Source organism: Bombus bifarius, unplaced genomic scaffold, assembly GCF_011952205.1.
Source record: "Bombus bifarius isolate JDL3187 unplaced genomic scaffold, Bbif_JDL3187 scf7180000009832, whole genome shotgun sequence".
Lineage (NCBI taxonomy): Eukaryota > Metazoa > Arthropoda > Insecta > Hymenoptera > Apidae > Bombus > Bombus bifarius.
In genome coordinates this window covers 693,857-765,945 of record NW_022885363.1, presented here as the reverse complement: position 1 = coordinate 765,945, position 72,089 = coordinate 693,857, and the positions used below count along the sequence as shown (strand labels likewise).

Here is a 72,089-nt window from a genome sequence, read left to right as displayed (position 1 = left end):
GTCAATATTCATTCAATTTTTACAATTGCAAGTTCAAGCGCTCCGGTCACCAATGACCAAAGTGTTAATGTTTAATGAAATTATGAACTCATCGTGATGGAGGTCGCGTTTCTATTTGATTGTTTAAGAAATCGCTTATTAAGATTATCTACCTCTTGTTACAATATCGCTTCTCTCTCACGCGCCTTTCTTTTCTTTCTGCCCACGTTCAGAAAAGTAAAATTTATTACCAAGTAATTCCGGATTCATGACGCGCCTTTTCCACGAGAGAACGCGGAAACCTATGCTAATCCGACCGAATCCAACCGGGATAGTATCTGTCCAACGTGTTCGCCAAGGTGCGTGCAAAACCTTTTATGGCTTCCTCCGGTGGAAATTGTCATTTATGGAAATTAAAGAGTGGGAGTGACTTGGATTAGAACGCTCAGAAAATCTATCCACGACGTTTGCACGACCAACCAATTGACTGGTAGCGATGGAAATATTCTGTGTGCAGAATAAATCGAAGTAATGGCGATCGATTAAAAAATTAATCTACTATATTTTCGGAAAATATGTTAATTTTGGTATCAGGTTAGGGTAACTTTAAAATGCTGGAGATTAGCCGATCGAAAGAACTCTATTTGCTGTTAAAATATTCTGATATTGAAATTGACTTTTCCGAGACAAGTAATCTTTAAAATCTTCAAAATCTTAACTTTGTACTTGAATAATCAAACTGACATATCGTGAGACACTATCAGATCCTAATATCATGTTGTAATAAAAGATTATGTGCAAAGGACATGCTCATTAACCCTTTGCACCCGGAATTTTATTTCAATTTCGTTAGCAGTAGCTCCCAACGCTTTGAAGTGTTTTATTTGAAATTTACTTTAACAAACAAGTAAGACAATTTAAATAAATAAAGGAAGAAAGAAATTCACTTAAATACCAGCTTTATTCACGCTATTGTTGTATTTTGCAACTTTTAAACGTATGATATATCTTGAAACAATTTCCAGGATGCAATCCTGCTTTTCTTCCGCACGTTTAACAAAAAAAGCTGGGACTCGACAAACGAATTCCTGAGATAGATACTGATATCGAGTCACACTCAGCATAGGAGTGCAAAGGGTTAATGTTGATAAAGCATCCAATGCTTCATAAAAAAAAGGGAAATGAAACATTCAAAGTGACAATGTCCCATTCCATTGGTCAAAGATTAAACAGCCAAAGCTTTTCGACCGGTTTAAAAAATCTTCGATCAAGTGTATCGAAATTCGTTAGCAACGATTCCCTCCATAAATTTTGTTAACACCTGTTATTTCGCATTTTCGCGTGTTAACGAGTGTCCACGTAATTTGTTAATATTGTGAAAAAGTCTACTTATTATTAGACGCAGTAGATGAGTCGAAGACGAATTCCGATTCGTAGGCAGCTTCTCTCATTTACCGAGTCGACGCAGTTGGCCAGACAGCTGACCCGTAGATTTTAATTGTACGCCGCATCCGGATGAATGCCAGACAACTAGACGGGAGGGAGTGTGGGTATTTGTTCGTTTAGAGGATTAAATGTTTGTTTTCCCGGCTAATTTGCGGTAATGGTATTTGAAGGCAACGAGTGGATTAGTTCGTGATGTAATGAGAGGCCGCATTCGATACGTATTATACGTTATTATCGACGAGAAATAATTTTCATTCGAAAATTGATTTTGTAAGGATCGATTGTAAATACGATAGTTGATAAAATAAATCAAGATACGTAATGTTAGTTTTGATAGGATTGAAAAATTGTAAGAGAATTACTTCGTATGTATATTGAAGTAGTATATTTCATATATTCTGCTATATGTGCCCAATTCATTCAGTTCATGGTTTGGATCATTTAAGGGGGTGTCCTGAATTAGAATGTTCTAAAACAGCGTATTTTTGTGATTTTTTTTAGAAGGGAAAGAAAGAAATGAAGTTATTGAATTTTGAGGTATGGTTTTGTATGTATTTAACGAATACAAAACAATTTTTTTAATGTAAAAAAAAAGATTGTAATAGATTTCTAAGCCTATTTCATGGGAAAGATCCAGCTCGTAATTCTTGACTGAAATAAAAAGCCAAAAAAGGATTAAATTATTGTATATTCTTTTCTGGGCGAACTAAAAGAAGGCAGAAAAAAGTTTATTTAAATAATTGTTATAGCATCTTAGTTTATTTTTTTTTAACCCGCCAAAATTTTTAATTTCACATTTTTTTCTGCTGTTGTTTAATTTACCCAGAAGAAAAATATATAATAATTTAATCGTTTTTTGGTTTTTTGTTTCAGTCAAGAATTACGTGGATCTTTCACGCCAATCGAAAACTATAGCCCATGAAATAGGCTTAGAAATTTGTTATAATTTTTTCTTTTACTTTAAGAACAATTTTTTGGAAAACGTTAAATATGTATAAAACCATATCTCAAAATTCAATAACTTCACTTTTTTCTTTCCCTTCTAAAAAAATCACAAAAAGACGCTGTTTTAGAACATTTTAATTCAGGACACCTCCTTAATATTAGATACTTACACGTTTCTTTTCCTTATATTTGATTATTCAATTATATTGTTTCGTTAGATTCGTTTATTTACATTCGTAGTTTTTATTTATATTCCCAATTTGTTCGTTTACATATCTAATTCCTTTCTTGACATTTCCAGTTTACTTAATTAAAATCCCTAATTGCTTAATTTGCATTCTAAACTCACCTATCTACATTCTAACCATCTATTTACATATTCTATTCGTTTAATTACATTTTATTCGAAATCTTAAGGTTCTTCGAGCAGAAACATATACTTTTAACGACCACCATGACACATACCAATATTTCGCCGTAATTCAAAAGCCCACCGATATCAATCACCGATCATCGATTAATAAAACCTGTCGACAAATTGCAAATCAAACCACGAAACAGTGAATACTAATATCGTTGAAACAAACGGCCGGAACATGAACGCGTTCACGCAGATACCTAATCCACCGGGACACATTTTTCACCGTGGACGTTCCTATAGCAACTTATTATCGTGAAAATCCGTATCAAACTGTAATATCGACCCGTTGACGCGTAATTACACCGAGAAATCAGTCGACCACGAATTTGTTATAAGTTGCAATTTTCGTACAACGGCCACTCCCGTTTCAGTCGTCGATACGAGTGGCCAATTTCGACAACGAAGAAAACGTCCCTTCCGTCTTTCACGGAATTAACATTTCCAATAGACGCGTCGTAACCACAACTTTCCACGAAACTAGCCATTACAGACACATGTTGCGCCTTCGACGTCCACACGACGCTATCATTTTCGCGATTACGCGGTTGATTTTTTCCTCATTAAGATGCTATCGTTTTTAAGAATAATTGGCCAAAGCGATAGCGGTAAGACCGGCCCTCCGTTCCTCGTTCACTCGAGTATCGATTCCTTGAGTATATCGAGCAACCCATGAGGCATTAGCATGGAAAAGAAGGTGGCAATTTGCGTCTGATAAGCGGCCTCTCGTCGATTTAACGACAAGAAACGCCGCTCTATTGGTTCTTCTCCATTTTTCTAGCGGAGCCTGAACTTTCTTTTGTCTTTTGTTCCCGCTTTTCTTTTTTGTCCTGATCTTCGTCGCCACTCGTTATCCTCGATTCCCTCGTTCAGGAATGGGAAGGTAGAATGTGACGAATAATTATGCGAAATGTACGTAAAGTCACTCGTAAGTGTGTTAGAAAATAAAGCACCACGAAATGGGTAATGAAAGTTTTTTAAATAGCAGGTATTCGATGTATTTTATAAATAATTGAGCAGCAATTAGAATGATTTATTTTATTTAATTTTTAAGCGGGTGTCGTGAATTAGAATGTTCTAAAACAGCGTCTTTTTATGATTTTGTTAGAAGGACAAGAAAGAAACGAAGTTATTGAATTTTGAGGTATGGTTTTATATATATTTAACGAATACAAAAAAATTTTTTAAAGTAAAAAAAAATATTATAACAGATTTCTAAGCCTATTTCATGGGCTGCTGTTTTCAATCGGTGTGAAAGATCCACCTTGTAATTCTTGACCGAAACGAAAAACCAAAAAAGGATTAAATTATTATATATTTTCCTTCTCGATGAACTAAAAAAGTTCGTCAAAAAGTTTATTTAAATATTTGTTACAGGAATTGTTACAGGTCTTAAAGTTTACTTTTTCTTTTTAAAAAACACATTTTTTCTTTAAACCCGCCAAAATTTTTAATTTCACACTATTTTTGCCTTCTTTTTAGATCATTGAGAAGGAAAATATATAATAATTTAATCCTTTTTTGGTTTTTTCCCGCCGATTGAAGACTGCAGCGACATTAGAAATCTGTTACAATTTTTTTTTACATTAAAAAATTTTGTTGTATTCGTTAAATATATACAAAACCATACCTCAAAATTCAATAACTTCATTTCCTTCTTTCCCTTCTAAAAAAAAATCACAGAAACACGCTGTTTTAGAACATTCTAATTCAGGACACCCCTTTAAAGCGGTTCTTTTTTTATAATTTTACAATCCTGCGTCGGACTAATTTGTAACTCACAAATTTCCATTTGTTCCATTGGAACAGTGTTCCGATTTTCTGACACAATCTCCTAGTATCTACTAATATATAGTGTGGCGGATGAAAAGAGGAGTTGTGCGTTTCGTCCCGGGACTACCGGTGGACTCGTCAGTAAAGCTATGCCCGGTAGTCCCTGCCTTAGACGTAGAGGGAGTCTCGGGCTAGGTGCGGTATTTGTATCAATCGCTCGTATATTCGACCGCTATAGCGAGTTAGACAGACTCGCTGTCGGTGGTCACCAATGTGGCGGATGAAAAGAGAGTTTGCGTTTCGTCCCGAGACTACCAGTGGACTCGTCAGTAAGGCTATGCCTGGTAGTCCCTGCCTTAGACGTAGAGGGAGTCTCGCTAGGTGCGGTATTTGTATCAATCGCTCGTATATTCGACCGCTAGCGAGTTAGACAGACTCGTTGTCGTCGTAGCCCTCTAGTGTTGGCAGTTGGTACCAGCGGATCGCCCGGGAGGTGTTACGCCGCGTTGATGCCTCGACCTGTCGGCGTCCTGTTGATACCGATCCGCCACAATAGTATATATAATAATAACAAGTGTAATTTGCGACAAGTCAAATTTTATCAATAATGTTAATTCAATTGAGCGAAAGAGAGGTGCTGCTAGGTTTCTATATCATTTACCATTTTACCATTTCTCAATCGAAACGTTTTTACTCGATCACGAATGCCTTGATCGTATTTTTCTCCCAGGACTTTTTCATTATCCTGCTCCTGGTAATCATGCGAAATCACGCGAGGGTCCTTGAGTTATATCCGCAGATACGTCACGGAGAGAATCGGCGAGGAGCATCCATCAGATTTTATCTGCCGACCAGCCTCGAATACTCTCTCTCTCTCTCCCTCTCTCTCTCTCTCTCTTTCTCTCCTGAACCGGTAATCTCACTTATACATAGATCATAGCGGGAACCAGTCGAACATGTTTGATGAAATGATTTAATCAAAGGTAAACGCGAGCACGAAAAAATTCCGATCCCGAGGATTGACGAAAATCGGCGATGCCATATTTCGCTCGTTATCTACGGTTGCCGAGTATTTGCACAGGTAAATGTATATTACACGCGCACGAGGCGCGTTTTATCGATTGAATATCAGGTAAAATAACGTATAAATGTGTTGTTCAGCAAACACAATCGTTTTTGAACGATGTCTCGGCGTTTTGGAGCGGAGGAAAGTTTGGCTCGTTGGAAAGCTTCCAAGTTGAATTTATTTGGATGCAGCGATACATGTTTTAAAAGACGACAATTCTTTTTAAATTGTAAATGTTTATGAAAATTACGATTAAAGAATTTAAACGGAGATAATATTATGGCAAGTAAGTATTTTACTTCGAATATTTTAGACAATATTTTATAAATATGGTTAAAGAATTTAAACGGAGATAATATTATAGCAAGTAGGTATTTTACTTTGAATATTTTATACAATTTTCCACGCTATATGCATTTTACAGATTTTTGCATAATTAAAAGTGTTGTAATTATAATATCCAAGCGTTTGTTAGATATTATTACTTGGTAATAAACAATCCTGTTTTACAACAGTAAACGCGAATAGAGACAAAAGTACGTAATTCTTAATCCTAAAACTGAAACACAGATTATAAGATACCTGAAATTAAAGTAACTTTATTAACAGAAAATAAAGATAAATAAATAAGGCAAAAACAAAAACAAAAACAAAAACAAAAACAAAAACAAAAACAAAAACAAAAACAAAAACAAAAACAAAAACAAAAACAAAAACAAAAACAAAAACAAAAACAAAAACAAAAACAAAAACAAAAACAAAAACAAAAAAAAAAACAAAAACAAAAACAAAAACAAAAACAAAAACAAAAACAAAAACAAAAACAAAAACAAAAACAAAAACAAAAACAAAAACAAAAACAAAAACAAAAACAAAAACAAAAACAAAAACAAAAACAAAAACAAAAACAAAAACAAAAACAAAAACAAAAACAAAAAAAAAAACAAAAACAAAAACAAAAACAAAAACAAAAACAAAAACAAAAACAAAAACAAAAACAAAAACAAAAACAAAAACAAAAACAAAAACAAAAACAAAAACAAAAACAAAAACAAAAACAAAAACAAAAACAAAAACAAAAACAAAAACAAAAACAAAAAAAAAAACAAAAACAAAAACAAAAACAAAAACAAAAACAAAAACAAAAACAAAAACAAAAACAAAAACAAAAACAAAAACAAAAACAAAAACAAAAACAAAAACAAAAACAAAAACAAAAACAAAAACAAAAACAAAAACAAAAACAAAAACAAAAACAATAACAATAATAAAGATGATATAAAGTAGTTAAGTAAACAGTTTCAAATAGAATGTATGTAAATCTCAGAAAAATTATAATAAATAGTAGTTTTGTCCAAGTTATCTTACAATGTGTCGTTCCATAAATCTCAAAAGTGTTCAATAATTTCGTAATTATCCAGAGAAGTAATCGAGCTTCTACAATTACTCGTTCTTTCGTGGCGATTTGCTCTTGAACTTGTTGCAAACCGAGTCGATGGATTGCGCTGCATTATTTTACGAACGTCTCTTTACCTACTCGGCACTCGGTATCATTGCGTATCGAGTATCTCTTGGGCCGGTGAACCACGTTGTGTGTGTACACTTAATAAAGTAGAGGTGTGGAGTTGCGCGATAGCGGCTCGCGGAAGTTATGTCCGACCGGAATCGCTGTTAGGTCTGTGCGCGGCAACGTTTGCTGAATTATCGCCGACCGAAGGCTGCATATAATACCGCAACGCACTCAGTTTCCCGATTCCCCGACTACTTGCGATTGCCACCGCGATTATCTTCCATTCCGACCGAATTGAACAAGTTTTAAGCTTTTAAATATATTTGTACTAATATAATAAACTAATATAATTATGAACGATTGATTCAAGTAAAGTTTGGATATAGTTATTTAGCTCGTTTACATTCACTCTGCATTGTGTCGAATTTGGATGTACTATTTTATTTTTAGTATTAATTTTAATAAAATGTATTTAGACACCAATAAAATATATTGGAAAATTTGTCTGTCCCGGGTATGGTTTTTTTTCAAAATTGCTAAAGTGATATGAAATGAGGATATGCGATACTTGAATAGTTGCAGAGATTAATAGAATTAGGGAAACTTATAAAAACATAACTATAACGTAGTATCGTGGACAGATTGACTAAGAAATATCAGCTGAACTACAATAGTTATTTAGCTCGTTTACATTCACTCTGCATTGTGTCGAATTTGGATATATTGTTGATGTACTACTTCATTTTTAGTATTAATTTTAATAAAATGTATTTAAACACCAATCAAATATATTGGAAAATCTGTCTGACCCGGGTATGGTTTTTTTTTCAAAATTGCTAAAGTGATATGAAATGAGGATATGTGATACTTGAATAGTTGCAGATATTAATAGAATTAGGGAAACGTATAAAAACATAACTATAACGTAATATCGTGGACAGATTGCCTAAGAAATATCGGTTGAACTACAAACAATGTTGCGGGAAAACCTAAGTGCCGACAGGCCAAAAAGGTCTGGAAACTTCAATGGGCCAAGCGGAACATCAATGTGTCGTTGGTCCTTCAGTCGAATAGTTACGCGGAACAAGACATAACTAACTATTATAGAAGAAGAATAAATAACTATTGTAGTACGTGATCATGCTCTCGAACGATTACGAAATACATACGTGGTGGAGGTATGAGAAAAGACAAAGGGATGCTTAAGGGAAAAAGACGAATTAATCGGCATTCGTTAACTAAGAGTCGAGTTGTGAAGAGTTGCGAGTTGAGTCAAGAAAGAGTTGCCGAGTTGTTATCAGTTGTTAACCATTAGTTGTGAGTTGTGAATTATCCATTTAGTTATATCCATTAGTTATAGCACGTTACTGTATTTAGTTCATGTTAAATAACCATCGCTTCCTGTTTAACCCTTAACGTATGCCTGTCAAGCACCACCGATGTGCGACGCTCTACTCCAAATGTATTTTTGAGTCATTATCGGTAATTGTTTACAAATAAAAAATAATACTCTTCAGTGAGTACTATGAGACCTATGAACGCAAAGCCGAATGAATATTTTAAAAAATTCCACACATTACTCAATTATAATTAATATAAATATTGTAATCAAAATTATATTACTTCTGAGATGAATAAAGATGATTGTGAATGACTTTAATATAATTATTTAATATTAAGCGTCATTGTAGCATTTAAAATGTGACACTTAAAAACTTACAAGCCAAAGTACGATGAGAACAAGTTGAAATTGCCCCTCGATATTCACAATTAAAAGTCGCAGCGTTGATGGTTAATCCATTGTAAATAGATCCATCTATCAATAAATTTATTAGGATAGAAATCATTGGAAACCCTAACTTCTAATATTTCTGAATAAATAAATCCTATAATAACATTAGTACAAATACCTTATATTTGAATGCAGTTGCGGTTTCCAAATTTTTGCAGTTTCATCTTTTTAAAGAATAAAGTATATATTATAAGTAAGTATCTAGATTTTCGATTCCAGAAATTATTTCTAGAACAATGTTCAGCCTGTGAAAAATTAAGAATAGTTTAGATTACTTTGAAATCTTTCATTCAAAGAGTGTAGATTAATACAAGAATCAAATTTAAATTAACTTTGCAGCCAAATCTTCTCTTAATGTTATAAGTATAATTTGATACAGAAACGATAGATATTCTTCCAGTTTTATCAAAGACACCCTATTTTCATGGATCCTAGTAGCCAACGAAGCTACCTCGTCGTTTCCACATCGCATGATAACTCGATTAAACCCGATAACCGAGTATTTATTATCCTGGGAGATTTCATTTTGATAAAATCCGCTGGCACCCTCTTTCACCGCTGCTGCGCCCTCGTGCAACGATGCGTTTCTCCAACCGGAAGTTGCACGTCCAGAAGTACACGCTTGAATTCGCGGCGAGATACCGCATTGGATTGAAATATTGAACCATTCCTAGGAATGCATTTTCATGATATTCCTCTCTCTCTCTCATCCCTGTAGCTCGTAAAAAAATTTCTAACGTAACTTTACAATTTATAATGTGCACGTTGTTGATAAAAATTTCCTCGGCTACGTTTCACTCCACAACCTGCAAGCTTGTTAATACTGAAAATATTCTATACCCTTCATTATATGTATCTACATATCTGTGTAATAAATAATATTAGTTTTCAAACCATTTGAGACTAGTAGACTCTCAGGCTCTGCACATGCAAAGATGAAAGATATTATTATCAAAATCATAAGCGACATATTATATACAGGATGGTTATTCATCGTTTATTGTGAATATGTACCTAAAACTGTATCCTTGGACTCAATAAACTTAAACTTTAAAAAAAAAAATATACAGGATGGTTGGTAACTGGTGGTACAAGCAAATACAAATATAGAATATGAATTTTGTTTTTAATTTTTTTTTTTAATTTTTTTAAAAATCTACAGTGAGATCCGTTATAAAGTGCACGCGTACCGGGCGAAAATTCAAAGTCGATTTTCTCGAAAACAAAGCCTCGAACGAAAAATTTTTATTTTATATTTTCGACTTCTTTTTTCGCCTAGAATCGCCCCCTTTCCGCTTGTACCGCCAGTTACCAACCACCCTGTATATTTATATATGCCACATTTGTATACATATACCTTTTTAGTATCTTTCTGCGAATTAGGAACTACATGTTTTGCATTTATGGCAAGATTCTTACAATTTCTTTTACTTTTTATGTTGCGTCCTCCAAATCGCCAAACGTATAAAAAAAAAAGATTATTTTTCATATTCCACAGAGTAAACTTCCACTTTGTGTTTCTAGAGAACCAGTTCCACTTTGTATTTCATGCCATATGTTTTTTAATGCAAACAAAAATTCTTCCGGCACCGCAATCTTCGTGCAAGGAAACTTCATCTCGTAACGAAGCACCATAGTCCATAAAACGAATCGCATTGAGAATTGCTTTTGAATAACGTCTTCGACCATCTTATGCACGAGCCCTTTGACTTAATCGTTGCTCCACTTAATAAACGACATTTGCGTCGGTAGGATGATAAAACTGCGCGCGAAACGGTGGCTGGCGATGCGATATTTCGCGTTGCGATCTTTCTTCCAGATGCATTAATCTGCTGCAACATCGAAATGGTTTCGCCAACGATTTATTTATCACGGACACCCTTTTATTGAAATTAAAAGCGATTTAAAAGAGAAGAGTAGCGACAGCCAGGGATCGATCGAGATATACGTACGTATCGAATTACCAGCGGATTATCGTCGTGCAGAGGGATCAACGCGTTGCCGTGGCGCACGATAATTATTTCTGCGTTAGCCATAATTATTGCCGGGGTGGTAATTAATTCCTGCCTGAGCGGCAATTAATTTATTGCGGCTTGATTAATTGCCGCATGCTCGCCGCCGAGAGACAGTTCGTTACTGCGTTGCTGGATCGCCCTTTTGGCTCCACTGCGAAATCGACCGACACTGCGACCCTTTCTTAAGAAGAATTCCTGGAGACATCCGGATCGTGCATTGCTTCCCTTTGTCTACGATTTTCGATCACATAATCGGAACGAGGTTAACGTTTCAAGTAAAAAGTTGATATTCCTGTAACTCTGAATTATACTAGTTATCTAAAATTATTGGGTTGGCAACTAAGTGATTCCGGATTTTGTCAATAGGTGGTCTTAGCACATTCTTTTGTTTTGACAACGTATTCAAAGCACCTAACCTATACTGATTTCTTGTTGTGTGGAGTTCTGCCTTTAATTTAGTAAAAATTATATCAATTAGTTATATAGTTTCGTTTTTATCTGAATTTAAAAGTGGAAGACGCGCATTTCAGACATGTTTTATTGTATTATTTCCGAAAAGGCAAGAACGCATCGCAAGCACACATGAAGTTATATGCCGTATGTGGGAATGAAGCCTTGAAAGAAAGGCGGTGTCAAAATTGGTTTGCCAAATTTCGTTCTGGTGATTTTTCACTGAAAAATGCTCAACGATCTGGCCGTCCAGTTGAAGTTGATGAGACCCATATCAAGGCCATTATCGATTCAGATCGTCATAGCACAACGCGTGAGATTGCAGAGAAGCTCAATGTATCGCATACATGCATTGAAAAAAAATTAAAACAGCTTGGCTATGTCAAGAAACTCGATTTATGGGTCCCTCATTCGCTTAAAGAAATTCATTCGACGCAACGCATTAGCATCTGCGATTCGCTTCTGAAACGCAACGAAATTGATCCATTTCTGAAACGACTGATTACTGGCGACCAAAAGTGGATAGTTTATAACAACGTTAATGGGAAAAGATCGTGGCTGATGCAAGATGAACCAGCCCAGACGACACCAAAAGCTGAGATTCACCAAGAAAAGATTATGCCGTCAGTTTGGTGGGATTATAAAGGAATTCTGTACTTTGAATTTTTACCAAGAAACCAAACGATTAATTCAAACGTGTACGTTCAACAACTCGTCAAACTGAGCGATACACTTCAAGAAAAACGGCCAAAATTGGCAAATAGTAAGGGTATTGTTTTCCAGCATTATAATGCAAAGCTCCACACATCTTTGGTCATTCGCCAAAAATTATTGGAACTTAGATTGGGATGTGTTGTTACATCCACCATATAGCCCTGACCTTGCGCCTTCAGATTACCATTTATTTCGTTTCATGCAGAACTCCTTAAATGGTACAATTTTTAATGACGCTGATAATGTAAAATCACATTTAATTCAGTTTTCTGCTGGCAAAAATCAGAAGTTTCATAAACATAGAATTATGACACTGCCTGAAAGATGGCAAAAGTTCATCGACAAAAACGGACAATACTTAATTAAATAAAGTTATATCTGTAAGCAAAAATTTTCCTTCTTATTTAAAACACGCAATCACTTTGTTACCAACCCAATATTAACGAAAATTTTGGTTGTAGCAAATGGCTTCATAATTTGAACAGAAACTTGATGCTAAAAATTTACTATTCCAGAAAGTTTGAAATGTTCAATGTTGTTCTAAAATTGAACTAAAATTTTTGGTAGTAATCGATGTTTCCTTAATTTTCAATTATCAATGTTAGAATTCTCGATTTCACTGTTGATAAAACATCAGAATATGTTTTCTAACAGGATATGATACACATTTGGAATGTTCAATGTATTTATATTTTCTTCGTTCGATGTTATATTTCTTTGCTTCGTATCTATCAGTTTTATGATATTTATGCGTACATCTATCTCGTAATGATTATCTTATATGCGAAGATATGTTTTTCTATAAACTAAAACTGGCCACATAGGATAGTCATAAAAATCCTCTATAGAGAAAGGATCTTATTAATTGCCTGGGTCCCAGAGCTATTTGAAAGGTTTCCCTCTGTCGAACAAAAATGCAGTCATCGATAATGCGCTAGCCTGAACGAGACCAACGAACTATCGTATATTTCTTGCGTTATCGAGGGAGGATCGAGCGACAAATGGCGGTGCCAGTCCATTCTGCAGGTGAGATATTGCGTAGATTTTCACTTTTCACCATGAACCGGCCATTTGCGGCGATCTTTGAGTGTGCTCGAAGAAACGAAAGCACCGGCTGCATCTCGATGAAGGATATGCTGTTTGGAAAATACGATTCGTTCCGTGCCGTGACCATTGTAATCCTGGGACACGTCGAATTTTTCAAAATCAACCAGGTAGAAGTCCTCTTTTCGTCACGCTGGTTTTTCGCTCCATCGGTGGTGGACTAATTCCTGGAAAAGCGGTATTTGTATAAAATCGTCCAGATTCATTCTCTTTAACCGATCCTTTGCGATACGTGAGCCATCTGATTTACCGTTGACAGAAATTATTTTCGACTTCTTCGTTTCCAAAATTTCAGATATTTCATTGGTAATACCAACGTAAGAGGAAAATTTTGTGAAGGGGGTGTCCTGTATTAGAATGTTCTAAAACAGCGCTTTTTGTGATTTTTTTTGGAAGGGAAAGAAAGAAATGAAGTTATTGAATTTTGAGGTATGGTTATTATATTATTATAAATATTAATTATTATATATTATATATTATGTTATTATAAATTATTATAAATTATTATATATTTTTCTTCTGTGTGAACTAAATAACGGCAGAAAAAAACGTGAAATTAAAAATTTTGAATAAAAAATTTAAAAAAAAATTAAAAAGTTTAAAAAAAAATAAACTTTAAGGTGCTATAACAATTATTTAAATAAACTTTTCTCTGCCTTTGTTTAGTTTACCCAGAGGAAAAAATAATTTAATCCTTTTTTGGCTTTTTGTTTCAGTCAAGAATTACGAGATGTATTTTTTCCGCCGATTGAAAACTGTTATAAATTTTTCTTTTACTTTAAAAAAACTTTTTTGTATTCGTTAAATATATACAAAACCATGCCTCAAAATTCAATAACTTCATTTCTTTCTTTCCCTTCTAAAAAAAATCACAAAAGAACGCTGTTTTGGAACATTCTAATTCAGGACACCCTCTGAATGGAGAAGCTCATAATTACAGACATGTATACTTGTAATAATACCTAATATTATCGTAATAATATCACTTGTGGTATAATACTATCATAGTAATAATATAAATAGAAAATTTCATAATAGGACTGACAATATAATAATATTTTCATAATAACATTATTCGTGAATAAACAATTGTACGAGTCGATGAAGTTTATTTAAAAAGACAATAAATACTCCTGCTACAGTTTATTGGAAACCTTGATACACTCGAGCTTAATTATAAATATTATGGATCATACACTGCTATATTTACAAGTAATTCGATCGAGAAGGTGGATTCTGTTTGCTGTCGATTGTAAATGGGCGGAGGGGGGGGGGGCAGTATATCCGAAGAACGTGTAAAAAAAAATGTTTCCGGAACGACCAGGAGGGGAAATTAATATTTCACAGATTGACGAATTCAGGATGCTTCCGCGAAGTTTCGCAATAAATTATCAAGACGAGAGCTGAGCTACGTTTCTTTGGCTCCCCCGATACACGCGCGGGGACATCTCGTATGATGCAAAATATTATTTAATCCTCGCTGGCTGTTCTCTGGCTTCTGGCAATTCTTTAATGCTCCTGCCTCTCGAGAATTGAAGAAATTAAGAGAAAAATACAAAACAAGAAAATACGAAGAATAGCATGAAAAAAAAAAAAAAAAAAATAAGAAAGTCCAGACACACTTGGACACTGAGTATATATCATTATGCATATAAAGTATAAACCTAAATATTGTAACTGTTTATTGCATAGCGATGTTTATATCATACGAAAATGCATCGTTCGCAAACATTCAGAAACTTCGACTATAAAACGTGTTGTTATATCTCTGAGATACAGCTAGATCTGAAATATGATAGATATAGTAGTGTTCGCATAAATTCCGATACACTAGACGTCTCGTTGTATCCTCTAATAAACAATTCTCACAAAGGAGATAATGACCTTAACCCTGCTGCGATTTTCGAATTTTTATATTACAACCTTTTTCACGCTTCAGCAAACAAATTTTTAAAATGTTCAATAAGGAATTGTGTCTACCATTAAAGTCTCTTCAGTATTTTGTTCAATCATATTGCAGTACAATTAGATGAGAAATAATCGAAAAGATGTAGCAGGGTTAATCCAAAAACACTTTCACACACGCCTGAAAAAGAAGTACATCTAACGAGAACGAGCGAAAAAGGTATAATATTTATGGTTTACCCTTGCTATATCTATTTACCGTCTTTGTCAATGGTAAGATGGTGACCTTACCGCTTGAACATAAGTGAAACAATTCTTCCAATAATCTAAAATATAAGAGAACGCTACTATAATGTTATCTATGAGAGGATGATTTGAAATTGTAAAAAAGTGCACTGAAACGTGTAATGCACGTAGTTCTAAATTTTTGTATAAGTACGGTAACACGCATATAAAGTATGATCAATTATTTGTTCAGCTGTAGCTCGAGACCTCGATGATTTTTATGTTCCTGAATATGGCGAGTAATGCTATTAGGCATACTTAAAGTACTGAATCTCATTAAACGGTATTAAATGACTGTATATCTAGTCATTCGTTTTGATCTCGTATAGTAACGTCCGCGCGGCTGAGAAAGATTGTAATAAAATATTTTTCTCAATCGCGCGTTCGATACGGAGAACGTGGCAAAATCCTCGACTTCTAAATTCGCCTTTGATCGTTGTTATCTACGGACGGCAACTCACTTGTACGTAAAATAAACGAAAAAATTACAATTGAAAAAAGATAAAAGGAAACAGCGTTTACGTAAAAAGAAAGCGCGAGTTCAATCGTCCACGATCTACTGGACTACGTTTCGCTTGTTATCGACGGTTAATTAGTTATTAAACAAACAAAAAGGAAGTAGAAATTTAAGCCTAATCGTATTTATCACAATATATATTCTTTGACTTTTCTAATTTCATTTTCTAGCTATTCGTCTAAGTATCTCACGCTTTGCCGAAATATACAATTTTTAGCTACATTTGTATCGCTTGTGTCTCGCAATTTGTATTCTCGACCGTCGATTGAAAATACCTTTTTTATCGATCGAGCTTGTGTTTAGCTTTATTACCGATCGCGTCGCTTCTTACAAACGCGATGATCGTCCTCGCCTTATTACCGACGGAGAATGTTTCCTCGGTGAATCTCTCGATACGCTTGTACCGATGGAGTTGCCACGAAGAAGAAGGAAAAGAGAAGAACTTCGCTTGTACGTCCAAAGAGGCCGCGTTTAGTTGATCCTACCCTTGTGGGTCATGTAACTTATGCTATCAGATAGAAGTTTTTCCCTAGCCTGTCTTCGAATTCTCGAACACATCGCTAATATCGTCCCTGCCATTAAACAAAGGAAGCCACAACCGATTCCTATAATCGTACTAAGAACAGTTGATCTAAGGCACACTCTGTCGTTCGTGGATTCACTAGGTCCTGCAAAAAAAAGCATCAATAATCAGTATATATAAACAAATAAAAATGTTAATATTCATAATCATACAAATTCTGTTTAAACGATGACTCGGATAACAGATTAAATATTTTAAGGTCGAATCATTTACTGAAATTACCACTTCGGAAAGCTGTAGTGGAATTCTGGAAGAATTCCGTATCTGCCTCGCCTTCCTGTAGAACACGCAACGATTGGAACAGATTGACGTTCTCTGACAAACTCGTCGCTGGCGTCGACGGGCCACCAATTTCTGGCAAAGAACGTTTAGCCACATTCTTGGCGTTCCTCCAATGACACGGTTGACTCTGTACAATCACGAATAATTCATATAACAACAGGCATATAAATTCACATCAAGACTTTTAACAAAACGATCTATTGTATGACAATTGGCTAAGAATTTATTCTCATTCGTTTCCTACATACTGGACATCTTCCGTGACACATTCTGACGTCGCACTCGATGTATAGAGCAGGTGAGCCAGTGAACCTGAACGTCTTCATGTAGGCGAAAACTTGAGTCTCGAAGAGACCACTCTCTGACCAGGATCCGCGAAATCTACTGATCAATTTATCATCCACCGGGCACCCGTATTGATCAATCAGCTGAATCCTTTTATTTCCGCCGTTGTGGGCGTAACAGTCGTTCACGACGATGTCGAAACCATCTGTGAAAATAAAAATATTCATTTTAGATGTCCATCCTAATATAGATTCGAATCTCTTTTATTAAATTTTACGGTAGAGTTCGATCTCTATTTATTAGAATTACATTTAAATTAAGTCGACCAAACACCTGCAAGTAGAATCTATTTGAAACTAATACTTGAATGAGGAATTACAAAATTCCTATTGTACACGATGTTTCAAAAAATTAAAGTCAATAAAATAAATATGTCATATACAGTGAACAGTGGTATCGACCACACCTATGCTGTCGATAAAACAGGAAAGGCCTTATTGATGAAAATATGTGATATTTAGATTTTTGTTTATCCAGACAAATATTTGCTTTTTTAATAACTATTACATATTCCTGAAGTTTCATATCAACGTTCTGAACCAACCTAATGAACTTAAATAGCCTGAGTATATCGATTCTACTTAGAATTCTAGTATCTTGGAATATTTAAACTACCGACTTATCGTTGTCAATTATTGACAACTTGGAATCGCGACTCGTTATCGATTTCTCGAACGAGGAAACCCTACTCTAATTTTAGTTTCTCGAAGGGAAACTGTGTACATAATAGAGGTCCTGGGTATCCCGTTGATCAGTGGAATAACACCAGGCAGATGTTATGTAGCGCCACGCGATTAGCACTAGAACTACCACACCAGATAAATTGACTGCTTTTACAATTTTATTTTAAAATTCCTACTTTATGTTATATTTTTTTCCGCAAAGATATAATGACTTTCGCAACGATAACTAAAGGAATAATATAATGAATTTTATCTTGTTCTTTATGTATTCAACCTCAAAATAATTTTGTATCACTGCTACTTATACCAATGCCAGTTAAAATGACTGGTACTTGTCAAAGCGTAAAAGGGTCCTGCAATCTGTTTATCGAACCCCAATTAACCAGTTTCCTCGTTTTCTACAACTTGCCACACGTTTTTTAAATTTTTACTGTATATCATTCGATATGATGATATTAGTTATGAGAAAAATTCCGAGTAGATCGCTAGATTACTAGATGCTAGTTAGATTAGTTAGTCTAGTTCTACAATTTTATAAATGTGTCAACCCTCGTTTAGGGATTATGGTCCCAGATGGATTAATAATACCAAAAATGTACTACATAACATGGAATTCCTTGCGTAAGAAAGTAATAAATCAATAAATATAAAAATATTCTATTATCACGTATTTTTTAAAGACCAGTCATTGTGACTGCTTTTTGGTAGAAATAACTTCCTGTTAATTATCGGTAGTTCTAGTGTTAGACACGTCGATCGTATGGAATCGATGTAAGAGTAGCGTAACGCGAAAATGCATGTCCGCTATATCGGCGTACCGTATTTGCTGCGCATATAGATAATGAGAGTCAGAGGATCGCCGACACGGACTGGTCCAGCCACTCTAGTTCCAGTGGTCCCGTAACCGTATCTGATTTCCATGTAGCACTCTGGTGGCTGCAGGGTGAACACAACAGGATTCCCCGTCGCAACTCTGAAAGAAGATATCCGCGTTAGAGCCTTCTGCTGGGATCAACTTCCCGTTATCCATCAGTGGGACATCATACAGTACACGTTAAAAAATACACGGTAGTACAAATATATATATATATACAATAATTTTGAATTCTTTACTGTTATTATGGATGACTGATTGGCATGGCAAGTTGACAGATATTTAATAAGATGGTCAACATAGAGGAATTGGAAGGCGAAGCTTCTTCCAAACGTTGTAATCACATTCGCAAGTCGCTTTGAAGAGCTTAATTAAGGATCACTAATTGGTATTAATAATTAAGGTATTTAGTAAGACACTTACTCGACGTCGAGGAATGGAAAGGTGACGGTTTTCCAGAAGTCATAACCGTATTCGCAAGTCACTTTGAAGTGTTCGTCGAACTCCTCTTCGATCAGCGGGTTGTACTGCACTGTGACCGTGTTCCACATCAAGTTTTTCTGCAATGGAAAGAAATCGAGCGTTGTAAATCGCGAGGAGAAAATCACAGTGAGTGGGCCATTTAGACGAAATATCGATCATCGATCAATTGGTTGAAGCGGTTTACAAAGAAATGCAAGCGCTAGATACTATGTATTAGTGGAGTTAACTGAGTGTGAAGAGCGAAGAAAAATTCTTTGAAGAGTCGACATTAAAATATTACTGGCGCTACTGTATTTTTCTAATATAAAATTAAATATGATATACTGTTGAAATTTTTCATGTAAAACAACTAACAATTGGAAAAGAAGAAATATAGGAAAAAAGGATGAAGAATGACAAAGAAAGGAAAGAGGGAAGTTGGGAAAGATATCAAATGGGAATGAAGGAAACAGTGAGAATAAAATGGACACAGGCAGAGGAAATGAAATGAAGGCCAGATCGAAAAGGAAGAGAAAAGTGAAAGGGAAATTTCTGATCTGTATTTAATTATTCACTTTATATGTTCATTTTATATCTTTTCAACGACTCCATAAGTCTAGTTCGCTAATCTATAAACTACTTAAGAGTCAACAGAATATCGTCTTCATCCAAATTCTTTTCCTCCGTTTCGTTTGATCTCTTTCTGACCGCAACTCAGTAGGAACAGACACGATTTTAGTGCATCCTGTATAAACCATGTCGAGTTTAATAAATCACAGCAGAACGTAACAGAATTATTAGCATCGGCATTTATGATTCACGTCCGTTAAAGTTCTCTAACGGCACGGATGGTGCGTATATTAATATACATGTCGAGTCTCGTAGGACGTTAAACATTCAGACGACGGTGGATGATCGCGAGATAAAAGATAAAACGGGCCAAGTCGATTCTTTTATTTTTTTTTTTTTTTTCGTCCACGTTAATCATTATTATTCCTTGTCAAAAGGGGCAAGTGGTCACGCTGTGATCATAACGAACCACACCATCTATCTTTCGTCACACTATTATACAGTACTGTGCAAAAGTCTTAAATCATCTGTGTTACTCGTTTTACAATGGCAATTAAATATGTAGTCCCGCTGGAAAGTCTTAGGATACATCTTTAATAAAACCGCAGTGTTTGATATAGATTACGTATAACAATATTAAGATATTTTGTTCATGCCACTGGCTACTTGTGCTTTCTTCTGATGCACAATTTCTTTCTTCAGTTATAATACACAGAGCCCTGGTTTAATTCTAATGCAGTCGTTTACGACAGGTCTTCTTAACAAATAGCGTCATCTATTTGTTCGTTACTAGAAGTGAAACATTCTCATTTAATACATGGACTAAGGCTTTTGTACGTTACAGTATACACGCATGCTCTCTTTACGTACCGTAGGATTTTTTCGGCTGTCCTGATGATGAGTGTTCTCGCCGAGGGTGCCGCAACGATTCAGCTGAATATAGAACTCGTAGTAGTCGCGGCCAGTTCCGTTCACGTACATGCAGTCCGGGTCATAGGAGTAGCCTTTAATTGAAATTGATCGTTCACTGTCAGCAATTTTCGTACACACACCCACGTTTACAAGTACATATTCATTAACACACTTACTGGGGTCATGTAAAACTCAATAACGAATCCAGATTACCAAACAAGACCATTTACAACAGATACAGTAAAAATATGATAATAAAGTTTGTTAATAAATTGAGAGCTGTAAGAAAAGGTCAAAGTCTTTTGTAGAACTGAATTAATATTAATAGGAAAATTATACGAGCTACAAGCTATGTACGTGTATTAACGCATTCTGTTCCATAACAGCATGTAACACGCTTGGCAACAAAGCAAATAAAATTGTGAAAATTACATGTGCTACAGTAACCTACATAAGTAACGTACATGAGATAGGATTGTAGACTCGAGCAATTTCCTCTATGTTTTATTCTTTTCATTCCTTCTATATGTTGCCACACAGAAACTAGACTACGTCGGAGCTAATTGTTAAATTTCTGAATAATTGAAACACGCGTCGTGTAAGAGAAGTTTTCCTTTAGCTTTTAAAATCACGAATATGAAAGAACGATCGAGCAAAACTGGAACGATAATCATCTATACCCTGTTGGAATCGAGAGGAACGCTCAAAGAGAGCTGAATAGTGTGGAAGGAGGACGGTGACCAACAAGGACGAGCTATTTGCAGGTGCATCGCGTGCATCGTGCAAAGAGCAGGCAACGCGTTATGCTTCTTTCAAAATAACGGAAATGCACGGTTCGACTATGCTGGTCTGGATGGACTCGCCTTGGAAAAAAGGAAAATTTTCTCTCTTTCCATCTTCCTTTCTCTATCTCTGTTTGCTAGTGGCGAACTTCAGCGAGATCGTTTCACGATAATGTTTTGCCATTAGCTCGTCAGCATCGTAACAGTTCGAGCGTTGTGTCCGCAGAGATGATGATTGCGAACGGCAAAGTCGTGAGGTCGTACAACGCGGACGTGATAGTACGTCTTTTGATGCGGATCCTCGCAGCCACGTCCACGATTCATGTCGCGATGTTAATTTCCAAAGGGCTACTTACCCGCTGAGTAGAGCAACCCGGTGAAGGAACCGTTGAAACCGATCCGGATTTTCATGTAGTCGTCCTGACACTCCGCCTCGATATCTACAAATTTTTATTTTATTAATAAGAAATACTTCCACAATTTTTTTTTTTTTTTGTTAGATGTTAGTTTTCTGTGAGTTGAGTGAGTTCTGTGTGATGAGTGTTTATACATAGTTTGTACATTTCTCTTAGTAAGTTATAAAATAAAGAAATCTTTTGATTTTTATATGTGAAGCACAATATTTATCGTGTTAACCATGTTCATACTAATCCTTTTCTCATTATTCTCAGCATTTTGAAAAAACATGATCGACATTTAACTCTGAAGGAATCAAACAATTAACTTTGTCAGGATTGAGTTGTCAGTTTGGTGTTTGCATATTCCATATGCCGATGATTAATGACTAATAATGTTCAACTTTAAATGTAAAACTCAAATTTACATAAAATACTTAACACTTTGACTGCCATGCCACGCTCAGGACGCCACAGTGTTTTAACACAGTGCACCGTTAGATGCAAGATTTCTTCTCTTTTTTTTTTATTGATGTTCTAATAAAACTGTTTAATTGTTCAATGGGCAACTTTTTATTTCAAAGTATCTTCTATTTATCGGTTATATTCAAAATGCCCTAACTGTCAATCTTCATTCAATTTTTACAATTGTAAGAAGTTGAATGTCGTCAATGACCATTGTGGCATCACAGGTAACCGTGGCGGGTCATATACCTACAGGGTGGTTGGTAACTGGTGGTACAAGTGGAAAGGGGGTGATTCTACGCGAAAAAAGAAGTCGAAAATATAAAATAAAAATTCTTTTTTTAATTTTTTTTTTTAAATTTTTCTATCGGGACAACGATCTACAGTGAGATCCGTTATAACGAGACGTGATAAAGTGGACGCGTACCGAGCGAAAATTCAAAGTCGATTTTCTCGAAAACAAAGCCCCAAACGAAAAATTTTTATTCTATATTTTCGAATTCTTTTTTCGCGCAGAATCACCCCCTTTCCACTTGTACCATCAGTTACCAACCACCCTGTATATCACGAGGAGAGAGTAGCTCGAAGAAAAAATTCTTCTTCCATTTGAAATAAAAATTCTCGAGTAAAACATATTTCTGTTTCATTTCTTCACTTCTTATTATCCAATGTAAGAGCAGCATAACGTAATAAAAGTAGGGCAGAAGTACTATGAAGTTGTCTTCAGCGTCCATTTTTGATAATATCATAGGTATTTAAAAAAATGTTCGTTAATAGAAAGTACATTTATTGGCCTTTGATAAATATATATCATAAACTTGTCAATAGTAATGGAAAATAACAAAATTTTAGAGTTTTAAACAAGTTGGAAATGTCCCTTTTACGACTAGGTAATTTTGAACGGGACATTGTACGGTATGAAGAACGCACATGAATGAAAATAATCTTATCAAGTATTACAATTATAATTCTAAACCTTGGTATTATAAAATAAAGCTTCTTAAATTATAAAGTAAAAATTGTTATAAAATTTGTGTCTTACAAACAAGTTCAACGTAAGAACACCCTCGAGTTGTAAATATAAGTACGAATATACGAAATGTACAAAACATTTAAGTAATAAAATAAAAATAGTCCTATTCAAGACTCGTTATGTTATTTCATTCAAGACTATAAATAAACATATTATACAATAATCCGAAAGCAAAGAAAATAATCAATCAAGCTTACCTCCTAAATGTTCACGTTTCAATCGAATATAGGCATTTTTAAAAACATAATATTTAGTATATAACATTATATAAATAAAAATATATTTACAAAACGACACAGGAAACCAAAGAAAATTTTATTTTTACATCCGAGAAACATCGACCGCGGGCTACTATTTTGTTGCGAGTGCGACCGCAGTGAAATTTAAATCAAATAACTAGATACTAGTGTTGGCATAAAGAGAAAAATAATTTGTACACGTAATGAGTTTAGAATTTTGACAATATGACTTATCTTCCAAACCAGCTGGCTGCTGAAGCGAACAAAACTCCCATAGAAAGAAGACCAAAAAGAAAACACCGTACTGACCTCACTAAAGAAATAAAATAGTCAAACTCGAAGATGGTATCCCGCTGGGGTTAGCCATCCACATTAAGCCAGCCCAAAGTGCAGGAAATATCGGAGATTAAGAGATAAGCAATTTCTAAATTCTTCGTTTTATCACACTGTCGAAGGGTTAATAGCGGAATATATAGTACACATACATCCCCCTCAAATTCTCCCACGTTTTTCCCAAAGTCACGTATCGTACTTTCCAAACGAGCGTCAATTTCCACGATGACGAACGAGTCATCAACACCCGCCTGCTTTTACGATCGGAAGCTTCGATAAAACGGTTCCAACGAGGCAGCGAACCTAAGAGAAGTCACGATGCCGAAACGTTGGTGTTTCGTGTCGAAACGGTCGGAAAATCGGGGGCCATCCGGTGGGCGGAAAGCGGCGGAAAACCGGCCGCCGATGACGAGTGAAAGTAAACCGGCGAAGCCCCTTTATAGGTGCTCTTCGTGGTAAGGAGCCGTTTCCATCGTAAAACGACGTAATCCAGCGGGAGTGTGGAAGATGAACGGCGTTAGATGGAGGCTGAAGATAGTCACACTCGAGGTAATCCTCGATGATACAACGTTTCGTCGAGAGAACGTTTCCCGCCCGTTTTCTTTTTCTCTCTTCTTCCTTTCTTTTCTTTCTTTTTTTATTCTACAGTGTGACTGTGTAGGTAGGTGCGCGTGCTGCCAGTGCAGCACGCGTACACCATTTTCGACCGGTATGCACACTTATTAGAATTGCGGATAAGTAAAGTGCTTTGTGTTCAGAGGCCGGCAAAACGTCCGAGAGTAAACAATGGAAGCGGTTACGCAACTCTGATATACTCGCGCTCGAGTACGCGAGGAGAAGTATAGTAGTATCTCGGTGTCACGACGAACATTCTTCACTCGCGATTTCGCCCGTGACTCCTTTCGTCGTTGGTTTACCTCTTTGTATCTATGCACGAGATACGATACGACTCGATGGTATGTGAATAATTGTATATTTTATCTGGATTTTGAGTTATATTAAGTCGTTGCATAACAATATCTTATTATTAGGTTGTCCGAAAAGTTTCTTTCGTTTCATCAGGTGATGATGGACGAACAACAATTTCTGTTTTATATTGTTTTATTGAATTAGGTATGATCCATTTCGTTATTATTATGTTCGTGCATAATTCAATAAACTAATATAAAACAAAAGACATCGTGCGTCTATTATTTCCCTATAAAACGAAAGAAACTTCTCGGACAACCTAATACGTAACAATGTTGTTCGAAAATTGAAATCTTCCTAACTTAATCTCATTTTCGTTCGAACCAGGAACTCTACATATTTTCTGTAAACGTAAATAAAAGATAAATAATCCTCTTCCAATTCCACTAAATATAACGCGCAATATCTCACTCTGAAGAACAGCGAAACATTGGCAACAATCTATTAATCATCCAACTTCTAATCATAGTAACATTTAACTATCTAGCTTTTAACCGTAAGGACATCGTTCATTTTCAACAGCGAAATCGTTTGTACGCGCACGATGACGAGATTACGAGTTTCAAAAATAAGAAGCGCGATGGTTCATTTACGTGAAAGACGCTGCATCAACGACGACGAAGAGCAGAAGAAAGAAGAGAAAATGGAGACCCGAGGTCGTAGAAACGAGCGTGCACAGGAGGATACATTAAAGCTAATGGGCCTTCTTTCGCGTAATCGACGATACCGCGGGTGGCCGCCGTGTTTCCCGCAGAGAGAACCTTTATGACTTCATCGAGACTAAGCCGGTCTCCATTGGAGAACGTGCACAGCTCATCATCGATAAGCATGCTCTAAGACGAGTCGTCTAATTCGGGAACCTGTCATGTCGTTCTTTAACGATTCGTATCAATTTACCTCTTGATTAAGCCAGCCTTCGTCCGTGCAGCCTTAACCTTCCAGCAATTACGAGTCGTGTTTCGTTCGAATCTGGACAGCGTAAATCTCGGAAATTACAATGGAGACTGGACGAGCAACGCCTTCGAGACGAATTTATTGGAGGATAGCGTCTCGCGATCCGCAATTTCGCGAATTACAGACCTTCACGGGTCACGTCCACCAGATAAGATCAAGTTCTTTTTCCTTAGGTTGGTGCATAAAAGATGTTTTTTCAAGTCGCACACTGCATTTAATCGAAGTAATTTCCACGTTAGTCGTTTAATCGATTAACAATTTCTATCTTAAACGATGATACTTATCCTAGACTTGTCAGAAATTCACGATAGACGACACTTTTTCAAATCCATCAAATATCATACAATGTACAACATACGTGTCTACTTTCAAAAACGCTCCAAACATTCCAAATAACCAAATATCGTCTAAGAATGTGTATCTTTCTTCTATATGTCGGAGATGTAGGGACATCGGGCCTTTTGGAATTTTAGGAAGATCTCCAATAATTTGGTCTAAACTATTTATTATAGCTCTACTTAAATAATAGAACTTAGGAGTAGTAGTCGTGATACGATCTGATTATGTTTGCCCGAGATTTGTGACGTGGGCTCGGGCTCGAGATGACACAACTGGTCGCCTAACGTAGCCACGGTCATGGGATGAACGTTTTTACCTAACAGAAGAAGTACCAATATCGAGGGACACACGCTGTATTAACAAACAAGCCCCGGGCAGGAGCAATGTCGACTCTACGCGGGTCTGCCTAGTAACGGTGCCTGGAATTTTGTTGATATCCCGGGTCAATATGCAAATTGACAAATGTGATCGTATCAGTCTTTTATTCTTGTGATCACCTTGCAGAGTTCTCACACAACGTCTTGTCAGTCTGTCAGAAAGATACCGAGCGTCACAGCTAACGTCACTTTGTGTTTCAAAATATATTCTATTGTACAAAGAGTTTTCCCCGTTGACCGTGGATTCGTTATTGAACCTAAGAACATTGTCTTTAACATCTAGAGTGTCTAATCACCACGTTTAATTGTCAAACTCTGTTAAATCAACATTTGTACATATCATTGTAAATATAATCTCCATTGAACAACAACGATGGCTTGTCCTAATGAAGATACGTTACACGCCCCTAAGTCTAACGTCAACCCGACATATGAATTCTAAATGTAAATGTAGCGTTCCTATACCATTATTTCGGCTATTAAGATCCAAAATTCTCAACAACTAGTAATAGATTAATAAATTTTATTAGCGGATTCACACGTTATAGATTGTAGGTGATAGACTGCGATTGATTTTGTATTAATGAGAATTCTGAAGGTGAAAAAATGCACGGGACGCGCTCATAAAAATATATAAAATTCTACTTCTTTGGTTGTATGTATATATAAGAAAACAAAATTCCATCTTTCATTTTTCGATTTATAATTCACGCTCGAATTTAAATCCCATCTCACGTTTCTCTACACCATTGCTGGTAATTTTGCAGCAAGTCTTGCGAATGCTAATTGCAATGATTACCGCGATGCGGCATTTCCATTAAATATCCCAGCATCAAACCACTCGAATATCACAAAATGTCATAATTAATGACATACACGGAAACCTCTGAAAGAACAACAGCGCTATCAAATTTGAAACGAATCGAATATCCAACACGATCCTTTCAGATATGTATGTATATCGAATTATGTACAAATTCTGCATCGACCAAACACAAACGAGTCTTTTATTCTTGTGATCACCTTGCAGAGTTCTCACACAACGTCTTGTCAGTCTGTCAGAGAGATACCGAGCGTCACAGCTAACGTCACTTAGAGTTTCAAAACATATTCAATTGCACAAAGAGTTTTCCTGTTGACCGTAGATTCGTTTGAACCTAAGAACATTGTCTTTCACATTAAGAGTGTCTAATTACCATTAAATTACTGTTAAATCAACATTTGTACATATAATTGTAAATATAAACTCCATTGAACAACAACGATGGCTTGTCCTAACGAAGATACGCAACGCGCCCCTAAGACTAACGCCAACCCGACAAACCCGACATATATATTACTATCCTTCGTGTATCAAACGGTTTATAACTAAATAAATGGAATTTATAGAGAAAGGAGACTCGAGAGCTATAGAGAGCTATAGAGAGCTATGGAGACGCGGATAATACCGATCGAGAGAGAAGTGAAGAGAAAGGAAATGAGTGGACGTGTCGAACGCAGTAGTGTCTCGGTGTCGGGAGTGCCGTACGAGTTTCCGACACCGTTTTAATTGCGTCCACTCTAACGGTAGCTGTTCGCCATCGCGTCGCGAATGCCGGATCGTCGAGAAAGCTGTGCACCAGCGACGACGCCGATGGATCGATCGATCAAACGCTTCCTAGCTACGTCCACCGCCACTCGGAAAAGTAGCAATAATAACGGATATCTGCGTGTGGTAACGGTCCTCGAGGGTGAAAGCGTTCTCTTTCTTATTGGAGATTCCTAGTTTCAGGATTTAGGTATTTTTAATTTAATCAAATGAAAGAGAATCGTGCAATAGCGTAGTTAGAAGTTTTTGTTTGGATATGCAAAAACTGCTATCCTTTTACAGTTGGGAAATGTGGTAAGTAAACTGATGGTAAAATGTTTCATAATATTTGAAAATCACTTACGTTGAACTCGAGTAGTATTAGGTCTGTATCTCCTGTGTTCCCGATCCCAGGTCTCCGGATGCCTTTTCCAGTCCTCATCCCCAACCACTCCAGTTCCTCCACCTCCAGGTATTCCTTGTAGACCCTGAAGGGTCTGAAGAGCTTGAAGATTCGGGCTCAAGGGTCTTCCTTTTAGCGATGGTATTGGCACATACGCTGCTCCTTCTCCAACGTACACAACCTTCGTTCGAAAGGAACAAAATTAACTCGATTAACAAAGCTAAATTGAATTAAACCATTCGAAATCCATTTCCAACTAATAGACAGTCCAGTTACAGATTGCTCAATCTTTCCTTATATTTTTGAATTTCTAATAATTTTAAATTTCAGATGGTACTTTCCACAATACTTTTACTTTTTTATTTTAACTAGATTGCGAATGTTTATGCATCTATGAAAAATTTAAATATACAGAAATATGTAAAATATATATATATATATGCAGAGGTATCTATAATATGAGTAATACATAATATAATTGAAATAATCCAGCTCTAAAAATTCTGTTCTTTTAGGCAGATATATTCGCAAAATTATGAATTTACGTAAATATTCACAATCTATTAATAACAGAAGCACAATTTTTGTCACACGACGAACACGGTACGTCGACAAAAATCAATTTCAAATATCTTAACGTCATCACCGAAACTTACAAATTAATGAATAATGAATAAACAATGGTATACCAGGAATAACAAAATTGCCAAACCACACTATGGGAATCGCACAACAAACAGCAAAATAGACCCACACCATTCATAACAGAGATTTAATGCCTCTTTTACCGTTGATCCAGGTGCAATTTCCCACGTGGAAACGAGTGGTTACAAAGGAAAAGGGAAAACGACGAGATGAGAAGGAAAAGAACTGTACGATGGACGCGTGACTAACGCTTGGCAAGCTCGTTCCTCACGTGTTGTGTGAACGCCTTGAAACATCGGGTTCTTGTTCTTGTACGATTGCAATGCACGCGCGTCAGGATAATACTTGGTTTCGCTTGTCGCGTAACCCGTGACTTCCATTTCTTCCACCATCTCCAGCAATCTTCCTTCTCCTCTTCCTCGTTTTCTGTATCACTTGGTGCACGTGTCTTATGGATCTAACAGCGTGCACCAAAGTTAGCCGATAAATGTTTCAAGAGAAAAGTCGTGTTTATGTCGAAGATGGTTATTGCAGTTCGTAGTACGATGCTAATACTCGCTACTTTGCAACAAAGTTCTTAAACCAATGTTATACAACTTTCCTCAAATTGTGAATTTCTTTCGTAATAGCCAAATAATCTGCCACCTCCTCTCTTTTATATAGTTTAGATAGAGCTGCGTTTCATAAGGATAAGACTATCATAAATTTCCAATTCATATAACACGAGAAAATCTAACTATAAGTCTACAAAATTGAACAGTTATGAAAGTTCACTTAAGGAACTTATTGTGTTTTTAGTTTAATTTTCGTATAATAAAATATTCTGCTATTTTAGCGGCATAATTATGAAACAAGAATATAAATTCTTCCTCTTTAGCGAATACAATCAAACTTGATTTCAAACACCTTATCATTCAATATATAAAATACATTCTTATATATATTAAGTTAATATACAAAAATTAAAAGTTTTTAGGTGATTTTATGGTTATGAGACGCAGTGCAATGTACTTCCTTCCTAAAAATCTCAGTGTTATATCACGAATAGAATAATGTAACTATATTGAAATGAATGTGAAAAATCTTGAAAAATAATTATAACGATCTTTAAAAACCAATCCTCAAAAAATACTTTGCGATTCAGAGATTGGTAACCTGAATTATAAGGAATCGTGTAAACGAAGTCTATCTGTGACTGAATATCAGTTTTGTTTCTGATCTTCAGTTTTACGAGACTGTTTCGCCTTGCAAACGCGGCACGCAGAATCCAGAGGGGAGAAAGAACAATAAGAAGAGAAGCAGATTGCAACATGCACCGTAAACGAAAAAGAGCATAATTCTTGTGGAATAAGTCGTCTTACGGGACCTCTGGAATCCGTTGCAATTATCGAAACGACAATGGAAAGCCATTTTCACAGGACTTTTCAAAAAAGCCTTTCCCTTCCTTCCTCATCAACCTTTCAAACCCTACGCAAACTTTCGAGACTTTCCAACCTATCGAGATGTTCAAGATTTCTAAGACGATCAAGTTTTTTAAGAGTTTTAAATTTCGCATTGTGTTTGAAGCAATTGGAAATTTTTACTATAATGCAAATTCAATGCGAATTCATCACTAGTATTCTCTCTGAGCCGGATCAGCTAGGAGGCGGCACGTGGTTGGTGGTAAACGCCAGGCTACGCAAAAAGTACTGCAAATAGCCTCCATATGTCGGTACCAGTGGAAACAATCGTGTCGTTACACGCTCTTCTTCGCCGATCTCTCGCCTCTTTTTACCTCGTTTCTTCGTCTGCTACCAGCTCCAACAACGAGCTGAGATTCTTTCTCGGATTCCAGTTCGTGCGTTCTCCACCCGAATCAACTCTCCGCGCGAGCAACTTACACGCAGTATTCTCGTCATTTTCCTTTTCGTTCTCCTATTTGTACTCTTTCTTGGGAGATTATAGCTTTTCATGGATTCCACTTTTCTGACATTTCTGGAACTTCTTCTGGAACTTGAGCGGCGTTTATGGGCCACTAGAATGGTTAACAGCATCGCTCCTTCGTGGTATCTTCTGTCTCTTCGCTTTATGGGAGCCGGAGGATACTTCGAAACGTCTTTAGAGGTATCGTTTTGAGAAACGCTCGCGAGGTAGAACGTGCAACGTGTTTGGCAACAGGCTTAGGTTAAAGTGCTCGGTTTCCACGGAAATGGATCGTTTAGATCTTCCTTTTCGGCTTTTAGGAATATCCAGGAAGCGCGCCTTTTCACTGCGGATGATCTCTTGTTCTTGTAAGAAATAGAATTTTGAGAGCTAAATAGCCTTTCACAAATTGTGATTTTGAAACGTCAGTGCTTGTGCTTAAAATATAGCTCATCCTAAGGATCAAAACTTTATTGAATTATCTCAATAAATTTTCTATCCTTTTCATTGTTAAATACAATTTTGAATCTTCAATCGTAGCAAATTTATCTAAATATCTACCATAATAAATTCAAAATAAATTCAATAAATTCAAATAAATAAATAGATGAGAATATTAGAAATATTTCTACTGGAACTGGATATCTTGTGAAAAATATAAAATTGTAAGACTCGTATCATTTTGAAAATTGTAACTTTCCTGTTTTCTATGCTCCATGTCTATTTAAAATCGAAAGATCTATTTTCTCGAAATATCTTCCATTGTCTCTATAATTAAATATGTTAATTCGCTACGTTCAATATAATATAAATATATTCTAAATCCTCTACATATTATAAGCTCGATATAACAAGAATACTTGGAATGCTTCTCCTAAAAGACGATGATCTTTTAAATTATGAGAAAAGTAAGAATTTGAGACTTAAAATTCCTTTTTAACAATATTGATTTTCTACATAATTTTTTATGTTTGATACTTAAGATCAAATCTGCATAGATATTTTATCTTCTTGAGATAGCTTCAGTCGTCTTCTTCGTTAGATATCATTGTGGATCGACTACGTGTCATAGTAAACTCGAAGTGACATCCATGGATAGCGTATTTTAAGACAAGATCTTTCTGCGGGCTGTTGTCGATGGTCTCTCGAGTCTCATCATGACACGAGCACTCATGCGATGATTAACGGTCGCGTGGTTAGAGCGACGAAACTCATTAGTCGAGCTATGATCGGTCAGATGAGAGCTAGGTGAACGTACCTATCGTATCTCGGAGATTGTCCCTGACCTACACCTGTTCATCAACCAAACCTGATTATCTTATCGTTTAATGTTTCTTGCGAATTCCATGTGATCCGTAATTCCCGGTTTTAGCCAGAAGAATTCTCTTGTGGTTGTACTAAATTACAGAAAATACGTTCATCGGTGCTTTTTATAGTTTCTTCTGTTGTGATTTGTTTCGTTGATGCGCAGGTATTTCGTTCACTGGATACTACAAGTAGGAAAAAATGTTGTTGATTATCGTTCGAAAAAACTGTCCAAGTTCGCAATGTGTAGATTCTTAGAAAATAATGATTTATCACTTCACAAAATGGAAAATAACCAGCCGTTTCTATAGAACCGCATGATCAGGGGGATTAACCTTCGGCGTACTAGTCAAACACGTGTCAATCGCTTATCTTCTCTCCTAGCGTACAAATAATCGATGCGGAAAATATATCGTCGCTCTGCTAAAAGAATGATATAAACAGTAAATTTAAACTTTTTAGGAAATCGGTTTAAAGCAGCATATTATTAAAACAGAGAACATTTTTCAATCTTCTTCCCTTCGCAGTTGAGTTAATTTTTAACGTTAAGCAAAATCTTTAAATTTTGTACGTCTCTAATAAAAATTCTAAAGGATTATAATAGTTTTTTGTGTCAAATAATATAATTTTATTAGATAAGATGATGGTATCACCGTGCTAAAATATAGGGCAATTTGCAAATACACAAAATTAACTCTTCTAGTAAACCAAAGAATTTCTTTTTATTTGAATAAAAAAATTCTTAAGTTTCCTTATACAAGAACTACCAATGTTCTTAAAAAAACGGAGGTAAATTATGCTATAGACATCACCGGCGCAATTCAGGTGAAAATGATTCGATGAAGATGAAGAATTTGCAACGTGAATATGCATCATGGAACTGACGCTTCGTCGAATCAACTTCGACTTCGTAAAAATACTCACAGCATCGTGATCGCTGGCCTCATGCGTTAACGCTTCCCTGGTTTCATTGTGAAGCGAGTCGTCATCCTCGGGACCAGATCCACTTCCGGCCCAATAATCCTCGGTTGTCTCGTCCAACACCGAGTCTTCCGCGTTTCCATCGCCCTCTCCGTGCTCGTGATTCGTTGCCTTCAAAATTTACCTTTAACTTTAGTCTTCATAAAAGATTAAAATTTCAAATAGTCATTTTTGTGCTGATCTACCTGACATCGAAGCGTTGCCACTGTTAAAAGCCACACGATTGCGTATCTGGAACAAAAAGAAGACAACGTTTTTATTAGTTTAATAATATATTTTCAAAATTTTAGAATTTTACGCTCAAAATAATTATTTTCTCTTGTCTGAAAACAACTATTTTCTCTACCTGAAGAAGAAGATATTTCCAAAATGCTATAATTCTATAATATTTTAAATAACTATTTTAATTATTGTTTACACAATATTGAAGGCAATATAGATTAATGTACTACACATATTCCAATGTAAAGACATACAAATCAATTAAAGGCAAAATTAGAATTATGTACTCGGATACTTAGCAGTGCAATTCTCGTAGGCACCTTTTATTTATTCGATGACATAAGCAAATTAATAGTCTACAAGTTCTAATGCATTCTAATGACCAGTTTAGACGCATTCTAATAACTACTTTAAATGCTATGAATATATTTGAATAGGTATGCTAATTTCAAATACTGTCGCAAAGTTCTTTGGTTTCATTAACTTTTCTATTTCTTTTTACAGAAAGCTTTCTGCAGAAACAACAACAATTTTTTTATGTACTTGATTAGTTTAGCCATTAGTTTAGCAGTGTTAAAGACAAGGTAAATTTAAATTATATTTCAATTGCCATATAGAATATAGCAACGCTTCTTCGATATTTGAGTTTTCATTTGCATTTGAAATTATAATGGCATTAATAATTGCCACTTATAAGTGCCAATAATATTGTCGCTTTAGCATATTGTTATTTGCGTCGCCCCGCTAATTCTTTTATCGTCGAGTTCAAATTTTCTATCGTTCGTTCATCTTTCAAAGCGAAACATCTACAAAAATCATTTAGCAATTGTCCTTCTGAAAAAATTATAGCTAGATAACAAAAATAACATGTGAGGGAAACAAAGAAGATTTAAGAAATCTGCAATGTTTAACAAATATGAAGAAACCAGACATTTTGGACAGAAATAAACTTTCCAAACTTGTTGGTTTCTCTCGGTACAGACAAAAATAACAAATTTTTCCACATCGAGTCAGAATTTGATCTACAAGATTTTGATTACCCTACAGATTTCCAGTCCACACACGTTTCTAGTCTAGACAGCGTTCCCTATGCCAAAGAAGCCCCAGGTTCCCTGTGATTATCCAAGGTAAGCGAAGCAGCCTGAGAACGTGAAGCGGACTCGGAACGTGCACGTTTGTTCACGCGGTAACAGGCCGCGGACCGACGCGAATTCGCGATAATAACGAAAGACAACGGACGGATAGGATCGCGGGAAACCATAATCGGATCATTGCCAAGCGTGACTTGGCCTAATCGGCCCGCAGGATCGAGGGAATCCTCGTCGATGCGTCAGCAAACGCGTGTCTCGCATACGGAACGCGTTTCACCACTTTTTGACTCGTGACACTCGCCAAGTTCCTGCAAGCTTCCATAATGTTCCCAGAACGAGAGTAGAAGAAATAGAATGATCAATGAGTCGTGTTCACGAGAGAGTAGCGCAATGAACTTGACAATACTCGATCTTGTAAGAAATGGAAAGACGTTAACCCGTTAGGATTCGTGTCACTTTTGTTCTCATAGAGCGAACCGATGAATTCGTTCCTCCCCTTTTGTTTTATCACTTCCTCCTTCTCCAGGCTACGTTTTTCGCCATCTACCTCTTCTACGTGGCTGGTTGCACTTCATCGACTTCCTTTCTACGACGCCGATGTAACGGGTCTCTTTCTTTCACATCGATCACACTCGAGTCTAACCCTGTGTGGTTTGTTGGTTTTCCTTTGATATATTCACGACATATTGTGATCTAAAAATCATAGTTCGTTTATTTTTTCATAAAACATTGTTGTATTCTTATTATTATAGAAAAGCTTGAACTTTCGAGTTAATAAAATATATCGCGAAATGAAACTGTAATTTGATTAACTGTCAAATTAAACGGATAATTCTTTTAATATACGCTTAAAACTTCGACTTACGCTACTCTAATTTTCAGTCTTCGATATATGATGTATGTACAACCCTGTTCAGAAATCTTCAAATAGCCGCTACGTATAATAAAACAATTGAACGGCTGTGTTCGTAGATCGAATACAGAAAAATAAAACAATCATTCAGCTCTTAAGCTATGGAGTGCAAAAGGAAAAGATTGTTCTGTATATTAGCAGTCCACGTGAACGAAGTGGCGGTCAAAAGCTAGTAGACACTATCTATTAATAGAATCATCTAGGTTAGATAGAGAAGAATTTAAGATTGAATTTAGGTTGGCAGAAAATTCGAGGAATTATATGTTCGTATAAAATGGAGACATACCTCTGACTAACAAAAATTCCAATTTATTTGGGTCGGTTGGAAAATATGTTTCCGGAGTGTTGGTTTTCCTATTGGTTTGCTCTAGACATTATTTCCCAATAAACACGCGTTCACGATGATTACTATGATATAGGTGGTAATGAGGCGGTCGGAACCGATGTAATTTCTGTTATCGAGATAAACGCGTGTACACGTTAACTCTTGGTAACGGCAGGGATGAGGTTCCTTTCTGGGCTGTTAATTGCAACGCTGCAGCTTCTCGCGGAAATCGACAACTTCCCACGAGCGAAAGATCTCGATTAAAAACGGGGCACGTGAAATCAATCTTGCGAATTGTTTCTGTGATAAGCTGAATGATTATTTCAATTAACCGGTCAGCTGTTTCTGACGAGTATACTCGTCATGAAGAAATGGCAATATTTTGTGTTATCACGAGCCCTGTCAGTAATAAAATTAAAAAATAAAAGTCATTTTACAATATAACAAGTTAATTTTATATTATAACAGCCACACGCTTACCTTTTGCGACACTTTTCAAAGAAATCGCAACGGCTGATTAATTAGATGCTACTTTACGTGATATTAGGTTGTCCGGAAAGTTCTTTTCGTTGTTTAAACAGGAGGTAAATGTAAAATGTATTTCCTTCTGTGTACCTTTCTTAAATAATGTATGATCCTTTCTCTCCTAGCATCTTTTGCCATCTCTCCGGGAGCCTCATAGTGCCATTTTTCCAAAATTCTCTTGGTTTGCTTTTAAAATATTCTTCGAGGCCGTTTTCCACTTCGTTTACTGATTTGAATTTTCTATTGCGAAGAAAATTCTTTAAAGAGAGGAACAAATAATAGTTCGATGGTGCAAGGTCTGGAGAATATGGAGGATGTGGTGAAACATCCCTATCAAACTCTAGAAGTTTCGTTCGCAACGCTAAAGAAACGTGCGGCCTCACGTTATCGCGGTGGATCACGACGCCACGTCTGTTCACCACTTCAGGACGTTTTGTGATAATGGCTTCCTTAAGTTTTTCGAGTTGGGTGCAATATTTTTCACTGTTGATCGTTTGCCCTTCCGGAAATAATTCGTAGTAGAGGATACCCTTCAAGTTCCACCAAATTGAAAGCAGCACCTTCTTCGGGTGAAGTCCAGGTCTTGCTACCGTTGCAGGACACTTGACTCGACCAAGATCGCTTGCGCGCAGTGTGTCGTAGAGAATCCAACTTTCATCCTCAGTAATTAACTTTTTAAAAAATGGCTCTCTTTTGTTGCGTTGAATTAGCAAATCGCATGTCGAGATTCGATTTAGGAGATTGCTCTCCGTCAGTTGATGGGGGACCCACACTTCGTAGCGATTAACGCACTCAAGCTTTGATAAATGCTCATGAATCGTTGTCCACGGATTGTTTAAAGCATCTGCTATCTCACGAACACTAGACCTTGAGTTTTCATCGAGGTAGGCCTTGATGAGGTCAGTATCAGTGGTGAATGGACGTCCGCTGCGATCTTCGTCTTTCAGATTAAAATTTCCGGCTCTGAATCTCCTAAATCAATTCAGGGCTGTTTGAATAGTTATAGACCGATCACCATAAGTGTCACAGATCTCTTTTGCAGTGTTTTTAGGCGCACTGTCTTTTTTAAAGCAATGAAACATAACGAAAATGCATCTTTTGGTCTTCCATCTTTCACCACGAAAAAAACACTTCATACACTTTCCACTGACGCCGAGAACTGTTCTCTTGCCTCACCAGAGGATAACTAGTCACCCCACGATTGACGACAGAGTGATTTGGTGGTTTGTTTACTTAAGCAGAACGAGATAAGGCCCCGAACGGCGAACGCAAAAAAGCTTTCCGGGCGACCTAATAGTAATTACGTGTTCAATCCTGATCCGTTTGTTTACTCTTGGGCTTGTTCCTTTATGCTCTCCACTTGTTTATTTACATTCGTGCCTTGTCTATTTACATTTCAGATTTTTTATTTCCAATTAGCTTGTTTACGCGATATTCTTAGAACTTTTTATAATTTCGTAGCGGCACATGAATCGGAGAACAATGTTGTTGTTTTGCCTTGGGACATCGACACCGTCTGGCCATATCAAACGTAGCCGCAAATAAACTCCAGGCAAAACAATGTCGCCGCTACGTGCAACCGTCAATAGAAGTTGAATTTAAGCTTTCCGGCACTCGCCCGACCAATATAAATAACCGAACACGATCGTTAAGAGAATCAGTCTTTGGACGAGACAGTAGCGAATCAGTTAGTCAATCAGTCTCGAGCATTCTCATATCAGCAATCAGTACGCAGTCTTTAGAGCGAATCAATCAGTAATCAGTCTGTGGCGGCACTCGACCACGGAACTTTCCAACGGCTTCGCGACACAAAACGCTATATCTTCAAAGCGTAAAGCCGACATGCCTAATGTACCATCGATATCCCTACGGTTCTTTCGCCGAATATTCGGAAGAATGCATACGCGGCAACTGTCGCGGACATCTAATTAACGCGTGCGTAGTGAGGATATCGAGGGGCAACAAAGAAAAGAATCCGTTTGGTTTCGAACAAAAGATTCATTCTGCGAAGATTCAGCTGCGAAAGGTTTAGCGTCATAGCGAAGCAAACACAAGCCGAGATACGTGATTATTAACTCTTGATAGTTGATTGTTGATCGTAAATTGTTGACTGTTAATTATCAATAATTTAATAAACCTCTTTTGTTGAACATCAAAAGTATTTCTTGTGGACACCTTCATCAACAACCACCTCAAGTCTTTAGCGAATCAGTTATCAATTAGTATCGAGTATTCTTATAGCGACCAGTATCGAGCGACCTACGGTTAACTTTGTATTCTGTATTATGTATTTATAAATATTTTAAAATACATTTGATGGAACAAATATCAACTCGTCTCATCACTATAAAAATCAACTCGTTTAATCGTCCTCCACAATTTTAATTTAAATAACTGCTACTATCACGTTTGAGTGTACTATTTCTCAAAAAATCAAACATAATCTGAGTGACCATCAAGGTATCACACAATACAGCACCTCCACGTCCAAAGCTGGTCCAAAGAAACATCGCGTTTACGAATCAGGAAGCAATTAAGACCAATATATTGTAGCTTAAAGGACGACATAGAACGTAAGCAACGCGGATCTCACGGATCAGGATCGACAGAACGCCGGAAGGGAAGGCGGCAAAAGCCGTGACCAGCTCTTGTTAAGGCATTTCGTATGGTTTTCTTGTTTGCGTTATGTGAACGAATCATCCTGTTCGCAATGCGTAATTATTATTTGCTTGCTGGCGGCGCAGCTAAACGGAACGGAAGGTGTTAGGTATGGGATGACCGCCTCGAGAGACTAATTGTAAGTAAGGCGTCGTACATAATTGGACATCCAGCGTGCATCGATCAAAATTTTGAATTTTTTGTTGTATATTTGTTATATATCTTGTTATGTGTTATTATAAATTTTCAACGTCACGACTGAAGAACATCTTTCTTTATTGTTATTTCTTCACTTCTTCTTAGAACTTAGATCAAATATTCTGCTAAATTTAAACCGAGAAGAAATTTCTGAAAAGAATTTTTTGTTGTATATTTGTTATATATCTTGTTATGTGTTATTATAAATTTTCAACGTTACAACTGAAGAACATCTTTCTTTATTGTCGATTCTTCACTTCTTCTTATAACTTGGATCAAATATTCTGCTAAATTTAAACCGAGAAGAAATTTCTGAAAAGAATTTTTTGTTGTATATTTGTTATATATCTTGTTATGTGTTATTATAAATTTTCAACGTTACGACTGAAGAACATCTTTCTTTATTGTCGATTCTTCACTTCTTCTTATAACTTGGATCAAATATTCTGCTAAATTTAAACCGAGAAGAAATTTCTGAAAAGAATTTTTTGTTGTATACTTGTTATATATCTTATTATGTGTTATTATAAATTTTCAACGTTACGACTGAAGAACATCTTTCTTTATTGTCGATTCTTCACTTCTTCTTATATCTTAGATCAAATATTCTGCTAAATTTAAACCGAGAAGAAATTTCTGAAAAGAATTTTTTGTTGTATACTTGTTATATATCTTATTATGTGTTATTATAAATTTTCAACGTTACGACTGAAGAACATTTTTCTTTATTGTTGATTCTTCACTTCTTCTTATAACTTAGATCAAATATTCTGCTAAATTTAAACCGAGAAGAAATTTCTGAAAAGAATTTTTTGTTGTATACTTGTTATATATCTTATTATGTGTTATTATAAATTTTTAACGTTACGACTGAAGAACATTTTTCTTTATTGTTGATTCTTCACTTCTTCTTATAACTTGGATCAAATATTCTGCTAAATTTAAACCGAAAAGAAATAGCTTCATATTTTACTATATACTGATAATAGACATGTTTCGTTATGGTTTATTTATAAAATTTCAGAAAACTCGTTTGCTAAGTGTTTGAATGTTTTCTTAAACCAGTTTATATTTTATATATTTATAATAATCCAGAACAGTATCCAGCTATTTATAGACGGTAGTAAACGTTGTTGCAGAGATTCTCGAAGAAATCGCCATTAATCACGTGGCAGTTAACGTGTGAGCACGAAATACACACAAGCGTGGGCGACTGCGATGTTTCGCGAGCAATGCGTTTATCACTGACCTCCAATGTTTTGACCTCGGTCACTGATCGACATTTTGGCTTAAGTTGTTCCCAGCTAACCTCAATTATACCAGAGATTTCTACGAGAACGGTGAGAACAAGTGCAGGTAAGTGATTAATCTCATTTCTGTCCGAAGAATTACCATGTCTGGTGTTGAGGGGAAAAAATGGATGATATATTAGGATGTCCGAAAAGTTTCTTTCGTTTCATAAGATGATAATAGATGAACAACAATTTCTGTTTTATATTGTGTTATTGAATTAGGTATGATCCATTTCGTTATTATTATGTTCGTGCATAATTCAATAAACTAATATAAAACAAAAAACATCGTGCGTCTATTATTTCCTTATAAAACGAAAGAAACTTTTCGGACAACCTAATATTTAGTAGAACAAATGAATAAGAGAGGGAAAGTACTTCGCCCTGAGACTCAGTTAAAAAAATATCACTTGAAATCTCTGAAAAGTTCTCGTTTAATGTAATACACGCGTGTTCTTATACAGTTAAATGTAGAATTTATTGAAGAATGAAATTTCATTTATTTTAGAAGAATTAAGAATCAAGTGAAATTTGAAGCTTTAAAATATCAGCCCTTAGGAATTGTCTTTTAATCAGAGATTAGTCTCGAATGGAGTAAAGTTACACTACTAGATACATTAACCAGATCGTACAATTAAAAATTAATAAAGATGTTGAAGTGGTCACCACTTATAAGAAAACTCTACATCTGGTCTTTTTAGTATTCTCAAGCACTGAAGTCATCGACAGCGCGTAGACAAAAGACTGCGACGAAGTCAGACAGGCGACGTTGGCTTCAACGTTGGCTCAAACCCAAAAATTGTATTATACAACGAAAAATGTAAAGCGCCGACACATAATACAGCATGGCTACGTCGTACCGCCGCGTATCGGTACCCTTGCCTAACATATCATTACAAAAATTCACCGTTTATTCTGAATATGTACCTAAAACTGTATTCTTGGGCTCAATAAACAAAAAAAAAGCGACGTTGGCTTCGGGGTTTTCAGTTATTGGGTAACACAGCTAGCGTGCGGATCTGGAGCTCAAATTGTATTCTTACTCATAATTACACTTCTATTTAAATATATTTTCTGCCTTACAATTTATCCACGTGTTTTCTCTGTTTACACATCGAATAACCTCAACAAAAGATAAGTCAATTTTACTTGGAAAATGAAATTCTAGATTTTGCAAATGTATATGTTAGCGTTAACATATACATTTCGTTTCCTTGGATCAACTTTGGTGAAAAAGTACGATGGAATCGAAGCACCGAGATAAAATCACCACCATGGCGCAAAGATAGTGAGTCCAATTCAGTGCGGCAGTTTCTTCTTCGTCGGAAATTACGAAGTGAAATGAAGTCGGGGCAAAAGAAACGGAGAATGATAGAGAGACGTAGTGCAAGAGTGGCTGGAGGGCAGATCGGGAAGTGATCGTCTTTCAATTCCGTTATTCAAGCGTCAGGTAGCGGGCGGCGAATCTTGGAAGGTTTTCAGTCGCCTTCGGGAACAGCGGAAAATCTTTAAATGGCCTAAGGATTCGCATCGCGAGAGGGAAGGTAATTGGCGCGATTCGCGGTCGCTCGCGATCTGCCACGATCCTCGCCGTCGGCGATTCCGCGTCTGTGAGAAACGTGCCTGGTTGAAACTTCACTTTGCTCCATCCACCCGCGGTTGGCCGTACAGTTACGCATTTGAAAGTCAGATCGTAGCGACAAGTTACGAGCTTGTAATTTATCATCTCTTTGCTTACTGAGATAATGTCTTTCCTTGAATATTGTTACGCAGTACTGTGATTTATATTGCGCAGGTTTTTCAATATTTATATGGTCTCGACGTTAACATTGTCGATTGTCCGCTAAGAAACACAATGGCAATATTACTTATAGGACACAAATTAACAAAAACTTAGAAATGGCCACTAGTATGATTTTAATATTGTATAAACGTAATAGTAAGCGACGTATGTATGTAGATGTTACTTCTTTTTCCTTATTTCTTCACAAAAGTATACTTCTTTTCTCAAATATAATCCTCAGTTCTATACTGGGCAGTACTGTGATTTATATTGCGCAGGTTTTTCAATATTTATGTGGTCTTGACGTTAACATTGTCGATTGTCCGCTAAGAAACACAGTGGCAATATTAACTATAGGGCTCAAATTAACAAAAACTTAGAAATGGCCACTAGGATGATTTTAATATTGTATAAACGTAATAGTAAGCGACGTATGTATGTAGATGTTACTTCTTTTTCCTTATTTCTTCACAAAAGTATACTTCTTTTCTCAAATATAATCCTCAGTTCTATACTGGGCATATTTATACAAATATATATTTTTAGAAATACAACTAAAAAATGTCACCTAAATAGAAGTTTATTTCACTGTTTAAATATCGTATTATGCTTTGAATATTTTGTATATTCTTTCAAATGATGTACACTCTATTTCTAATTCTAATTTAGATTTCGCCTAAATTTATAAACACCTGTAGTTTAATAATAGTTATCACTGCGTACAAATATCAAATTGAAGAAGAAAAATTCTAATGAATTATAATTTCTTCTCTTATAAATATACAAAATTTTAATTACAATGGGTTAAACAATATTTTCGAGGAATCACGAGCATTTCATGGAAATAGAAGTTAATCCGATAAAGTTAAGAAAGATACAACGATTTCTTGAGGACAATAACCGGGTCGAGCTGAAAAACGGAACGCTAATTGCCAGGACCCGAACAGGAAGTTAGTCTCTTGATGTTTTCCCCTGTTAATGACATTTTACCGTTCTTTATTAATTCCAAGTTTCGTGGCGTTCCTGTTTCACGGTTCCGTCCGATTACAAAGCGGAAAGACATTCGATTTTCACTGTTTCGTTACGGTATTTCAAAGAACTGACAGAATCTGTGGGAACTGGAGGAACAATGAATCCCTTGAGAATAGGAAACCATTCGAGCGAGACACGAATTTTGAGACAGAAGACGGCGTTCAAGGACCATTTATCCTTGAGGTTGATACGACTGTCGCGGTTAAACGAAGTAAAATGATATCACTTTGAGCAGTCGTGCGTATCAAGATCTCACAGACGTCTGGCTATAGACCGTCCTGAAAAATAGCTTCTCTCTATTGAGAGAACTTAAATGGAACTTAAATTGTGAAGATAAATTAGAAGAATGTATTTTACAGAGAAAATGATGACAATATTCCTCCAGGAAAAAATTGCTTATATATAATTTAGTAGAATAAAGAGTTAAGATTGTCAAACTATATGAACGATTTTATTTTTTATATAAAATATTTGTAACACAACAATCAATTAACACTAGAACTACCGATAGTTAACACGAAGCTATTTCTACCAAAATCAGTCAAAATGACTGGTCTTTAAAAAATACGTAATAATAGAATATTTTTATATTCATCGATTTATTGCTTTCTTTAGAAGGAATTCCATGTTATGTAGTACATTTTTAGTTTTATTAATCCATCTGAGACCCTCATCCGAGATAAACGAGATGGTGACAAATTTATAAAATTGTAGGACCAGTCATTTTGACTGGTATGGTATTTCTAGTGTCACCCAAAAAGCAAGCTACCGAAGCGTCCTGTTTTGCAACCAAGTTTTCAGGACAGAAAAAAAAAACAAAAACAAAATCACACAGAAGCTCCGCTCCCCCAGCGGCTTAAACCTAAAAATCATATTAAACACGAAAAATGTAAAGCGCCGACACATATTATAGCATGGCTACGTCGTACCGTCGCGTATCGGTACTTTTGCCTAAAACATCACTACAAAAATCCACCGTTTATTGTGCACACCATATTTAAAAATTTGTATCTTGGGTTTAATAAACATCTTAAATAAAAAAAAGTATTTCTAGTGTCAGCATCTAGCGATCGATCCGGAATTTTCCTGATATCTGATATCAGTAAAAATTTAAAAAACGTGGGCAAGTTGTACAAAACGAGGAAACTGGTTAATTGGGGTTCGATAAACAGATTGCAGGACCCTTTTACGCTTTGGCAAGTACCAGTCATTTTAACTGGCATTGGTATAAGTAGCATTGATACAAAATTATTTTGAGATTGAATACATAAAAAAACAAAATAAAATTCATTATATTATTCTTTCAGTTATCGTTGCGAAAGTCGTTACATCATCGTGGAAAAAATATAACACGAAGTAGGAATTTTAAAATAAAATTGTAAAACCAGTCAATCTGAGTGGTGTGGTAGTTCTAGTGTTAAAATTAGCTTCTCTGTATCTAGGAATTCAACTCGAAGTCTGTCAGAACTGATCGCAATTTTAGATTCAACTGTGAATTTCTATAATCTAGCGAATCCTACATCTATCGTAATAAGACATAAGGATCGCTAAATTATATCACATACTACTTACTCAAGTTAAAAATTCCTCGAAAGAATCTAGTCTATTCTGAGTCTATAAAAAAAATCCTAGCCACATTCTGTTTCCATGATATGTCGAATAATACGTCCGTAATATTATCGTAACAAGAATAACGCCATATGAAATACGATTTACTTAATTTCAGAAATTTCACATCGAGTTTCAGATCGAAAAAAAAAAAATTCTATCGAGTAGTCCGAGGTCAACTAATAAAGGTACAGTAGCCTCATAACGTTAATTTACGATAGTAATTCGCTATACAGGTATACGTCATCGTTCGGCATTACCTTGTAATGATGTAACTACTGGTGTAACGCTATGCGAGTAAACGCGCTACAAAATAGCGGCACCATACTTATTTCTACCGCTATGTACAACGTGCATATGGGCATAGAAATATATCCTGGATCGATGACCTTGAACGATCGTTCGCTGTAATCGATCGATCGAAGAAGCACGATGATAAGGTGCCGTTGCTTGCCGCTTTCGTCCTCGATAGCTTGGCGTCTCTGGAATTTACGGTACATCAGTGTGATCGTTACAATAAAGTATCACCGTCGAATGACTTTACAAGAGTACCGTGTGAAAGATCTTTAGATAATTGTTTCATCAATGACGTCGGTTTATGGGCTTTTCGAATTGATGGCAGTTGAAGGGTAGTAAATTCGATTTAACGGAGTACCTAGATCGATCGATTGCGTAAAGTGAATCTGACGAGCGTTCTATAGCGAACTGTGTTCATGGTTCGAGGAAGAAATCGTTTTAGTTCGATGCAACTTTCTTCGCGTTATGATCATTGGATATATTAAGTTGTTTTTCAAATAAGGCTGCAACCGCAAAGTAATTTCTTCGAAACGTCATTTATTTAATCAAAGCAATTTCCACGTGATTCATAGCACTTTCCTAACGAGTAATTGATTTCGGTATTCCTGATTTATGAGGCTTATCGGTTATAACATTCAAAAATTCTTGCAACGAAGCTGTTACTGCATTTTAAATATTAATATTTTCAGTTGTCGTTATGGTTTTACGGGTTTTCTTTTAAAGAAATTCACGAAGAGTATCGTAAATTACCATTTTTTTTCATCGCTCTTTCAATCTTCTTCCGCATTGATTCGCTGCTACTGACACACACGATGCATGTTATTTCACTGTTTACTATTGACACAAATGTAGCACTTTTATCCTTCTGTGCGTTTCGATGAAACGACTTAGAGAATTAAAACAATCAGTGCAGAGTGAACAAAAATTTTCCTTTTTATTTCAAATAAAAATATATGCAATTTAAGAAAAAGCTGAAAAATGCAGCGAATGTTAACACTGATTAATAAAATTCGTAACTAAGAAACGATACGTTACGAAACTACACATAATAAAAAGTTATCGTACCAATGGAAAAACGACTTATAATTCTTCTGCAAAAATTCAACAATTCGAATAATTTTCTCCATATAATATCTCCCTTGGTTAACATCGTAAAAGATCTTCGCAAGAAAACGCAGTGCTCTCACGGTTCATCCACTTTGTAAAATATGATCGGGTAGTAATAAAGAGTAATGGTAGAAGAAATACAATCACGCGCGAAAAAAATCATCCCTTTACGGTTTCGCCACAGGATTTGTATGTATGTATAAGCTATACGTAATTTATCGAAGTACGCACTAATGGAATACTCATTTTCCGTATACACACGTGTTATTCTTATCCGCATGATCCCTACGAGAACGATTCATTAAGTTATCAATAACACGTCGAGGATCGGTAATCACCGGCTTCGCTCCGTTTATCCCTCGCTCGCACACAAAGTGTCCATCAAACTCTCTTCCGCCGCCGCACCTGCGTCGTTCCTCCTAACGACTTACTAAATCGTCAATAACGCCTCGAACATCCTGTCGACGGGATCGATTTATCGCGCGATATCTATCTCCGGGTTAAATCTGACCGGTCTCTCAAACCAATACTTCTCGCTGGAACAGTGTTCCCGCGATGAATCACCACGTTCGGCTTTCTGTACGCTCGAGTAAGTACTTTTTCCATTACGACTGCGGTAGAAAACGTGAAAAATCCAGATTACACACACAGGCTGCATCTTCCGTTTCATTAACCATACGCTCTTATTATACGATCCGACGAGATTCGTTGCGGATCGTATCGCGTTGTCTTCATTAAGAGGTCCTGGCACGTACGAATCATGATAATCGTGCCTACATCTGCACCATATTCATCGTTTCACCGTATGATTCTTGCTTTTCCTTTTTCCTCCCTGTGCCTTTCTCCGGCTCTTTGGGTCATACTCGAGTGTACGAGTTAGGGATTTATATTTAGATGCGATTAAACTCGCTCGTAAGGAGATGAGGAACAAACGTTGAGAAGTAGGATAATGAGAGGAGGTAGAAGTTATAGAGATTGATTTAAGTCTTACGAAATTAAAGGGTCAATACGTTTCCAGATAGTTTTTAGGGAGGGGAATTATTTAGAATTACATATTTATATATAAGATTCTACTCTAATTATCATATACATATATCACATATCACATTTTAAGCTACATGTAAAAAATTGTAATTAACCCATATGAAAATCATAAATGAAAGATATGACAAGTATATTTTTATTGATTTTTTTATTCTATTTATCACTTTATAACTAAAATGGAATATTTTAATACAAAGTAGTTAAGGATAGAAAGGACCTGCTAAATCCAAAGATATATTTAGTTGATGGTGTTTTGTAGCAGTCAGAGGTATAACTATTAAGACAAACTATTAAGACAAACAATTATAACTAAAATGGAATATTTTAATACAAAGTAGTTAAAAATAGAAAGGACCTGTTAAATTCAAAGATATAGTTGATGGTGTATTGTAGCAGTCAGAGGTATAACTATTAAGACAAACTATTAAGACAAACAATTATAACTAAAATGGAATATTTTAATACAAAGTAGTTAAAGATAAAAAGGACCTGTTAAATTCAAAGATATATTTAGTTGATGGTGTTTTGTAGCAGTCAGAGGTATAACTATTAAGACAAAACAATATTCTTAAAATCATGAAGCTTATGGAAAAGTACATGCTCGTCCTAAGGTGAAATACAAGAACAATTTTGGTAACATGAAGTTTATACGACGCACTGAATTTTAAAACCACTTCTTTATAAAAGGTGGAACTTATTATCGTCTTTCTCTGTAGCCTTTATATTTTTTCAAATTTGAGTACATCACGTTTTGTACTACGACATTATCATTTTCATTCTTTATTTTATTCTTAATTCAAAAGAAAAATCCATCTCGAAACGTTTATAGTTTATAACATGTAAATTCTAGGAATACCAATCGAGTTATCTAGAATTCGAGTCGTGCTTATCAGAGCTATTCGCTGGATAAACCTGACTTGGTTCACGGAGGATGATAGTGCGAATGTCCATCGGAGCGTGGATAAATTATACACACGCGAATTTCATCATTACTCACGGGACGTAAATAGGAATAATTTCGCATGGTAATTTTTTGGTACGCGTCCCGATCTTATCGATCGTATTTCGTAGTGAAGATTTATTGGAGTCACTCGTTGGAATTTAATTTTACTCTTATCAGCGTTCCGTGTCGTCCATTGAAATCAGATTCAAAGGAGGATGGCAGGAAATGGTTATCTCTAGCTCTACTTGGAAAGGAAAAATTTCTACAGTAAGGAAAATTCAAATTCAAAGGAGGATGATAGAAAATGATTATCTTTAGCTCTAAATACTTGAAACCAAAACTTTTCTATACCTAAACGATATATCATATCATAATATGCACGACATCAAAATACACATTCCTATTCACAAGTATTAGAACACTTACAGAAAGTGAGGTAAATTGAATAAGAAATTATTAAAATTATTCAGGATTATTATCTCGTTTGGGTTATAAAATTTATGAAAAGATACAAGTTATATAATCTTAAAATAAATAAAGGATTTTAGAAGACATTCGATGTTCTAATGAATGCATTTTCTTGTATATATACTGTTACATTTTTTCTCCTTTATATCCACCACATATCCTTATCATTGCTTTAATTAACTTTCACGTTTGTATTATTAATTACGCTATGGTATTTGTTTCCATTTGATTCCAAACTTCGATCCAGATTTTAACATTCTACAAAAATCTTTCGTTTTCAAGGAAGAATGAAAACTGGCCATTATCCGTTTTTCTACTTGTTGAACGGTATATCATCGTTCCCGCGGCAGAAGAATGAAATAAGAACAGGCGGGAACGCGGAAAAACCATGCGCGATCGAGAGTAAAGGGAAGAAGGAGGGAACGAGTGATCCAGGAGACTAGTTACCGTTGCTTTTAACCGATGCGCGCTCGAGATTGGGCTAATGCGCCGTTCGCGATAATTATAATGCCCGTGCACCGCCATAGGCGAGAAAAAGAAATGAATCTCTTCAATATCCTTGATCGATCGATGAATTTAATATAATAACATCATAATCTACGAGTATGCCGTGCCCTTGGCTAGATTGATCAGGTATGGTAGCTAGAAAAAATTAATAAAGTTTGATTAAAAGAAAAATCATCCATGTGATCGAAGCTCTGTACAGTCTGTAGTTAAGTATTAATTATTATACATACTGCGGATGTTTGAGCATCCATGGGAAATCTAAAGAAACAAAAATGTACAGGTTGCGTATAATATTCCCAGTTTATGCCTCATTTCTTTAATTATATGAATCCTTCCATTTAGGATACTAGCTATACCGACATTTTTGATATACTGATTTTTTCATTATCATAAATACGAGCCTTATAAACGTATTCAGTTTATGAAATTATTAGATAGCAACTTTATATAAAATATTTTGTTTCAGAGGAAATTAACAAGATATCAATTTCAATGAGTCCACGATAAGGAATAATCTCTTCTTCTAATTATTCTAATTGTCCTAACAATTATTTGAGAAAGATACCACGGTTTAAAAAGTTATTAGAACGTATATAGAAACCAATCTTTTTCATAGTCACAGCAATTATGTTTAATGATACAGAAACGTTTCCCGAGTGCAAACGATTAATAACAATCTAGCAATCTACTTACGACAATAATGCTCACCTAAGCGTATCATATCCGTAATCACGACTATTCTTCACTGCTTTTTAATGCCAATTCCAAAAGGATCGTATTCAGTTGAAAACTCAACTACGCAATGTCCTAGTACACAAAACGTACAAAGCCACACAAAAACGTACATCCTTCATCAAAGAGAAAGATCATCGGAGACAATTACCAAGCATTCTTTCAACGAGAACCGACACGACTCGCGATTATTCCGCGAATCGTTCCGACCAATTGCACGAAGAGCAGTGGCTGAACATGTAGAGCAACGTTTTGCTCGTGCAAAGAAACCATCGTCCATGATGAATCTCACAATAGGGAAGGCGAGGAAGGCGCGTGCACGAAGGTGGCCGTGTGTGCACGGGCAGGAAGACGTTGATTTGCCTCTTCTCCTTTGCAAAATGAGTAGAAATCGAGTGACACGGGAAGTCTACACATCCGGTAGCTGCGAAAACACGTGGTGGCTATCAGCAACGGGACGAAGAAACCATCGCTTGTATTTCTTGCCCCATCTTTCTTCTACACTCCGCTCCTTTCGCCTTCCATCTTCATCGGATGTTTTTAAGAAAAGGCAGATAACGCTAGTGGCGATTACACGAACGATTTCCGAATGCAATACATCCTTGGGCCACTGATTTCACGGATAAGATGATGAAGCAGCGACCACGCGAAGTCAACAACCGCGAGACGCTCTTAAAATTGTCGCGAAGTATTCCCATTCCCAAGATTGAGATCGTATCGAAACAATTATCGATGATGAAATCGAAAGAAGGAAAGTACGTGATTTCCCGGTTGCAGCTTTTAAAACGTCTGATGACTGATGATGCTACACTAGCGCCACGTAGCCATCTAACTACTGGCGCGCGATATAGATTAGTGTTCATAAATAAGAGAACAGTTTGATTGATTTGTGGTTGTGATAGTGATACTAATTAATGATGACTTGTTTTTAGATATTAAAGATATTTAGGTATTAAGATATTACAATCTGATTATATGCTTAGTTAATGAAACTGAGAATTTCATAAAAAGTGGACTTAGTCAACTTAGCTGCCGAGGGACTCGATTACTTTTATTTCTTTGTTTTCCAAATATTTCAACTTGTTGAATCTTCCTATAAACATCATGAAAATTATATTCTGTTCATTTTCAGCCAGCTATCACGATATTCAGGAAAGGATTAACGGTTGCGTTGCGGGATGGAGAAATACGCCAAACATCTTTGCAGATATCGAACACGTCCAGAAATAGACCGTGGACGATTCGAACGATAATTACGAGCATCGATCGGTCGAACCAATAACAGATAGCTCCGATATCCGAAGAATTCGCGACTAACGACGAGCTACTTCTCTCCTTCTCACTACTACAGTAGCGAATTCCGGGCACCGATAAATTCACCTGGAGACGAGCACGGAAGAGAATGTTCGGTCACGCGTGGTTGCGGCCCTTTTAGAGCGGCTTGATCTCTCTACAGCCAAAGAAACGGGATGAATCAGCGTTAACCCCTCGATTTACATGTTACATAAATTACGCAAGATTGGAACGCGCTGGATTAGAACCTAACCCGAACAGTTATCCTTGTGTCGATTCTCGTCGTCACCTAATGCGCACGGATATGAGTGACCATGCGATTAGCCTCGATGAGAGGTTTAACATTAGAATTAGCCACGATTGAAGTATAAATTGTATATTAAAGAAATGAAGATGTAAGGTATGCGAAAAGACGTAACACAAGACAGAAACAAGTTTTTATCTGTACAAATTGATAACAGGAGTAACAAGGCCATGTTAGATATTCACATTAGTATAGTTAGATGGGTAAATATAAATATTTTCTCTTCTTTATATTCGTGTGCAGAGAATATACGTAACTTAAATATAGAGAAGCAAAAATAAATCGAAATCTATTTTTGATAAATATTTCTTATTTTATTATACAGTGATAGTAGCGTAAGAGTTGTTGGAAGTATAGTAGTACTAAATGCCAGTTTTAGTGTGAATTGATGCTTGAATTTTTGCTTATTTTGTTCCATGATTGGGTTCGATTGTTTTGTAACGATATGAAGGAGATCAAGTTCACGATTAAGCGAATTAAAAGTTATGGCGCGTTTCTAAAATCGTTGAGCATGATTAGCTTGCTCCTAACTCTTTCATTTACTTCTCGATGAAAATTTAGAATTAGTACTTGTTGAATAATATTATTTATTATTATGTTACCGAACATTACGTAGATCATATGGTATCATATGGTATCATATTATCGAAGATTAGGCTTCAGCAATCAGAGTCGCACAGGTTATCGATTCTTCATCATTGACAATAATGAACATGATCTTCTTTCAACACTCTTATTTCTACACCTCTGTTTAAGTTATAATCAAGCTACAAGAGTTTGCTGCTTCCTCTATAGACACGAAGCAAAGACTATAAATTCAGTATAGGTTCAGTATAGGAACATCCTAAATAAAGTAGAAAATCTACCATCAGTGTCTGCAGACCTAAACACTGCTAAAAAATTCGATCTAACGAAAATGTTGTACACGAAAGATTGAATCATAACTAAATCACGAAAATGTATAAATTTACGTCAAATTTAAAGCTGCAAAAATAACGTCACTTCTAAACAGCTCATTCGTCTTTTCTATTAATGCAGATAAATTTCTTATTGTATATAGGCAGTATATATAATTGTTGCAAATATAGTCGGTAAATAATTCATTTTTAGACATTTGATTAATGTAATTACCTGACTTATAAATACGAATGATCCTCCAGTGAGAATCGGCGTGAAAAGTAAATCAAGAACTAAAAGCATCATATAAATTAAATATCCAAAAACACTTAGAAATCAACAGTAAATCTGCAAACTTGTCTACTACTGGACAATTTGATCAAATGAAAGATTCGTACACGGAAACTATAACAATGTGTTGCTTCTCCCCCTGACATAAATCGATAATTACAAATTTCATACAAACTGCATATCTTAAATCAACAAAAAAATCATCACAGACCTGCAGACCTAAGTACGTACTAAGAAAATTCGATCGAACGAAAGTTTCATACAAGTCATATACGTAATTATCTGAAGGCAAAGGAAGAAAAGAAAGGAGTAAAAAATCGGTGGACTCGCCTTCCAGGAAATTTATTTGATAAATCTACGGCAGAGCCGCTTCGGGCGCACGTCGCCCGATCATTATCGGTTCATTAATTTCTTCTCGCCACGATTAGCCGTGCGACGGTATCACGCGCGAGGAAATATAAAGTTTTTCATCGCTTCGCGTTCGCGAGCCTGCAGTTTCGAGCGTGGATTTCTTGTTAGCCAAGTCGTGGCATAATAACTTCGTCTGAAATCGTAAAGGTGCGTTTCCCGGTTCTACGATCGTTTCTCCGTTGCTTTTTCCCCTTACCCTTCCCCTTTTCCGCGAATACCAACACGAATATTATTCGCCACGATTATTATCGCGACCAGTCCGCAAGGTTCCTCGTTAACACGGTCGTCGAATTATTCGCACCTTTTTCGCATGTTTGCAAGCCACGGTGACACTTAACGGGAAATTTTTCTAATTTAATTCCCCGGTTGGAATTCACGGGATCGTAAAGACACGCGGAACCGTTCGGATAAAGCGAGGCCGCGGATAAACGACGCCGTATAAGCTCGTCTTAAACTATCGAAATTTTTTTACGATTAGCCGACGATATTACTCATCACGTATTTCAGTCATAAACGTGAAACACGGAAACTTCTACATGGATAAAGTTGGATAAGATTCGATAGAACGTCGCGAAAAACTCAAACTTGACGGTTTAATTGGTCAGAATTTGATATTATGTATTTCTTCTGTGGATAACGATACGGATCTTTGAAATTTTCTCACGTGAGTATATGTTGGAGAACATCAGCGAAATTTACGTGCTCGTGCGTGTTACGAGTAGCGTGATCGAGGCACTTTTCATTGAGTAAAAAAAGAAACGAAGGTGATCAGGAAGACACGAAGAAATAGGAACGTGTGACACGTCCAGTTGGTTGTTTAATCGGCCATGTGTCGTGTGCAGACAGGGGATAAAAAACGAAAAGATGGAATTCCGTATCAGGAAGCACTTTTACCAATTGCGCTTTATTTCAAATCTGTGTCTGTGGTATCGTACCTGGCTCCAAAAGAATGACACACTCTATTCCTTTTGAAAATTAGGATTGAAATTGAATTGAAAAAGGAAAGATTAATCTCTTTTCCTTTTTGAAAGTGCTATTAAAAAATATATTTCATAGCAAAACCGATTCTTTGAAGACAATTAGGTTTATTAGCAATTTAGCATTTTAAGGATTCATAATACAATCAGTGGCTATCGTAATACAGTTTGGAAAGAAAGATTAATCTCTTTTCCTTTTTGAAAATGCTATTAAAAAATATGTTTTATAGCAAAACCGATTCTTTGAAGACAATTAGGTTTATTAGCATTTTAGCATTTTAAAGATTCATAATACAATGAGTGGCTATCGTAATACAGTTTGGAAAGAAAGATTAATCTCTTTTCCTTTTTGAAAATGCTATTAAAAAATATGTTTCATAGCAAAACCGATTTTTTGAAGACAATTAGGTTTATTAGCATTTTAGCATTTTAAAGATTCATAATACAATCAGTGGCTATCGTAATACAATTTTGAAAGAAAGATTAATCTCTTTTCCTTTTTGAAAATGCTATTAAAAAATATGTTTCATAGAAAAATCGATTTTTTGAAGACAATTAGATGCTATAAATATATAATATAAACACAAATGTTCAAATACTTTTATGAATAAGAGTAATTACTAAACTAATTACGGATGTTTATACAGACAAACAAAATTTACATGTATATACAACAGTACAATATATGAAATACAAACAATATCCAAAAATATAAAATATTTCCAAAGTAAGATACTTATAATATGAAATATTTAGAGGGTAAAACAAATTCCTATTTAGACTAAATTTCTGTATTTGCATTTATAAATATATAAATGCATAAAAATGTCCGCAGTGGAGTAATTACTTCGAAACTCGGAGGAAAGTATCATGATCATTTTCGCTCCGGTTGTCACGCTAATGATCTAAGGGAGGATCGTATGACTGACGATTGCCTTGCCACGATAGAGAGAATATTTAGCTGCCTATTGAATTCACGAAGATAAAGGAACGATCCTGGTGGTGAACGCGCTGCTCTGGGAAATAGGACGGAGCCACGTTAGCTCGCTCAGTTATCTCATTTCGCATAGTAAGCTATCTGCTCGCCTTTTTCCTCCCTCTTCTGTCGCTCGCCTTTCCTTTTTCCACGGGCCGCAAGGATCGGATATTATAACTGTTTATTTTAATCTACATCATCGGCATCTACGCAACGATAAATCTCGCTGGACGTCCATAAAATCGTTCTTCTTCTATTCCATCTTCTTCTTATTATTCTCTGTTACTTCTCGTGTCTCCTTTCTCATCATATCTTATATGTATATATGTATAATAGTCCATCATCTTTCTGTCTCTCTCTTACTTCCTCAACTTTAGCTGAGCGTAATTTGCCGTATGTAATGTACTTTCGTTCGTCGTTGCTTGGTACGCAGGAAGCTGGCCGTCTGAACAATGCACGGCTGTATCTACTGCGCGATCGCGAGATCGACCAACGATTCGTTGGGCGAAATAACCATTAATAACGAATCTCAGCAGCCTGATTTTGGTCTCGGTACAACCGGTGATCTCCTTTCTATATGCCATTGCCCGGGCTTTCACAAATGAATTGCTACGTTCATTGTTTCGTTGATTCTTGCGAATCTGGGTAACTTTTAATCAATAAATCTCTCGTTTGCATCGGGATTTCTATCTAAAATACGAATAAAAATATCTTCTACTCCGTCTACGGTAGATGTCAACGACAGATTTTTAAATTTTAATTTTGTACGTATTTGGAATTATTATCTTGCGTGAATATATAATTTTGACGGATTAATCGTTTTCCTGATAATCTGGATCGATCGTCATGTTTTGTACGTGAGCAGCAGGTATCTTAAAACACTGATGAGTGACTATGTATATTTTCCTTACATAATACTCATAAAACGAGTATCAGCATTATATTTTACTTGGAACTTATACGGTTGCTATATATGTACATAAAAAGTGTATCTCTGTCCAGATAATATGTCTACGCTAAGTGAGAAGAATACACGAAATGAAAAGAAATTGAGAAATGTTGAGATCTCCTCAATCAATGGCATCCCAACATATTTCGAAACAGGAGAAATAATTAATTCGATAAAGTTAATTCAACAGATGATTATGCAAATTCCAAATTGCATCAACGAGAATGTCCCACTTATAAGAACAAATATGCGACATCTAAAGATGCTTTGTTAACAATAAATTATTACATACGCGTGCATGGATAACGACAGAAACACCATCTTCAACGAAACGCAGTATCTCAAGTAAACTTCTTCCTTGAAGTACCTGATTCGATAGTAGCCCTGACGATCACGAACTGAAGCAGTCGAGCAGATCGTAAACAGGCTCATAAGACTTTCCTTCGCAGTTACGATCAGTTCGGGTCCAAGAAGTTGCTTTCGTTCGAACCAATTGGCACTTGACACGGCTACTCTCGCGTATTTTCAGGCCGCAAGTATCAATTTTCCTCGAACAAGAGTTCCTTCGTTCAAAGGCCGGGTGTTTCGTTTTGTTCCGACCGGGAAGGAACCGTATCCTGGCCGAGCAAATCGATCAGGCGTCTCCGTACCGTTAGAAGCGTGCCCTTTCCTTCACAGGCAGCGCACCTGCGTCGATCCTTTGCAAAATCCCATCCATAACATTTGAATTCCCGATCGGCGATCATAACATCTGTATTTTTCGTTTCGTTCTATTGCGTTCCTTTCATTCTTTTTTTAACCCAATAAGAATCAGGCAAAGAAAGAACGCTATACATACATCAATTTCTCGACTTTCCATGAAATTGTAAAACCTAATTGGAAGAAATCGGGACGAGGAGGATATGAAGCGAATCTTTGAAATATTTTTGCAGTCTGAAGAAAAATGAAAAGAAACGAAGGTACAGTCTATACAATTGAAATTCATATAACGAGATTTCGTATGCAAACGAATGAGTTGAAGGGACAAAAGCTCGATCAAAATTCAGTTCTAGATGAACTTAGATCGTGGGATATTTCTAACTCAAGTTACTAAATTCTATATACATCTGTACTGAATATCCATTTAGCTCTAACATAATCTTAGTTTCTAGACTAATAACTGTTTTACGAGTTCACCTGCGAACTTCTTCAAAATATTAATGCCCTACACGATCACCCATTTACTGCTGAAAAATACAGAATAAAAATTAGCAGTCGGTTTCCTTCGAAGCTCGTACGCTGTACCGCAAAACGTTATGCTAATAAAACGATTAACGCGCGTAAATCAACGCGGTCTCTCAGCACAGCCAGCGTTCAACCAAGGATAAAATAGGTAGAGAAGAAGCATATTACCGGTAATGAAGGCAACGAGTAATGTTTCTTGACCTGTGCTGTCCGTTCACATTATCGAAGTCATAAATGCGACCTCGCTATTTCCAAACGATTTGCCAGATAAAAACTAGTGGCGGAAAATTATTCGGGAAGTATAAAAACAGATAAATAGGATGTTTCGGGAAATTTATTATTGCCGAGTGATAAATTATTTGGATAGCACGTGGCTGGTTCTCGGATCCGCTCGTTACCGTTTTCAACCGAATACGGTAAACGCTCATTAGTCGGAAAATAACGCGTACGGCTGCATCGGCCGGTGTTTTCTGCTAACGACCTACCGGCTGGCTCTTTGTAATACACCCTGCCGACCGGAAGCGCTGAATCGTGAAAACGAACGTTCTTGGGTGCGGCGATGGCTTATTGTTTGCTCCGACGACCGAGTCTTCTTCACTCGTTTGTAAGTAGTAAGTATGTTGTTATTGCGATTAATTATAAATCATCGATAAGTTAGAATAGAAGCGGCATAAGCTGACAAGATTATCGTAGAATTTGGTTTTCCGAGGAACAATAGTATAATTTGCCAATTGACAAGATAATTAACAAGTTCTAATCTTTTTTTGCAAACAATTTTTACTGGTTTATGTCAATTATCTAATTTCTAAATGGTAGAATTTACATACAAATCTTTACTTGTTAGTTAGTGAAGAAGTTTTTAATACTGGCAGCTTACTTTTTAATATAACAGAGTATAGTTAGAAGACTATTCCATTGTCTTTCTAGCAGAAACCTAAATTAACCCCTTGTCGGATTTTTCTAGTAGCTGCTAATGACACTTACAATTAACTGCCTGTCTCCAAAACTAAGTGTCATTAGCCTTAGTCTTTCAAGTTCTACTATTGTGCAATGGTTCATCACTGTTGTAACTAAGACGTACCTCAGATCTTCTTGTTGGAATTTTTTTTCGACAGTAACTGGACCAAAGCAAAGGTATACTTGTGTTTTATGTGTCGTTTTAAATACATCACAGACCTCTATAAATTTTAGGTGGAATTCTAACACTATAAAATAATATTACTAAAAAATAATCATCCAAGCAATCTCATCATTAAAAAGACATGGATTATTGAAGCAAGCTAACGACGAAGTCGTAGAAACAAAAAAGAAAAAAGAAATTATGTTACAGGAACGTCAAAATGTAAATTCATTAATGAAGATAGTAACGTAAAAAAGAATGAAATTTCAGGAATAAAGAATCCAAGTTAAGAACAGCGTGAGAAATTTCAACAAACGAAACAACAAATAATCGAAGCAGGAGGCAGTGATATATTATTATCGAATTGAATATCACAAATGAATGCTCGGAACATAGTTCAAGGACGAAAATCAGCGAATACAGCGGAAAAGGAGCTAAGGCGAAGGTAAGGTAAAAGCGAAGGTTGATTAATTAATCAGTTGATTGATTAATAGAAAGGGGCGTGAAAGACGAAAGGAGGCACTCGAGTGGTTTCAAGCGGCGTTTGAAAACAACAAAGTGGGAAAACTACTCAAAAATCGAAGCCCGCGTTAATCACTTAGCGCGTTGATTAATAGACGCCTGTCGGGTAAAGCGTCGCCTAGGAAAAGCGAAGCGTAGAGCCGCTCCTGAACACGATATCATCTTTCATCCGCAATGCGTGTTATTATCGATGGAGGGGAAAAAATCGCAAGCTCGTTTCTCACGAGTTTAATGAAATGGCAAATTGAATTTATGGGAAGAAGTCGGGGGAACAGTAGAGAATGATTCTTTACGAAAGAAGAAATAGGAAAATATATTTTATGATTTTTGGATGAACTGTATTTTAAGCTTCTCCTACATCATTGACAATTTATTCTGTGAGCAATTTTCGCGAAGCTTTAAGGAATTAAGTGAAGCAGTTCATTCTGAAAAATTGTGACGCGTAGATGTTATCGGTTTGTTAGAGCCTCTCTTTCTATCTTTGTCCTATTCTGCCTATAATATGATGTTTAATAAACTTTGTTGTGCAAGTCAATATAAAATCAGTATGTATCTCCGAACCAACAGTGGTTAATTATCAAAAATATATGTATAAGACATATCTTTTTACACCTTTTACTATACCCAGAAATAGTTAAGAACACAAAAAATATATATATTTTTATATTTCCTATTCTCACTTTATAAAATTGTTTACCATGTTTAATAATTCTTTATTGGACGAGAAGGAAACAGTTACTAGGCTAAGCTCTCTCGCACAAAAGAACTAATAATATTAAAAACCTAGGTATAATTAAAATATTTAGTACTTTATCTCATCACAGAAGGAGCATACAAGAACATAACAAAACCGTAGGAAAGCAGTACATGCAGTGGAGTAAAATATTTGGACATGAAGTAAAGCAACTATTGTAACAATATTACTAATCTTGCGCTCAGTTTGCTACAACTTTCGTTCTTTTAGTATCGCAATAATTTTGAAATGCCCCTACAGCTTCTCAATATCCTTCTCTACTTCTACGTTCTTTCATTCCACGAAACAGAGGGAAGCACAAAACCGAAAGAACACGGCCAACTGGCGAATCAGTTCTGCAGAAAATTACTCGAGTTCGGTGTCTTTGTGGTAGAAAATGTGGAACAAGCAGACACCTGAGGGCTCGAATTCCGTTCGGAAGAAGTTCGAGGCGAAAGAAATGCGGTTAATCAATTGGCAAATTGTTGCCCGTTATTCGACTACGTCGAACTATTCTCTCGATGGCACCTTCGACCCGGTGCAAGACAGCTTTCGTTCTCTCTATCGAGCTGACTGCTCCCTCGAGCAACATCCAACCCGATTTATCGAAACGAGAACTATACTCGATTCCCCGGAACAGCGTGTCTTTTTCCAAGAGGCAGGCCACCATGCTGCCGGCGATCCAGATCAATCGAACGACGCCAATTATTGGATTCCCAAGGATAGAGTCGTTGATCGTGACACGAGAAAACTGGGCGATCCAGCTCCTCCGCGAGAACTGACCTAAAGTCTATTTTATCGACCGGTTATGCTTCATGGTTTTGTTGTTTCCGTTGCACGTTTCTTATCAAACAGTCAACTACGAGCTGCTGGTATTTTGTTTCAAGAGTTGATCATGTGGAATTTAGAATGATTGAGAGATGTAGGTATGTAAATTAGTATATTACTTTCGATAGTTATACTCTGACGATTTATAATTGTAGATAGCTTAGGAAACTGTTTTGTAGCTTAAGTTTTCATCACGAAGATTGGGAAATTGTTCTTTAGATTAAATTTGCTATTAAAAATTGGTATTAAATTTGGTAATTAAATTGGTTAAAGGAATACGACGAATTATTTATCGAAGCGATTATGACTTATGGTTTATTGCTTTTTTTAATCTGTTGTCTATCGAAGAATCGTCTGTACTTTTCCAGCATTTCACTCAGAGTGTTGATTTCTAGTTTCTAGCTAATTTCAATTAATCGTTCGTATTAAAAATCGACAAAATGTACAGCTGCGTCTGACAATCGCAACTGTAACAACGATCAGAATGCGGCCAATCTGCATTTAATGGCGAGCAATTCGAGATTGGCACAATTCTGGTTTCTCGAATCGTTGAAAGATGCATTGTTTTTCGCTAGGAGAAATTCCATAGAGCACATTTACGTCGTTCAATGTGACGTAACGTGTTCCTTCCGCGACGGCCTATAAAATCCTCTCGTCTAGAACATAAATCTTATGTATGCATCTCACGAAATTCCATTCGACGAATACGATTCGTTCAGGTTCCGCGTCTATCACAATTAATTAACGTCTACTGGAATCTACTTACGGTAAATTTGAAATGCAAAGACAGATCAATTAAGATGACGAGGCGGATAAGAATCGTTACTAAATTCTAATTACCAAGCAATCAAGTGGTGCAACGATTAATCGATAAGTAACAATGATTTATGCCCATAGAACAATCCACAGATCCCTTAAAGACGATTATCGATTCGTAGTGAATCGATAAGTACGATCTGAAATCTCATTACAGACTATGTTTAACGTAACCTCCATAATTGTAATTCCATTTGCTTATAAGAAACAAAATTATAACTCTTAGATCCTATGAAATACAGTGAACTTACATGTTAAACATTAACTTTTTTATGTACTATGTCGTGTAAATATATGGAAAATTATGCTTTAATATGCTATTAACTAATTATTGTATTATTTAATTATATTACATTATTTATATTATATTATTTAATTAATCTAATCTTTTTAAGGAATGTGTCCAGAGTATATCAATGAGAGTATGTTTAAATTTCTATTAATAATGAAAAACATATAACGTACAAAAATATAAATAGATTCACAATATATTTTTATAAGATATATAGATATTTTAGTATATAAAATGTTATGGATCTTGAATCCATAAAAGCAAAAATAAATGGCTAGAATAATCGAGTAAATTATAAACAACTTATACCCACGGGTATGTGTCATAGAAATGTGTGTTAATTGGATAAACAACAAATGCATTTCTTTTCAGTAAAACTAATCAATCTTTTTCATCTTTACCTTCGAGTTAAAGTATTAAATCTCTTGTACACAAACATAGGGAAAATGTTTACTATTACCAATCGATAACAACAATTTTTTTCACGACACGTAGAAAATGATAAAATAAACTTTAATTCTGCTTCTCGAAAGTTGAGATAAAATTATATCACTTATAGCGCAGGAGAATTATAATATACGATAATATATGTTAGCAATATGTGTACTATAAATAGATACCATTATCGAAGATATGTATTTTAAGAACACGAAGTTAAAACGGTACCGGATGTTTCACGACCAAGTCCCCACTCCCAACTCCTCGAACAAAATTATCTAATTATTCGTCGATTGTTAATCTTATTGTAGGATTATACCGCTAGGCCGGGAAACCTGCTCCGTTAACAGTTCTCGTTCGAGAAAATTACACATTCTCGTGAAACGAACGTCGATACACGGAGTATTTATTAGACACGGGACATAAATTTCCCTTAAGACCTTGGATCTCGCAGGCAAATGATGATGAATTACCATGACCGAGAAAAGGCAATTTCCTTAGAGTTACGGAACATCAGCAATCGTCTCGAGAAAGAAATGAGCGAAACACCGTCCTTGCCATTCACCGAGAACTTACAAACAGAATTCAATAAATTAATCATCTCTTGATTAACTTGGCTATTTTACACAATCTTTGTAGTTACTTATTTCTACATTTCTGTGCGACACTAATTATATTAATATTATTAATATAAATTATTAATTATCAATCATGAAAGAGACACTAATAATTAAGCTCAATTCAAGGCTTTACACAATTCTAAGTGACATATGTAGTTTATCATTGACTTTTTTAAACAAATATTGAATAACATACCTAGTGCGTTGTTAGCTTCGTATAGGTCAAATAATATGAAATTTCATGCGGAAAAATTTATCCTAACATTGTAATCATTCGTAAGAGTGCAAATTCTATCTGTATAAAGAATTCGTTGTATCGAGCCTGGATAGATAACGCGATAATTTAAAAGATGAAAGATTTCTAATAGGTCGAGTGGACAGCATTCATTTAAATTTTATTAAAACGATAAATACCGTATGAACCTTATATAACTTACACTGAATTTTCTATTTGGACCTTCAATATTTTCATATATACACAACATACATTATTAACCCCTTGACCTACGATTTACGTTCGAGAATTTACGTTTGGTCCGATCATCTACCACGGACTATGCCCGTAATATTTACGTTTGGCCCGATCATCGTACTACGGGCTATGCCCGTAGTTGTGGGTTAAGGGGTTAATACATATTTCACACATAAAACAACTGTCAATGCATAGCATCAGTAGTACAAATAATTTACAAGCAGTATAGGTAGGAACCTAACACAACGCTCAATGTATTAATACAACGATATTAGAATTATTGATTTGCCCATTATCAGTCTTGTACAGAAAGCAAAGCACTGCTATAACTCTTCATTTTACCTTCCGGTTGAACGTCTAACAGCACTATCAACATCAAAAGCTAATCCGTAAATTTCTCACGACAGGAAGCCGTGCCTTTGATCTAAAATTAACAACCGACCATGTGCCACATTCTCGTAACGTCGTTTTGATGGGAAGAGGCGGAACCTGTCGATGACTAACTCATATCTCATAGTACGCGTATACCTGGGCTAGAAGCCGACCCGGCCGGTATCGATAAATTTTTCCATAGAAGCATCTGCGGTCATATTTTTTCACGCGTCGTGATACAGCATGAGGAGCAGCAGGATGTCTGATGAGACACGGGACTGGTCGTAACGCGATCCTCGTAACCGCGGGCTAGGATAACTAGGTAACGGGTAGCACACAGCCACTAAACGCGTTCGTCCTCCTATACTGCATCCTGAAACCTTCACCGACTATTCAGGATACGCTGAATAATCCGCTACCAGCTTTTATAGCGGGACAACGTCGCAGGGCGGCTTCCATTGCCTCAAAATTCTAACATAAAATAGTATACATATACAACGAGGTAGAGATATTTGAGCTTCAACATCTTATATGAAATTCAACAGATATCATTCGGCTTTGATTACCAAAGAATGGAAAACTACTTTAGGTCCAACAAGAGAAGATATCAAAGACGAGAAAATAATTCGAATAATTCTATGATGGATAAAATAGCTCCCAGAAATAAACTAATATAAGTAAGTAATATACTACTGAATTATGATGAATTGAGAGTATTGACATTAGTTGAACAAACTCTTCTTGTGAAGAGTAGAAGTCACATCCTTGTAGAAAACTGTGACCGTCAATCTGTCAATGTATGCGATATTTCACTGTTTATCACGCCATTAGTAACGAATTAGACACGTAATCTGTTTTCAAAAAGGTCACTTTAGAATTATATTACCCAAATTTGACGAATTACAAGGCAAAACTTAGGCTTCGCTCAAATATCCTTCTGGTCCAAATAATCCTACCTTATCTATATTCTAAAAGAAAAACTACTAAAAGAAACAGGAATAAATGGAATGGATACGACTATTTTCGTTAATTAATTCGATTAACAGTATTCACAATGGTTGACAGCTCGTCAGCTACTGGTCACTTGGCTCGTCTAGCTGCTTTTGTTTGTGCCTCAGGTTCGATGGCGTCTAAAGCGGCTTTTCAAGGCCGGTTACGAGGCGATTCCATGCAAACTAGCTTCCTTAGGGACACAAATAACCATCCATCCTGCGATACAATCGCGGAAGCTTTAAATGCTTCCACAGTTTTAAAACTTATTTAGTGGAATTTAGGTAAATGACTTAATCGACGTTGATAATTAATTCGATGATTACGGTGAAGTTTCCTTTATGGCATTGAGCTTCCTTCGTCCTCGATACCATTTACTTTCTTTAATTTATGATGTAACGATTATTCCCATTGATCGATTAAAAACTCAATTCCTCTATTAGCAAAAACATAAACCGCATCCTCTGTATCACTCGCCGATAACTTTCTCGTCCAATTCCACGTATGTACGAGTTTGTTTCGATTTTCAACGAGCAACACACTCTTCTCGGACTGACGAACACGAGGAAAATTAATCTCAGCGTGTCAAACGTCGAAATGAATTTTCTTCCAACTGCTGAAATTGTTCCACCTCGTTAACGCAACGAATTCATTTCTTCCACAACGGTTCATATGAGAAGACATTTTTTAGCTTGATAAGATGACACCTGCTGAGCTCTGCAGGTGGTCAGCTATTATCGTACGCGTATTTGCACGAAGAGGCAATTGCATGATCTTGACAAGAGAAATTCGATATAGATTAGTATAAGCAAAGAAAATTAGGATGTAGTATACTTCGAATGTCTTTTTTGAAGTGCAATCATCTATTTCTTAATACACGATTGAGTATATAATTCCCTGAGAAAAAAGTATTACTGGACTAACTATTTGTATCAAATACCCAATACTTTCAAAGTATTTTAATTTCTACATTTAAAAAATCTCTTGTATACTCTCTCAAATAATACCGTAGTTATACATATAGGGTAGTAATATATACAATCATTTTTACTTTAATCGATATATATTAAAAGCTTCTAAATACTCATGTTCGTATTTTTTCTTATTAACAAAAACAGCTATACAATCTTTACACCAAAATCCTTCGCCTCCAAAGATCCCGTAGCGAAAGGATTAAATGCAATTAAACTACACGAAGAATTACAAGCGACTTCAAAGCACTCCTACAGCTGAAAAAAGAAATCTACATGTTCACACCTAACTGCTATAATTCATCCAAACACGATTCTATACATCCACTCAATCTTTCCTTACGAGCACTCGTCTTCGTTTACCACACGTTCAACACGCAAGGAGTTCGTTGGTCGCTATCGATCGGTTGTTCTGTCTCGAACTCATGTATCCACTCCACTATGTACGAAGCGGATTCATCGTCAGAAGTCGCGTTAACACATTTCCACTTAATGAACCGTTACCGTGCGAAGCAGCTTCTGGCCAAGAGGCTGCATTCTTGTCCAATGTGTATCTGTACGCGGCGAATGACCGGTCGTAAATTGCCACGGAATTGGTAGCGAAAGGCCCGGATCCCTTATCATGACGATCGACAGATCGAACCTCTCCTGTGGCGAGTCATCAACGCGAGAACACATGGTGTTACGGTAATACAAGCTTCTGCTCGGTTACCATGACTTCTTCCTGCCCGCCTGTGGGAACAATCAATGCCACCGAGAATACTTTGTCTCTGTTCATGCTTGTTATTTCGATGTTTCTTAAATTGTACGATTTGTAAGAATATAGGAGTGTAGCAACATGGCATGAGAAAATTTCCATTTGAGATGGTTGGTGGAATTGCGAAGATTCGCTGAGATCTGAGACAGGTCTTTTACGGCTACTGCTATTTTAAGATGTTTACAATTATTTATATACTAATTGTTTATACTAAATGTCTATATACTCATTTGAAATCAAGAAATCTTATTGGCAATTGGGATTTTTATTGTAAGAGTATTACAAGAAGTGCAACACTCGCTTAAACTGGTTGAAGAAAATGGAAGTATAATATAGAAATAAAGAACAATTAATATATTTTATACTTTCTCTAAATTAAATAAATTTGAAAAAAGTGGTAAACACTGGAGCTTCATAATATGATAAATAATCCAAAGTGACGAAATTAACACAAATATATTTTACATTTCTATTGGAAATTTTCACTTCTGCAGATTTCTCATTTAATCTTGCCATTCGTTTATCATTCCAACTCTTCGATTCGACTCGCGTCTTAAATTGCTACGAAGAAGTAGATTCAAGCCAAAAAATCATAAATATTAGAATCCTCCAAAAGAGCATTAATACCAAACTTTTAATCTGTTAGATAAACATGGTTCTAATCCTCGTAAAGAGTCGACTGATAAAGTTGTTCTCTAAAACGAACAGTTGAAGACTTGATTGTGGCGATATATACGATGTATACGTCGATAGTGACAACTGATGCGGAACGAAGCCATGTAAATCAAGCTTTACGTGAGTCGAAATAAGAAATCGTTCGAGAAAAATGGAACAAGGATATTCTCTTCTACAAAATTGAAGTTTTACGATGAAGGTTGCAAGGCGAAATAAACGTATACAACTAGAAACAGTAAATCAAACGGATTCACGTAAAACGTATTCCTGCCCGATATCGAAATGATTGTTTTATGCAAAATGGACACTGACTCGTTCCCGCAAGAACGATTTTATTCTTCCTTACAAAACGGAAATTGTACGATGAGAAGGCAGATGGGAACGAAGCTACACGAATAGGTGCCAATTGCGTGGAAACAGTGAATCGAAGTCCTTTCATTTGTGGGTATTATCTTTACAACATCTCGCGTCATTTTCTACAAATTGAAACATTTCAAAGCGAACGTTTGAAGCATCGTGAATATTTCTAAAAGAAGTTAAATGTCTAAGAATAAAGGAAATAAAATACACGGTAACCTGGTTTCCAAAGTATGTATGTTACTCGAGAAATAGTCATAGAGATAGTTCTCCAAGCAAATCTAAGATCTGAAGGCGACGTTGATAAGTATATGTATTACTTTGAATATATAGTGAGTCTAAACTTCAAATACCGTGTCATCGATCCTCGGGATATTGTTCTTTTTCGATGTTCATCGTCGTTCTCGTGGAGTCCCGTTCCGGTGTCGGAATACCGCACGAGCGACGGCCGTAAAGAAGCAACAGAAGCAACAGCGTATCGATGAAACATGAAGAAAAAGCCTGCTGGACGTATATTTTATCAGGCTCATTTAACCGACCTTAAATTTAAACTCACCCGGTTTATTTTCTTCCTCATTTGCTAGCTTCGAGCATCGATTATAGATTCAAGGCCTAGTGCATAAGCAAAAGTTGACGAAGAAGAGGTTGGATGAAGACGAGAACGATCGCAATGATAGCAAAGAAGACTCAAGAAAGTAGGAAGGTAAAATAAGAAGATGCGAAAGGAGGATGAACGGGACAGAAGAAGAAATGCATATTTACTTGGTCGCATGACCGCCCAAGAAATTTAATCCCGAGCGATCGACCGCAACGACAAGGAAACGAGGCGACACGGAAGAACAATTCGGTCCTTCGACGTTCGACTAACGTCCTCATCCTCGTCGTCGTTGTCGTGCCTGTACACGTTTTGGAATTCCATCGAGGAACCGTCCAGCCTATCTCCTCGCGGGAAACCATTGGCGAAAGCAATCGACGCATTACACGTGACGTAACGGACACGTGCTCGAGCCGCCTCTCGTGGCCGTTTCCGCCGCGTGGAACCAGTTTTCCTTTTGGTCCCAACCGACACGACGCTCTTGCCGTACGATTCTCTTCAACTTGTCACCTCGTAGATTGCCATTTAATTGTTCTATTAATATAAACGATAGGAAACCTTATCGTAAACATCTAATTTGCATGGCGAACGTCATTTGCCAGTTTTTCGTTTGATTAATTGCCAGGAATGCCGCGAGAAAAAATGTTCTGGATCAGTTTATTGTCGATTATAGTCAACTAATTTCTGTTTTATGTTATTGGTATTATTTGAGAATGTAGTATTTGAGATGATTTTAATATTCTGGCCTTTTAATATTTAAATCTTTTATAACATCTTTATGGCCGTTTTATATATGTAATTATCATAAATAGCGATGTGCATGCAGATTTATAGGCCGAGTTACGACTGAGATTCTATCTATTCAAATTTGGTAAAACTAATCTCAAGAGATAAATCCAATAATTAAGATAAATTATATCTGAAGTCTTGTTATAGATAGAAAACTATTTTCCTACAATTTTACTTTTTTATGAATGTAATGATCTTGGAAAATGCAAACACATTAAATGGGACTACTTATTTTTGATTCAATTCATCGGTGCAATCTGTGCCAAAAGGAACTAGAATACAACACTATCTCACCTAGCCATCTTTCTATATAAACTTTCAGAAGTATAAACCTGTAAATTGTATTTTATCTGTAATATATAGACTACACTATACATACAAATAACTCTAATTAAAGTGATACATGTATTGAAAATGATTAGGTTATATAATTATATTCCCACATCAAAAAAGTAAATTTGGTATATTTACATAATACTACTTTTGCATATTTTTTATAAATATGTAAGTAAGAAATCTAAAATCATCCAGATCGAATGCTTCTATTGTTCAGGTGTTGAAATCCTTCGATTTTAACGTTAAAGCGATCGAACATTAAGTAGTCTCGTCTCGTTAACCGCTTGTTAGGAGAACGATCGGTTGATCGCGTCAATTTTGCGCTAATAAAATCGTTCGTGATGAACGATTACGTTGCGTGTAATCCGTGCGGGTCTCATTTAACCGCGCCACAGGCGGCGTGGAACAAGCTCGAAGAAACAAAGGTATCCAACATACACGATCGCAAGAAAAGCAGGAGTGTCTAACAAATCGTCTCCTAATCGCCTTTCTCCCTTACAATCTTTAACGAAACCTAAATCCTCCTCTCTTTGCTGTTTTTCGTCTCAGAAGCTCCATTCCGCTCGTCTGCACTGTTGGCTTGCGTTTATAGCCAGCTCATTATTTATTACTTCGTTACTATTATTTATTTATTTACTCCTCGGAAATCTAATGGAACATAATGACGACGGGTGCCAGGCTCTGTCTATCTGTCTCTACTTTATTTCGTTTTTCTCTCTTCCTTTTGCTGGCTGGCGAGAACTGGTGAGGCACATAGAAGAATAGCTTGGTTCGAACTGCACACACCGGGTGTTCGTAAATCAACCCCTAGCAACACGAATTAACCGGCAGATCGTAAAACTGCCTATACGCCCTCGCTACAGGACTGAAATTCTACCTTGCTACATCGCGGCGAATCATTATTGCACCCGTTTAACATGCTGGAAGGCAAACGAGAGGAATTGATCACGCTTAATTGATAGACTTCATTCCGTTGAATCAACCTTGTTAAGTTTCTATCTTTTCAGCCAGCGATTTTTAAACACGAAGATAAATTATGTACATTTCGGGTGCTTGTTGCAAAGGTAATAATAATTGTATGTGCAATATTGAAACATTGATAATTATATCCATGGAATTAAAATATTGTAAACTAAGTAACTGGACAAAAATAGAAGATTAACCTGAGACCCAAAGGCATTGTTATTATTGGTACACGACTTTATCAAATACCATTTATCTAGAACGTACTGATTCTGGTATACCAAGCGGATTAGACACGGTGTTTAGTTGGTCTAACAATCTGCAGCATTCCACGCGGCAAAAAAAGAAACATTTTTTGTAACAAATACTCCACACGATTCTTTCCTTCCAATCGCTACTCCAATTTTAATGCATCTCGCAGATCAGATTCATAAATCACCATCACCGCACGAGGCAACCATGCCTGCTTCATTCGATTTCCATTATCGTATCTTCTCGTTGGAGCGAATCCATGCCGTGGAAAAATCATCTTCGACGCTCGTTTATTCATCTTCTCTTTTCTTCCTCTTTCCACGAACTATATGTACCTAGCAGAAGATCGATGCGATGCAGGCTTGAACAGTACTATGATTCGTTCCGCGAATTCAATCTTCGTTTTCGCTGTGGGCTCGATTTTCAGTTCATGAATAATCGGCGTGGATCGACTCGACGCGATGCTGTGCACAGCCACCAGGTAGGTATAATGAGAGAATAACCGAGGACATTTACTCGGGGCGCCACATGGAACGGACCGTTATCCTCGCTTCGCGAACTCACCATCACTCTCCTTCGTCGTCCCTGGTCTTTTTTTCCTCCTGGTCAAGTAAATTTCGAATTTTCCACCGGCTTCCCGACACCGATACTAACGTAATTATTACGGTAAACGATGACGTGGCTGAAGGACCGGAGGAACGACTGTATTAACGGGGAATAATTGATGGAGATTTTATAAAGAGGTTGGGACTGGTTTAAGTACACGTAGAAGTTGTATTAGATGGTGGCATGTTCTGTCGTAAGATTTTGCTGATATGTACTTAGAATTTTATTTCGAGGTAGATCATTGAGATGTAGATAAAATCTTGCAATAATTTTTTTCGCTTGTATTTATACTCTCTGATTTTATTATTACTTTGAAATTGATCTTATTCTGTAGGATTCTATAGAATAAATTACCTCTATATAGATTTTAATTCAATACCTTTACATCCTTCCATAGAATCTTCTATTTGATAATATTTTTTATATAATAGTATGTTATTTCTTTCTATATAAAGCAGCAGAAAATGGTGAAACTCGAATAAATAATATCAGATTGACGTGGATCATTGATCATCGAGATGTACGATAAAATTGATGTATCAACGACGCACCGATAGCGTCAGAGATTATTGGGATTATACATTTGATCGACTGTGAGGGATTTATTTGGGCGAAATGGGCCAATAAACAAGGTAATTGCCGTCTTGTCGGTCAAGTAAGGGTACTGGGATGGAACGGAGGATTTATAGCTTGTAAGAGATATGAATCACGGAAATTTCTTACTCTAAGACGAACCATTCTTCTATCTATTTCAGTCTTACAACTTTACTAAACTATTTTCACTTCCGTGACATTTTTAGTTTATACGTTTAGAATAAAATAAATAATCGAAGATCGAACACTTTTTCATCAATTTCTTAGATAAATTTGAAAAATAATGGCACCAAGCACGCATCTGTACGGTACGCAATAATCACATTACAAAAAAACGTTGCAGACTTTGTCGAAACTAGTATATTTATATATACATGTAGCGACACATAAGTCATAGGACGATTCGAATCGAGAGTGACTCATGTTGTTATTTTGCCTCAGGGCATCGACACAGTCTCGACGTACGAAATGTAAAGATAAACAAACTCGGGACAAAACAATATGGCCGCTACGTGCAACCGTCAACCGGAGTCGAATTCAAACTTTCCGGTACTCCTCTGGCCAGTATAAATAAACGCTCATGCTATCCAGAAGAGAGAGAGTAT

The 72,089-nt window shown here is 36.2% G+C and overlaps 2 protein-coding genes across 2 annotated transcripts; both read right to left on the bottom strand.

The window, feature by feature from the left end:
- Nucleotides 1-14,340: 14,340 nt before the first annotated feature.
- LOC117215849 lies at nucleotides 14,341-34,101 on the bottom strand. Its single transcript, XM_033462350.1, has 11 exons — nucleotides 34,085-34,101; nucleotides 33,505-33,550; nucleotides 33,263-33,430; nucleotides 28,448-28,667; nucleotides 21,769-21,852; nucleotides 20,589-20,722; nucleotides 19,110-19,246; nucleotides 18,631-18,785; nucleotides 17,033-17,274; nucleotides 16,725-16,911; nucleotides 14,341-16,587 (listed from the first exon to the last, which is right to left on the bottom strand). Exons 1-11 carry the CDS (start codon nucleotides 34,099-34,101, stop codon nucleotides 16,391-16,393), a joined length of 1,587 nt encoding a protein of 528 aa, XP_033318241.1. The 3' UTR covers nucleotides 14,341-16,390.
- Nucleotides 34,102-36,490: 2,389 nt separating this feature from the next.
- On the bottom strand, nucleotides 36,491-40,534 carry LOC117215847 (histone-lysine N-methyltransferase SETMAR-like). Its single transcript, XM_033462349.1, has 3 exons — nucleotides 40,501-40,534; nucleotides 38,533-38,593; nucleotides 36,491-37,367 (listed from the first exon to the last, which is right to left on the bottom strand). The coding sequence occupies exons 1-3, from the start codon at nucleotides 40,532-40,534 to the stop codon at nucleotides 36,491-36,493; spliced, it is 972 nt and encodes a 323-aa protein (XP_033318240.1).
- Nucleotides 40,535-72,089: the final 31,555 nt, after the last annotated feature.

What these genes read in the sequence shown, in the direction of transcription:
- LOC117215849 (XM_033462350.1), bottom strand. An exon ending in TAATACTACTCGAGTTCAAC is followed by an intron (nt 21,853 to 28,447) that starts GTAAGTGATTTT and finishes AAAAATTTGTAG; the next exon opens with ATATCGAGGCGGAGTGTCAG. An exon ending in TGTGTCACGGAAGATGTCCA is followed by an intron (nt 16,912 to 17,032) that starts GTATGTAGGAAA and finishes GTGATTGTACAG; the next exon opens with AGTCAACCGTGTCATTGGAG.
- LOC117215847 (XM_033462349.1), bottom strand. Translation starts at nt 40,534, where the DNA reads ATGTCGATCAGTGACCGAGGTCAAAACATTGGAG. An exon ending in CCGAGGTCAAAACATTGGAG is followed by an intron (nt 38,594 to 40,500) that starts GTCAGTGATAAA and finishes GATTCGCTAAAG; the next exon opens with ACTTGAGGTGGTTGTTGATG. An exon ending in TTTGATGTTCAACAAAAGAG is followed by an intron (nt 37,368 to 38,532) that starts GTTTATTAAATT and finishes GAATTGATTTAG; the next exon opens with GAGATTCAGAGCCGGAAATT.